This window comes from Amblyraja radiata, chromosome 2 (genome assembly GCF_010909765.2).
Source record: "Amblyraja radiata isolate CabotCenter1 chromosome 2, sAmbRad1.1.pri, whole genome shotgun sequence".
Taxonomy (NCBI): domain Eukaryota; kingdom Metazoa; phylum Chordata; class Chondrichthyes; order Rajiformes; family Rajidae; genus Amblyraja; species Amblyraja radiata.
The window spans coordinates 116,348,250-116,400,659 of record NC_045957.1 but is presented as its reverse complement, the minus strand read 5'-3'; the positions used below and the strand labels follow the sequence as shown (position 1 = coordinate 116,400,659).

At 47.7% G+C, this 52,410-nt stretch overlaps 1 protein-coding gene across 1 annotated transcript; it reads left to right on the top strand.

Annotated features, from left to right (window-relative positions):
• The first annotated feature begins 11,133 nt into the window (after positions 1-11,133).
• LOC116985293 lies at positions 11,134-50,771 on the top strand. The gene is made up of 4 exons (XM_033039987.1): positions 11,134-11,421; positions 12,013-12,025; positions 36,062-36,178; positions 50,436-50,771. Exons 1-4 carry the CDS (start codon positions 11,134-11,136, stop codon positions 50,672-50,674), a joined length of 657 nt encoding a protein of 218 aa, XP_032895878.1. The 3' UTR covers positions 50,675-50,771.
• The last annotated feature ends 1,639 nt before the right edge of the window (positions 50,772-52,410 follow it).

Here is a 52,410-nt window from a genome sequence, read left to right as displayed (position 1 = left end):
CCCCCCCCCCCCCCGCCCATTGACCTTGGCTTATATTTCTTGCTGTGAATGTCAAAACAAAATCCCTCTTCCGTTCTGAGCAACATTTCAACCGCAGGCATTTTTGCTTGTTTTAAAGAGAAATTGAGTCATAAATCTGGTCAGAGACAAATGTGGTGAAACTGAAGGCTGGATTTCCTTGAAAAAACACAAAATGCCGGGATAACTCAACGGGACAGGCAGCATCTCTGGTGAGAAGGAATGGGTGACGTTTTGGGTCGAGTCCCTTCTTCAGACAAGGGCTTCCTTGATGTGGGAAACTGAAATTGTTTTCCTGAATGGATATAACTACTTATGTCACTGGTTATATCCACAATATAAGCAATCTAGAACAGGCCCCTCAGCACAACATGTCCCACCTACACTAGTCCCACCGGCCTCCTTTTAGCCCATATCCCCCTAAACCTGTTCTATCCATGTACCAGTCTAAGTGTTTCTTAAACATTGCGATAGCACCTGCCTTAACTATGTCCTCCGGCAACTCGTTCCAAACACCCACTACCCTTTGTGTAGAAAAGTTACCCCTCCAGTTCCTATTAAATAATTTCCCCTTAAACCTCTGTTCTCTGGTTCTCAATTAGGTCATGAGGCCATTCGGCCCATCAAGTCTACTCCGCAATTCAATCATGGCTGATTTATCTTTCCCTCTTAACCCCATTCACCTGCCTTCGCCCCATAACCTCTGATGCCTGTAATAATCGAAATCTATTTATCACTGCCTCTCCAGAGCCAGCACATCCTTCCTCAGGTATGGTGCCCAAAATTGTTCACAATATTCCAAAATGAGGCCTAACCAGCACCTTATAGAGCCTCAGCATTACATCCCTGTTTTTGTATACAAGCCCTCTTGAAATAAATGCGAGCATTGAGTTTGCTTTCCTTACTACCGATTCGACATAGACAATAGACAATAGGTGCAGGAGTAGGCCATTCGGCCCTTCGAGCCAGCACCGCCATTCAATGTGATCATGGCTGATCATCCCCAATTAGTACCCTGTTCCTGCCTTCTCCCCATATCCCCTGACTCTGCTATTTTTAACAGCCCTATCTAACTCTCTCTTGAAAGCATCCAGAGAACCCGTCTTCACCGCCCTCTGAGGCAGAGAATTCCACACTCACCACTGTCTGTGAGAAAAAGTGTTTCCTCGTCTCCGTTCTAAATGGCATACTCATTATTAAACTGTGACCCCTGGTTCTGGACTTGCAGATTAACTCTTTGGGAGTCCTGCACTAGCACTCCGAAGTCCCTTTACATCTTCGATTTCTGGATTCTCTCCCCCATTTAGAAAATAGTCTACGCCTTTATTCCTACGACCAAAATGCATGACTCCACACTTTGCTACACTGTATTCCATCTGCCACTTCTCTGCCCACCCTCCCAACCTGTCCAAGTCCTTCTGCAGAGTCCCTGATTTTTCTCTACACCACCTGCCCCTCCACCTATTTTCGTATCATCCGCAAACTTGGCCACAGAGCCTTCAATCCCCTCGTCCACATCATTGATATACAACGTGAAGAGTAGCGGCCCCAGCACCGAGCCCTGTGGAACTCCGCTACTCACTGGCAGCCAACCGGAAAAAGCCCCCTTTATTGCAACTCTTTGTCTTCTGCCATCCAGCCAACCTGCTGGGGATTGAAAACTCTGCCTTACTGTAAACATATCCACTGACCTGGCCTCCACAGCAGACTGAATGAACCAGGTGCCAACCTGCCTCTGTCTGCTGATAATATCTGTGATATACAGGGATGTTGAGGGGTTTGGTGACAATGGGTTAATGTTTTACAGTTGGCATCTCCAGGCACAGCCAGCGGACTGATAATCTGAAAGGTTGGGTCTGCTGTTCATCAGGTGCAGTTACAGCTTTGTTGATTGTTAGCATTGGACCCAAGCCATTGCAAGCTGTGGTGATAGAGCATTTTTTTTTAATCAAAGGATTACGGGGCCTGTGTGGCACTAACTGTTTGTGGCTCTCCTTAAAGCAATTCCAGTCAGTCCCATTTCGCCTCCGTTTCCGTGTAGCCTGTAAAATTATTTTCCTTTAAGAATGAGAGGAATAGGTCGGATAGACGCACAGAGTCTCTTGCCCAGAAGAGGGGAATCTAGAAACAGAGGACACAGGTTTGAGGGGGGGGGGTGGAATAGTGGTCACTGTGGCGCAGCAGTAGAGTTGCTGCCTTACAGCGAATGCAGCGTCGGAGACCCATGTTCGATCCCAACTACGGGCGCTGTCTGTACGGAGTTTGTACGTTCTCCCCATGACCCGCGTGGGTTTTCTCCGAGATCTTCGGTTTCCTCCCACACTACAAAGACGTACAGGTTTGTAGGTTAATTGGCTTGGTAAATGTGAAAATTGTCCCTAGTGGGTGCAGGATAGCGTTGGTGTGTGGGGATCGCTGGTCGGCGCGGACTCGATGGGCCAAATGGCCTGTTTCCACGGTGTATCTCTAAAACTAAAACTAAGATTTAATAGGAACCTGAGGGGTACGTTTTTCAGACAGAGGGTGGTGGGTGCATGGAACGAGCCACCGGAGGAGGTAGTTGAGGCATGTAGTATTGCAACGTTGAAGAGACATTTACTGTCAACAGGTACATGGATGGGGCGGGTTTAGAGGGATATGGGCCAAACGCAGGCAGGTCGGACTAGTGTAGCTGGGACATGTTGGTGGGTGTGGGCAAGTTGGGCCGAAGGGCCTTTTTCCACACTGTGTTACTCGATGACTACCTTGTTCTTTTCGACACAAGGAACGGCAGTAACTCAATGGAGTCACTCTAGCACTTTGCGTCTTGCCCTACACACCAGGAAATGGAGTCGCTGGTTCAGCAAGGGAAGGCACAAAATGCTGGAGGAACTCAGCAGGTCATGCGACATCCCTGAATAACATGTTTCATGATGTGGAGGGAAGAGGAAGGAAGAATGACTCGGAGAAATGAAGCAGCCTCCGGATGTGGTCTCTTCACATTGGAAGTCGCTCGGTAATCTTATGGAATCAGTACATGCTGGATGACATGGAGTTGAAGGGGAGACTTGACTTTTGCTTCAGCACTCTAGGACCAGATGTCAAAACCTCAAAATAGTTCATAGGTTATTGGAGCAGAATTAGACCATTCGGCCCGTCACGTCTACTCCGCCATTCAATCATGGCCGATCTATCTTTCCCTCTCAACCCCATCCTCCTGCCTACCCCTGTAATCCCTGACACCCTTGTTAATCAAGATTCAAGTGGTTTATATTATCAAGCCTGAGATGAGATTTGCTTTTAATCCCAGAGCTGAATAGATATGGTGAATGTAGTATTTTACCCAGAGTAGGGGGGGGTCAAGGAAAGAGCGTTCACGTCATGGCCCTGTTTCAACCAATCTTTCCACCACCACACACAAGAAGCACAAGTCAGACACCATTGTATGCAGATACCGAGAAGTGTGTTCAGCTCTTTAGGGGAATCAAGAACCACAGGACGTAGGTTTAAGGTGACGGCAACGGTTTACTACAGAGTGCGGCGGATGTAGGGGGTAGTTGAGGAGTCTGTGTGGAGTTTGCACGTTCCCCCTGTGACTGCATGGGTTTTCTCCGGGTGCTCCGGTTACCTCCCACACTCCAAAGACGTGTGGATTTGTGGGTTAATTGCCTTCTGCAAATTGCCCCTAGTGTGTGTAGGTTGCGAGAGTGGGATAACATCGAACCAGTGTGAGCGGGTTGGCATGGACTCGGTGGGCTGAAGGGCCTGTTTCCAAGTTGTATCTCGAACCTAAACTTAACTGCACAAACTTTAGAACTGTAAGGGCAGCACGGTGGCGCAGATGTGGAGATGCTGCCTTACAGCGCCGGAGACCCGGGTTCGATCCCGACTACGGAGTTTGTACGTTCACCCCGTGACCTGCGTGGGTTTCCCCCGGGTGCTCCGGTTTCCTCCAAAGACGTTCAGGTTTGTAGGTTAATTGGCTTTGTAAATTTGTACATTTCCCGTGTGTGTGTGTAGGATAGTGTTACTGTGCAGGGATGGCATGTCGGCGCGGACTCGGTGGGCTGAAGGGCCTGTTTCCGCACTGTATCTCAAAACTAAACTAAGCTGAACTGTTGCATTTGCTCTGGTAACTCGACATGGCTCAATGTCTCGTATTGCTCTGGATAATGTGGGACAACGTAAATACAGAGAAGGAAAGAGAGAGCTTTCACTGGAAGTGGCGGCGTATGTTTGGATAGTGATTTGGAAAGTGGTGAGTAAGTTGGATGGATTTGTGGAAAGAATTTCGGTGTTCAGAGGAAAGATGACAGAAGGCATTGGAATGAGTAATTTTATTAGACTTGGTTGTTGACCCGCTGAGAGAGAGAGTTTTTTTCCATGGTGTACAAGCTTAAGAAAAATACAGCGATAGACACAAAAAGCCGGAGTAACTCAGCGGGACAGGCAGCATCTCTGGAGGGAAGGAATAGGTGACGTTTCGGGTCGAGACCCTTTTTCAGCTGTTCACTTTGGACTTTAGAGATACAGCGCTGGAAACAGGCACCGTGCCCACCAGCGATCCCCGTACACGAGCAATATCCCACACATGCTGGGGACAATTTACAACTTTTACAGAAGCCATATGACCTACAATAATGCACGCCTTTGGAGTGTGGGAGGAAACCGGAGCACCCGGAGAAAACCCACGCGGGTCACAGAGAGAACGCACAAAGTCCGTACAGACAGCAGCCGTAGCAGGGATTGAACCGGGGTCTCTGGCGCTGTAAGGCAGTAACTCTACCCGCTGCGCCACCCTGCTGCCCTGTATGGTGCTGTTAAAATTCAGCCTTTAAATATGAGGAACAGTTTGAGATAATCTATCTCGAGTGGCCTTTGTGGTAACACTTGCCTAACTACCGCCTTCATTTAACATTGTGTATAATGTGCGGCTCAAGTTTCTGCACAGAGGGTGGTGAGTGCCTGGAATGTGCTGCTGGGGGTGGTGGTGGAGGCAGATACAACAGTGACATTCAAGTGACTTTTGAATAGGCAAACAGATATGCAGGGAATGGAGGGGTATGGATTAGACTGATAACAGTTGGCATTATGTTTAAGAAAGAACTGCAGATGCTGGAAAAATCGAAGGTAGACAAAAAATGCTGGAGAAGCTCAGCGGGTGAGTCTGAAGAAGGGTCTCGACCCGAAATGTCGCGGGTCTGAAGAAGGGTCTCGACCCGAAATGTCGCGGGTCTGAAGAAGGGTCTCGACCCGAAACGTCGCCTATTCCTTCGCTCCATAGATGCTGCCTCACCCAGCTGAGTTTCTCCAGCATTTTTGTCTACAGTTGGCATTATGGATGGCACAGACAATCTGGGCTGAATGGCCTGTTCTTGTGCTGTACTGTTCTACTGGCAAAGCTCAGCATTTGTTACCCATCCCAGTGCAGCAGTGGGTAGAGTTGAGCGTCTGACCAGAGCTGTAATTCTCTGTGGAATTCTCTGCCACAGAAGACAGTGGAGGCCAATTCACTGGATGTTTTCAAGAGAGAGTTAGATTTAGGTCTTTGGGGCTAAGGGAATCAAAGGATATGGGGAGAAAGCAGGAATGGGGTACTGATTGTGGATGATCAGCCATGATCATATTGAATGGCGGTGCTGGCTCACAGGGCCAAAGGGCCTACTCCTGCACCTATTGTCTGTGTTTCTATGTAACACATTGCTGACTAACAGAGGTCAAAACTTCCAACTAGGTCAGCAGGGAGTGGGCATTGGTGGCGCAGCTGGCAGTGCTGCTGCCTCACAGCGCCAGAGACCCGGTTCGATGCTGACCTCGGGTGCTGTCTGCGTGGAGCTGGCACGTTCTCCCTGTGACCACGAGGGTTTCCTTCAGGTGCTCTGGTTTCCTCCCACGTGCCAGGGTTTGTAGGTCAATTGGCCTCTGTAAGTGTGCGGGGAGGGAGTGAATGAGAAAGTGTGAACTGGTGATCGATGGTCAGCGTGATCTCAGTGGGCCATTGAATTTGTCGAATGGAACTGCAGATGCTGGTTTATTCCGAAGATTGTGTCCATTTTCCGTGTAAACCAGCATCTGCAGTTCCATTCCACACATGACAAAAGGCCCTTTGGCCCACTGAGATCTTGCTGACTATCGATCTCCTATTCACTATGGTACTGGAGAAAAGGGATAGGTTGTAGAAAGGAACTGTCGATGCTGGGTCCAAGAGGGGTGGGCCATTCCTTCTCTCCACAGATGCTGCCCGACCAGCTGAGTTACTCCACAACTCTGTGAAACGTCACCTATCCATGTTCTCCACAGATGCTGCCCGACCAGCTGAGTTACTCCACAACTCTGTGAAACGTCACCTATCCATGTTCTCCACAGATGCTGCCTGACCCGCTGAGTTACTCCAGCACTTTGTGTCTATCTAGGGACTATTTTCATGCTGTATCTCTCAAACTAAAAACCACGATTATGGTGAAGATTGTGGTCCTACAATAGCACAAGATCATGCAGTGACTTAGAGTAGACTGGGCGATCGTTTCTCTAAACACCTCCGCTCAGTCCGTCTGGACTACCTGATCTCCCGGTTGCCTAACGCTCCACTTCCCATTCCCACACTGGCCTTTCTGTCCTGGGTCTCCTCCACTGTCAGAGTGAGGCCCAGTGCAAATTGGAGGAACAGCACCTCATATTTCGCTTGGGCAGCTTACACCCCAGCGGTATGAACATTGACTTCTCTAACTTCAAATGGTCCTTGCTTTCCTTCTCCCTACATCCACTCCCCCACGCTAGTTCTCCGACTAATTTCACTGTCCTCCTGATTAATTTTACTGTTTGTATGCCCCGTTGTCACCTTCCCCTCAGCTAATAACGAACCATTGTTTAGGAGCCATTGTATGGGCAATGTATGGCCCTCAATGAGTATTTCTCCTCTGTATTTATCGAGGAGAAAGACAGTAAGGCGGAGGAACCTGGGGCAGTCAATGGAAGTGTCTTGAGAGCAATCTGCGTTACTGTCGAAGAAGGATGAGAGAATGGAGCAGCTGGGCTTGTACACTCTGGAGTTCAGAAGGATGAGAGGGCATCTCATTGAAACATATAAGATTGTTAAGGGCTTGGACACGCCAGAGGCAGGAAACATGTTCCCGATGTTGGGAGAGACCAGAACCAGGGGCCACAGTTTAAGAATAAGGAGTAAGCCATTTAGAACGTAGACGTTCTTACAGAGAGTGGTGAGTCTGTGGAATTTTCAGCATCAGAGGGCGGTGGAGGCAGGTTCCCTGGATGCTTTCAGGAGAGAGCTAGATAGGGCTCTTAAAAATAGCAGAGTCAGGGGATATGGAGGGAAGGCAGGAACGGGGTACTGATTGGGGATGATCAGCCATGATCACATTGAATGGCGGTGCTGGTTCGAAGGGCCAAATGGCCTACTCCTGCATCTATTGTCTAAGTACTGAAGGTACTGTATTGTATGAAGATAGACAAGTCTCCAGGGTGTCTAACTTAGACTAGTTTATTGGTTTCTAGGAAGCTGAATGTCATGGGCTTTATTTGCCTATTACTATTGAACTATGTGGCTTGCAGTGCCGTTTCAGAGGGCTTTTCAGTCAAATTCAGGTTTATTGCCATGCATCTGCAGATATCCTCCCCTGAAGGAAGTCACTGAACCAGAGACGTGTTTATGACCAGACAGCAGTTTTAGCAAAACTTTGCTCCTGGCCCTGTTTTTCTCTAACTTCCAGACACTAACAAAATTGAAATTTCACAGCTTTTCTGCTGGCTTTTGAACTTGGGTCTCCAGATTATAAGGCCAGGCCTCATAATTCTCGGTCTGGAAATTGAAACACTCCTTCGCCACTGCATGCAAGTCTAGACGGTTAGATTTACTTTAGACTTTAGAGATACATCCGAGTCCACGCCAACCAGCGTTTACCCCATACCCCAGCACTATCTTTAAGGGCGGCACGGTGGCGCATCGGTAGAGTTGCTGCCTTACAGAGCTTACAGCGCCAGAGACCCAGGTTCGATCCAGACTAAGGGCGCTGTCTGTGCGGAGTTTGTACCATCTCCCTGTGGCCGCGTAGGTTTTCTCTGAAGTCTTCGGTTTCCTCCCACACCCCAAAGATTGGCTTGGGTTTGTATACTTGGTATCAGTGTAAATTGCCCCTAGTGGGTGTAGGCTTGTGTTAATGTGCGTGGATCGCTGGTCGGCCCGGACTCGGTGGGTTGAAGGGCCTATTTCCTCGCTGTATCTTTAATCTCAAATCTTACACACTAGGGACAATTTACAGTTTTTACCGAAGCCAACTAACCTACAAACCTGCGCATCTTTGGAGCGTAGGAGGAAACCGGAGCACCCGGAGAAAACCCACGCAGGTCATAAGGGAGAACGTACATATCCCGTACAGACAGCGCCCGTAGTCAGGATTGAACCTGGGTTTCTGGCGCCGTAAGGCAGCAACTCTACCGCTGTGCCACCATGCTACGCTTGGGCACTGGGTAAAAGTCAAGTAACTTATTGTTTCCACATTTTTTAACTTCTGTTTTTTTGAGAGGAGGAGGGACACTTCATGAATGTGTTCTGAAAACAAAATTCCTGGCATCGTGTTTAGCACAGACATTGTGGAGCAAAGTTCCACCTTCTAGATCATCTATTTAAAAATAGTTCTATTTTAGTTTCTTGCGTTTCCTTGCATTTAATTTTTATTATTCTTCTGGTCAACAAACATTGTTTATCTTTTGACAGGTCAATGCAAACAAAATGATTTACTTTAAATATTTTTCATTTAAACCAGACATGTTTATTTGTTCATTGATGACACTATTATTGGCTAATTTAGTCTAGCTCCATGGCGAATGAGTGAATAATATTTTACTGTTGTTTAGAATAGTTTATTTTAGTTATTCTAGTTTGGAGATACTTCATGGAAACAGGTCCTTCAGCCCACCAAGCCCAGGCCGACCAGCGATCACCCGTACCCTAGTGAACTACACTAGTACACTACCCTGCACACAAGGGATAATATTACAGAAGCCAATTAACCTACGTCTTTGGAGTGTTGGAGGAAACCGAAGCACCCGGAGAAAACCCACCTGGTCACAGGGAGAACATACAAACCCCGTTCAGGCACTGGAATTTAGAAGGATTTTTGTGTTTTATCCCCTTCTATTGACTCCATTTACACCTCACACTGCCTCGGCGAGGCCATAACAGCATAATCAAGGATGGGTCGCACCCTGGCCGCCCCCATTTCTCCCCTCTCCCATCGGGCAAAAGGTACAGGTGTGAAAACGCACACCTCCAGATTCAAGGACATTTTCTTCCCAGCTGTTATCAGGCAAGTGAACCATCCTACCACAACCAGAGAACAGTCCTGAACTGCTGTCTACCTCTTTGGTGACCCTCGGACGATCCTTGATCGGACATTGCTGACTTTACCTTATACTAAACGTTATTCCTTTATCATGTATCTGTACATTGTAAATGGCTCAATTGCGATCGTGTAACAAAAAAACTCTTGTTGAAGCAGGTGCAAGTTTGTCATTCAAAGATTGGCAGTCCCACGAGAACGGCAGCATTTCGCAAAGTGGTTCTGCTTTTTACAATAATTGCAGGACTTTCCGTAAACTGTGAAGAATTAACGACCCTTTGCATGAAAATAGTTACAATTCTGACATTGCGCAGCAGGCATATTAGGGGTTTTGCGGGAGGAGTAGTCAGTAAGATTGACGTTGTGTTGCTGTTGTGGGTTGAAAAAGACAGGATCAGCATGGGGAGCAGTAATCTCTGAAATTTGACATGAATGAATCGCTTGGCTAAGAGTTAGTTCGGTGTTGCGAAGGAGCTCAGCTCTCAGTTTGCTATCGATCATGCCCCCGACAAGTTCATTAGTCAACTCACCAACGTGACAGCGCGCAGCCACGTGTTTCAATCCACTAATAAATCGTTCAATAGGTTCATCAGCCTGCTGCAAACGAGCATAGAACTTCATCCGTTCAATTGTGTGGTTTGACGGCAGATCACACAGTTCTCTCAATTTTCTGAGCAGAACCACGGGATTGGTGGTCAGTCATGAAGGTCTCGTTTGTCCCGACTGATCGCCTACGAACACGGCTGCGGACGAGACTGTACAATTGCGGTCCACAGTCATACGGAATGGTTGGCCCCACAAACAGTCAAATACCCCGCTCGAGATACGCTCCTGCTCCCTAGTTTGTGACGAGTTAGTGCTACAGGACGGAATCATAGTCAAGGGTCACAAGGTAGCGGTCCCAGCCGCACTACGGGGTGAATACTACAACGACATCCACAGGGGCCACCCCGGCACGGAGGCCACTCTCCAACAGGCTCAAACCATGTTTTACTGGCCCGGAATGACAAAATACATACGTGAAAGAACCAAAACGTGCGCTGTCTGCAACAGTTTAGTACCACATCAGCAGAAGCAGCCTCTTCTGCCCCAACCAGTTCCTCCTCTTCCATGGTCCTCGCTGGCCGCTGACATCTTCGAATGGCATAGGAAACACTGTCTAGTTCTTGTCGACTCTTACTCGGGATGGTTCGAACTAGACCTACTGCAAACCATTTCCGCTGAGTCAGTGATCGAGAAGATGCAACGACACCTTTCCGTGCATGGCTCCCCTGCACGTATTCAGACTGACAATGGCAGACAATTCACCAGCCAAGCATTTAAGAACTTTGCTGAAAGATGGGCCTTCCGACACATTAACAGCAGCCCCGAGTTCCCGCAGTCCAATGGACTGGCCGAACGGGCTGTTCGGAGTGCGAAACAACTTAGGGAACGTTCCTACCTTGCCAAATCCGACGTATACCTGGACTTGCTCAATCTACGAAACATTGCATGGGACTCCATTCTAGGCTCTCCAGCCCAGCGACTAATGTCTCGCCAAACCCGTGCACCCCTGCCTGTCTCTCAGCAGCTGCCGCAGCCCCGCGTTCGCTCCGCGCCCGTGGTGCAGAAGCAGCTACAATTCAAACGAGACACACAGAAGCGTTTCTTCGACAAGTCCAGCAAGCCGCTCAAACCGCTTGCGCGTGGTCAAATGGTTCGCCTGCAAACCGACAAGGGCCATACACGACTGGAGGACATTTAGGGCCCGTCCAAAGAGCCACGTTTGTACCTGGTCGAAATGGACGGAGTCATCGGCAGACGCAACCGTCAACATATCCTTCCAGTGAAGGAACCGCGCCCTGCACCTACAGGTCCTGAGATCCCGCCTCTCGTGTTCGCTCCCACAGCCGTTCCAGCTACTCCACCACCAGCCGTTACTTCTGCCGCGGGTTCCCCGCGTCGGTTGTCGCCTGTGGCGTCTCCCACCAGGCCTGCCGGGTCGCCAGTCGTGTCCCCACTCCCGTCGCCCATCTGTTCTCCCGCGAAAGGAGGCGAGGCGGCCTCCTACCGCACGAAGACTGGACGGGTTTGCAGGCCACCCGTTAGATATGCCGATTTTGTATAATCCTGCTAGCATATCCTTAGCATCCCCGCCTTATATTGTTTAAAGCACCGTGGTTGCTTTATTTTCTACAAGAAGAGATGCAGATCAGCTATTACATGCTAGCCATTCATAGTGCTTTTCAGTAGTAGCCCCGCCTAATACATGCTTTATAGTATTAAGAATCCTCCTACGTAAGGCAGTAGATGTAGCAGCTCGGAGATGTAACTGCAGATCCTATGCTGTAAGTGCTTAATACAGATGTGTTGTATCTTTACGTGTGTTTGAGTCCTGCAATTACATATGCCTTTCATTATTCTGTAAGTTTCAATGAGGTCCCTCCTCAACCTTCTAAACTCCAGCGAGTACAGGCCCGGTGCTGTCAAACGCTCATCATATGTTAACCCACTCATTCCTGGAATCATTCTTGTAAACCACCTCTGGACCCTCTCCAGAGCCAGCGCATTCTTCTTCAGATATGGGGCCCATATTTGCTCACAATACTCCAAATGCTGCCTGACCAGCGCCTTGTAGAGCCTCAGCATTACATCTCTGTTTTTGTATTTCTGTCCACAGACAGGCATCACAGGTAGATAAGGTGGTCAAAAAAGCTTTTGGTATTGAGTATTGAGGTTGGGAGGTCATGTTGCAGTTGTATAAGACGTTGATGAGGCCGCATTTAGAATATTGTGTTCAGTTCAGGGCACCATGTTATAGAAAATATATTGTCAAGTTGGAAAGGGTGCAGAGAAGTTTTACGAGAATGTTGCCAGGACTCGAGGGTCTGAGCTACAGGGAGAGGTTGAGCAGGCTGGGTCTTCCTTGGAGCACAGGAGGATGAAGGGGTGATCTTATAGAAACATAGAAAATAGGTGCAGGAGTAGGCCATTCGGCCCTTCGAGCCTGCACCGCCATTCAATATGATCATGGCTGATCATCCAACTCAGTGTCCTGTACCTGCCTTCTCTCCATACCCCCTGATCCCTTTAGCCACAAGGTCCACATCTAACTCCCTCTTAAATATAGCCAATGAACCTTCTGTGGCAAAGAATTCCAGAGATTCACCACTCTCTGTGTGAAAAATGTTTTCCTCATCTCGGTCCTAAAAGATTTCCCCCTTATCCTTAAACTGTGACCCCTTGTTCTGGACTTCCCCAACATCGGGAACAATCTTCCTGCATCTAGCCTGTCCAACCCCTTAAGAATTTTGTAAGTTTCTATAAGATCCCCCCTCAATCTTCTAAATTCTAGCGAGTACAAACCGAGTCTATCCAGTCTTTCTGCATATGAAAGTCCTGACATCCCAGGAATCAGTCTGGTGAACCTTCTCTGTACTCCCTCTATGGCAAGAATGTCTTTCCTCAGATTAGGAGACCAAAACTGTACGCAATACTCCAGGTGTGGTCTCACCAAGACCCTGTACAACTGCAGTAGAACCTCCCTGCTCCTTTATAGAGGTGTATAAAATCATGAGAGGAATAGATCGGGTAGACGCACAGAGTCTCTTGCCCAGAGTTGGGGAAATCGAGGACCAGAGGATTTAAAGTGAAGGGGGAAACATTTTTTAGGAATCTGAGGGGTAACTTTTTCACGCAAAGGGTGGTGGATGCATGGAACGAGCTGCCGGAAGAGGTAGTTGAGGCAGGGACATTTGCAATGTTTAAGATGCAATTAGGCAGGTACATGGACAGGACAGATTTAGAGGGATATGGGCCAAACGCAGGCAAGTGAGACTAGTGCAGATAGGACATGTTGGTCAGTGTGCGCATGTTGGGCCGAAGGGCCTGTTTCCACACTGTATGGCTATAATTCTATCATTATGAGCTGATGAGCCTGTTTCCACACTGTATGACTTGTGGGCCGAAGGGCCAGATCCTGTGCTGTACCTTTCCATATTCTATGTACTTTATCCTGGAAATGGTGACTCTACAACCAGTTTCACATTACGTGCTTGCATTTATACGAACGTGTTCTATGAGCTGTAGGTAGACTCAAAATTCTGGAGTAACTCAGCGGAACAGGCAGCATCTCTGGAGAGAAGGAATGGGTGATGTTTCGGGTCGAGACCCTTCTTCATTTCACCTCTGGGTCAAGACCTTAAGCGATCTTATTTCCTGCCCACTGTCCTCCCAATTATTCTCTATCCTCGATGCCGTATCAAAGGCAGACTTGTCCATTTGTCCATTCATTCATTTGGTGCAATTGTTCACAAATAATGGAATGTTATCGTGTAACTGTACCCAGAGAATGTTACAGAGCGCCTGTATTGATATGTGACCCAGTCTTTTGTTGTGATATGGATATTGGCAATCTTGGATTACATTAGTGGGGAAAAACAATAGATATTTTTCTAAACAGATTAATCCGTGAAAGGATCACCACAAGATGATCCAGGTTAATTCCCGGGATGGCGGGACTGACATACGATGAAAGAATGGGTTGACTGTATTCGCTGGAATTTAGAAGGATGAGAGGGCATCTTATAGAAACATATACAATTATTAAGGGATTGGACAGGCTTAATTCTTAATATTAGGGGAGTCCAGAACCAGGGGTCACAGTTTAAGAATAAGGGGTAGGCCATTTAGGACTGAGATGAGGAAAAACCTTTTCACCCAGAGATTTGTGAATCTGAGGAATTCTCTGCCACAGAAGGCAGTGGAGGCCAATTCACTGGATGTTTACAAGAGAGGGTTAGATTTAGCTCTTACGGCTAAAGGAATCAAGGGATATGGGGAGAAAGCTGGAAAGGGGAGCTGATTTTGGATGAACAGTCATGATCACATTGAATGGCGGTGCTGGCTCGAAGGGCAGAATGGCCTACTCCTGCACCTATTGTTTACGTTTCTACAATAGAAGTGGGACAGAACTGGGAGCAGAGATACAATCTAGTACAGAAACGGCGGAGATTTCAAACAAGCACTTTGTATCACTCTTCATAAAGTAACATAATACTGCCAATGTAGCAGTTTTAAAGACGGTGATAGTAATGATATAGAGAATGCAGTTTAGTTTAGATTAGAGATACAGCGCGGAAACAGGCCCTTCGGCCCACCGAGTCCGCACCGACCAGTGATTTCCGCAAATTAACACTATCCTACACACATTAGGGGCAATTTACAAGTATACCAAGCTAATGAACCTACAAACCTGTACGCCTTTGGAGTGTGGGAGGAAACCCACGCGGGTCACGGGGAGAACGTACAAACTCCGTACAGACAGCACCCGTAGTCAGGATCATACCCGGGTCTCTGGCGCTGTGAGGCAGTAGCTCTACCCCTGCGCCACCGTAGAGTTATACAGCCTGGAAACAGGCCCTTTGGCCCAACTTGCCCACACCGACCGATATGCCCCAATCTAGTATGGGTGCCTACCCGCCTGCATTTGGCCCATATCACTCCAAATCTGTCCTATCCATGTACCTATCTAATTGCTTCCTAAAAGTTGTGATAGTCCCAGCCTCATCTACCTCCTCTGGCAGCTTGTTCCATACACCCACCACCCTTTGTGTGAACAAGTTACCCCTCAGATTCCTATAAAATCTTTCCCCCTTCACCTTGAACCTTTATTCTCTGGTTCTCAAATGATTCTAAACAATGATTTGAAATTCAGTATCATTACTTAATAAAAAAAAGACTGCTGGTGTACATGTTCTCCAGAGATGCTGCCTGACCCTGAGTTACTCCAGCATTTTGTGTCCATCATCAGTTAGAGATACAATACGAGCGATCACCCTGTACACTGGCTCTATTCTACACACTTGGGACCACTTTCCATTTTTATAGTCAAGTCAATTGTATTTCTACAGCACATTTAAAAACAACTCTCATTGACAAAAGTGCTTTACATCAGTGCAGGTACTAACGTGCTACACACAGTGGTACATAGATCAATAATACATACATAAATACATACATACAGCGCTCCCTCAGAGAACCTCAAGAAACGCTTGTGAGTAGAGATGTTTTAAGTCTAGACTTAAAGGAGTCGATGGAGGAGGCAGTTCTGATGGGAAGAGGGATGCTGTTCCATAGTCTAGGAGCTGCAACCGCAAAGGCACGGTCGCCCCTGAGCTTATGCCTAGACCGCGGGATGGTCAGTAACCCCAAGTCGGCCGATCTGAGGGACCTGGAGGTGGTGTGGTGGGTAAGCAGACTTTTGATGTAGGTGGGGGCAAGCCCGTTAAGGGCTTTGTCGACATAAAGGAGGATCTTGAAATTTATTCGGAACCGCACAGGGAGCCAGTGGAGAGAGGCCAGGATCGGGGTGATGTGGTCCCTTTTTCGGGTGCCCGTCAGGAGTCTCCCTGCGGCGTTTTGGACCAGTTGCAGGCGGGACAGGGATGATTGGCTGATGCCAGTGTAAAGGGAGTTGCAGTAATCTAGGCGGGAGGAGATGAATGTGTGGATGAGCTTTTCGAGGTCATCAAATTGGAGGAATGGTTTTATTTTAGCTATCGTCCGAAGCTGGAAGAAGCTAGCTTTTACCACAGCATTGACTTGTTTGTCAAATTTAAATGCTGAGTCAAATATCACGCCTAGGTTTTTGACGTGAGGTTTGAGTAAGGAGGTAAGGCTTCCAAGGCTGCCTGCTGTCATTTTGATGGAGTCTGAGGGGCCGAGTAGGATGACCTCAGACTTGCTCTCGTTTAGTTGGAGGAAGTTTTGGGCCATCCAACACTTTATATCCTCGAGGCAGTGCATAAGGCTGAGTAGATTAGATCGGTTGTTGGGTTTCAGTGGGAGATAGAGTTGTGTATCGTCTGCGTAGCAATGGAAGGAAATGCCGTGCCTTTGAATGACTTGGCCTAAGGGGAGCATATAAAGGGAGAAGAGAATGGGGCCTATGATGGAGCCTTGTGGAGCCCCGCAGCAAAGGCTAGCTGAGGAGGAGAAAGAGTTACCTATGTTTGTAGAGAAACTCCTAACTTTGAGGTAGGAGACGAACCAGCTCAGGGCAGTGCCATCAATACCAACCCCGTACCGGAGATGGTCAATTAGGATGGTGTGGTCGACTGTATCAAATACTGCGCTGAGGTCGAGAAGGAGCAGGATTTCACAGTTGCCGGAGTCAATGGTGAGAAGTAGGTCGTTATGTACCTTCAACAAGGCAGACTCTGTGCTGTGGTGGGCCCTGAAACCTGATTGGAAAATTTCCAGGATGGTATTTTGGTGTGGCAAGGCATTAGTTGATTTAGAATTACCTTTTCAAGGACTTTTGAAAGGAAAGGCAGTTTGGAAATAGGTCTGTAGTTGCTAGGCAAAGTGGGGTCTAGGTTAGGTTTTTCAGGAGGGGCTGGACCACCGCGTGCTTGAAGCAGGTTGGAACAGTGCCAGTGGCCAGAGAACTGTTGATGATGGCGAGGATGCTGGGACCGGCTATAGCAATGACATCCTTCAGAAGGGCAGTGGGGACAATGTCGAGGGGGCAGGTAGCAGGTTTCATAGTGGGGACCAGTTTTACAAGGGAGGGTAGAGTAACGGGTTGGAAACAGTCTAATTTAGAAGAACAGACCAATGAGACAGCTAGGTCACGAATGGGAGGGGAAATATTCGTTCTGATGTTCTTACCTTTGCTGGTGAAAAATGTAGTAAATTCTTCGCACTTAGCAGGGGACCCAGCTAAGCTGGTACTGGGGGCAAGACATATGACAGAGGTAATGGTACTAAATAGGACCTTGGAGTTATGGGGTTTTTGGAAATAAGGTCGGAAAGGTATTGTGTTCTTGCAGACTTTACTGCTTCCTGGTATTTGAGAAGATTGTTTCTCAGAAGTTCAAAGGAAATTTGAAGCTTATCAGATTTGTACTTCCGTTCTGTTTTTCTGCACTCGCTTCTTAGGGCTCTGATAGTGTCATTGTGTCAGGGCCAGCCTTTAGGCTTAGGCTTTTTCATTTTAAGAGGAGCAACAGAATCCAGGATGGAAGAGCAAGTGGTATTGAATAAAGAAATGAGGTTGTCAGTGCTGAGGTGAAGGGGAGAGGCCGCGATAGTGCAGATGTCGGGGGCGACTATGAGAGCCTCAGAGAACTTACTGGCAGTCGAAGAGTTTACGTAGCGGGATTAGCGAGCAGGGAGATGGGATTTTGAGGGAGAGAAAGGCAGAGAAGCATCGAGTATAATTGCACTATGATCAGACAGACACGCATCAATAATTTCTATATTACAAATTGGGAGACCAGACAAAATCACCAGGTCGAGTGTATGGCCAAGCTTGTGCGTGGGTCCAGTGGTAAGTAGAGTCAGATTGAAGGACTCAACCAGGTTCATAAATTCACTCACAAGAGGCTTTGTGGGACAGCAGACATGAATGTTAAAGTCACCAAGAATCAGGACCTGGTCAAATTTGGGCAACAAGCTAGCGATAAGATCAGCAAATTGTGAGATAAAGTCTTTATGCATTTTTGGTGGATGATACACAAGAACAATTAAAAGTGGACAGATTAGACCAACTATAATTAGTTGATGTTCGAAACTGGAGAAATGATCAGCGTTCAGGAGGCGGCAGCTGAAATGTTTCTTAAACACAGTGGCTCGGCCCCCACCACGACCGGAGAGCCTAGGCGAGCTGAAAAAGTTACAGTTATCAAGACAAGAGTTCCACGAGTAGAGCAAGTTCACCAGGATTAAGCCAGGTTTCTGTGACCAGTAAGAAGAAGTCCAAATAGCCTACAAAACTAGGAGGGAACTGGAATTCCAGGAATGATTCCAGGATCATTCCATTCCATGATTCCAGGAATGAGTTGGCTTGCATATGATGAGCGTTTGACAGCACTGGGCCTGTACTCGCTGGAGTTTAGAAGGTTGAGGGGGGACCTCATTGAAACGTGCAAAATAATGAAAGGCACAGATAGAGTGGATGTGGAAAGGATGTTTCCACTGGTGGGAGAGTCTAGGCCCAGAGGCCACAGCCTCAGAATTAAAGGGCGCTCTTTTAGAAAGGGGACGAGGAGGAATTTCTTTAGTCAGAGGGTAGTTAATCTGTGGAACTCATTGCCACAGAGGGCCGTGGAAGCCAAGTCAGTGGATATTTTTATTAAGGCAGTTATAGACAAAATTCTTGATTAGAACGGGTGTCAAGGTTTATGGGGTGAAGGCAGGAAAATGGGATTATGAGGCAGAGATCAGCCATGATTGAACTCAATGGGCCAAATGGCCTAATTCTACTCCGATAACTTGTGAACTGCAGATGCTGGTTTACACCAAAGATAGACACAAAATGCTGGAGTGACTCAGCGGGTCAGGCAGCATCACTGGAGAAAAGAACTAGGTGACGTTTTGGGTGGAGACCCTTCTTCAGGCTGACCTGCGGGAGGATGCGAGCGAGGTGCCAGTATGGAACGCGGGGCACGGAAGGAGAACTGTTGCAAATATGCTATGGATCGACTGTTGGTACGTGTGTATTCCGGGTTGGGTCAGAACCTGAACGTCAGGATCGTTGGACGCCCTGAGGCTTCCCCAAGTCCGAAGAAGGGTCTCGATCCAAAACGTCACCCGTTCCTTCTCTCCAGAGATGCTGCCTGTCCCGCTGAGTTACTCCAGCATCTTGTGTCTTTCCACAGTATCATCACAGCTGCTCTCTTTAACACTTCCATATTGCCAGTATTATGTTCCTTTGTGAAGACTGATACAAAGTACTCGATTGGTATCATTTCTGCACAAGATTGTTTCTCTGGTCCCAGTTCAGCCCACAACCTTTCCCGTGGTTATTCTTTCACAATTTAATCTCTTTAGAAAAATATTTTGTTTTTCTTTTTTTGTGTAAACCGAGAAAGCCGATAACCCTTTCACACAATGACAGGAGGATCACGCTATTTCCCCTGAGTGAAACAGTATTGTTTCTCGGTCGTTTCATGTAGTTTAATGTAGTTTAGAGATACAAAGAAAGTTGGAGGAGAGGAGGGCCAGGAGTATGGCTGTTAATAGGTGAACGCAGGCCGGTGGGGGGGGGGGGGGGGGGGGGGGGTGGGGGGTGGGGGTTCCTTGATAGGCAGATTGCTGGACAAAGGCCGGAGATGAGATGGCAAGTGTGAGCCCAATAAGGATAGAGTTGCGAATTGTGAAGCTTGAGGAGGGAAAGGTCGTGAAATGTGAAGCCGGTAGAAGAAATGGGGGGGGGGGGGGGGGGGTAGAAACCAGTGCAAGGTCAGCCAGGGGTCAAGGAAGGGGTAGAGATGTAGAAGCAAGGAACTGCAGGTGCTGACAAATACACAAGAGGACACAAAGTGCTGGAGTAACTTCAGGGGAGTGAAGTTGGGGGGGGGGGGGAAATTGAGACTAATCCAACTAGCTTTACATCAGTAATTTACTTTATTGTATTGTATTGTATTGTATTCAAATTTATTGTCATTGTCTCAGTTAGAGACAACTATATAGAGATATAGCACGGAAACAGGCCCTTCCGCCCATCGAGTCCGCACCGACCAGTGATCACCCCGCACACCGGCACAATCCCACACACTCTTGGGACAATTTCACAATTTTATCAAGCTATTTAGCCTGCAAACCTGCACGCCTTTGGAGTGTCAGAGGAAACCGGGGCACCAGGAGAAAACCCACGCGGGTCGCGGGGCGAACGTGCAAACTCCGTACAGGATCGAACTCGGTTCTCTGGCGCTGTGAGGCAGCAACTCGACCGCTGCGCCACCGTACGTCCAGAGATACGGTCTGACCCGCTGAGTTACTCCAGCACTTTGTTTTTGTTTCTCTGTGTTGAGGGATGTGGGCCGAACGCAGGCAGGTGGAACTACGGTAGACTAGTGCAGCTGGGACGTGTTGGCCGGTGTGGGCAAGTTGAGCCGAACGGCCTGTTTACACTCTGTATCACTCTGTGACTCTAAGTGTTTACAAACCTGTGTCTCTGGCGCTGTAAAGGGGCTGTCCCACTTGGGCGACCTAATCCGCGAGTTCCGGCGAGTTTGCCCTCGACTCATACTCGCAGCATGGTCGACACGAGGTCGTAGGAGGTCTTTGTAACTCTCCTTCATGCTCAAGAGTAGAACCCGTGTACTCGAGGCCTCAGATAGGTTGCGGTGTTTTTTTCAATATGCTAAAAAATGACCACGAGTAAAAAAACGTTGCTATGGAAAAAATCTAAAAAATGTTTTTACTCGTAAGTTTAGTCGTAGTAGGTCGGCATGTTAGTCGTAGGTAATCGAGGGTAGTCGAAGGTAGTCGTAGATAGTCGTCATCATAGTCGAAGGGAGATCGAAGGAGGTCGTCTTCACTCTCCACTATTCGGTGTCCAATTTTCACGAAGTTAGTCGTAACTAGACGAAGCTGGTCTTCAACATAGTCGAAGGAGGTCGAAGGAAGTCTTCAACATGTCATTTTTTCAAACTCTTCTAAACTCGCCAATTAGGTCGCTCAAGTGGGACAGCCCAGTAAGGCAGCAACTCTACCTCTGCGCCACCGTGCCACCCTTCTAAGTCTAATGTCTTCAGCAGGAGGATGTCGCCTGGGCCCATCAGGTTTTCCCCACCATTCAATACAATTGTAGCTGACCTGATCCAGGCCTCGTCTGTGCTTCTTCCCCAAGCCGCTGATTCTGCAAAAATCTATCCACCTCTTAAATACTGACAAAGAACTCACTTGAAATACTGACAAAGAACTCACTTGAAATACTGACAAAACTCAGAATTCCAGAGATTCACTGCCCTCTGCGACAAGAATTCTAGCGATGTGCCACCCTCTGTAAGAAGAATGCAGGCTTAGTTTACAGATAAAGTTTAGAGATACAGCACAGAAACTGGCCCTTCGGCCCACCGAGTCCGCATTGACCAGCGATCCCCGCACACTAACACTATCCTACACACACACACACACAATTTACAAGTATACCAAGCTGATTAACCTAAAAACCTGTACGTCTTTGGAGTGTGGGAGGAATCTGGTGATCTCTGAGAAAACCCACGCAGATCACGGGGAGAACGTACAACTTCTGTGCAGACAGCACCCATAGTCAGGATCAAACCCAGATCTCTAGCGCTGTGAGGCAGCAACTCTACCGCTGTGCCACCGTGCCACCAGAAGGTGTGTAGCATAGTGCAAGTGCATGGGGCAATCGCTGGTCGGCGTGGGCTCGGTGGGCCGAAGGGCCTGATTCGGAAGGGCCGAAGGGCCAGGCTACTGGCGGGAGAGTCTACGACTAGGCGTGATAAACTCAGAATGAAAGGACGTTCCTTGGGAAGGTGATGAGGAGGAATATCTTTAGTCAGAGGGTGGTGAATCTGTGGAATTCTTTGCCACAGGAGGTTGTGGAGGCCAAGTCAATGGATGTTTTTAAGGCAGAGATGGACAGATCCTGGGATGGATAGAACACCAGGTGTCAGGGGTTACAGGGAGAAGGTAGGAGAATAAGGTTCAGAGGGGAAGATAGGTCAGCCATGATTGAATGACGGAGTAGACTTGATGGGCCGAATGGCCTAATTCTGCTCCTATCACTTATGACCTTGACTTATTCAGTGCTGCACCTCTGAAGTCATAAGGTCATAAGTGATAGGAGTAGAATTAGGCCATTCGGCTCATCAGCTCCTGGGCGCACAAGTTGCTGAACCAAGCCACGATGCAACCGGTCAGCATGCTCTCTACTGTGCACCTGTAGAAGTTCGAGAGAGTCCTCCTTGACAAACTGACTCTCCGTAATCTTCTCAGGAAGTAGAGGCGCATATGTGTGCCTTCTTTATAATTGCATCAGTGTTCTCGGACCAGGAGAGATTGTCAGAGATGTGCACGCCCAGGAATTTGAAGCTCTTGACCCTTTCCACAATCGACCCGTTGATATAAACCTATCACTCTCCATACATTGCCCCGTCTCCACCTGTGCCAGTTTCCATCCCCCTCCCCGCACCATTCCAATCAGTCTGAAGAAGGGTCCCGACCCAAAATGTCACCTGTCCATGTCTTTGTTTAGTTTACAGATACAGGTCACCGAGTCCGCGCCGACCATCGACCCCCCCGCACACCAACACTACCCTACACACACTAGTGACAATTTTACATTTACACCAAGCCAATTAAACTACAAACCTGCGCGTATTTGGAATGTGGGAGAAAACCGGGGATCCCGGAGAAAACCCGCACAGGTCTCGGGGAGAACGTACAACCTCCGCAGTTTGTAGACAGCACCCGCAGTCAGGATCAAACCCGGGTCTCTGGCGCTATGAGGCAGCAACTCTACCGCTGCGCCACCATGCCGCCCAGTGATCACACAGAGATACGGCCTGGCCCGCTGAGTTACTCCAGCACTTTTGGGGTTTTTTTCTGTGTTGGGGAAGTGTGTGAGGGATGTGGGCCAAACGCAGGCAGGTGGGACTAGTGCAGTGTAGACTAATGTAATATAGGCGTAGAAACATAGAAAATAGGTGGAGGAATAGATGCAGCCCTTAGAGCCAGCACCGCCATTCAATATGATCATGGCTGATCATCCAAAATCAGTTCTCCGTTCCTGCCTTCTCCCCATACCCCTTGATTCCGTTAGCCCTTAGAACTATAGTTAACTCTCTCTTGAATACATCAAAGATGTAGCTGGGACATGTTGGCCGGTGTGGGAAAGTTGGACCGAAGGGCCTGTTCCCACATTGTATGACTCTTACAGATTTGCTTTGTGAAGGGCTTTGTTCTGAACTAATTTCCTCTTCTATGGGTGGGTGGGGGGAAAAAACGGAATGCTGGGACCGGCTATAGCAATGACATCCTTCAGAAGGGCAGTGGGGACAACATCGAGGGGGCAGGTAGCAGGTTTCATGGTGGGGACCAGTTTTACAAGGGAGGATAGAGTAACGGGTTGGAAACAGTCTAATTTAGAAGAACAGACCAATGAGACAGCTAGGTCACGAATGGGAGGGGAAATATTCGTTCTGATGTTCTTACCTTTGCTGGTGAAAAATGTAGTAAATTCTTCGCACTTAGCAGGGGACCCAGCTAAGCTGGTACTGGGGGCAAGACATATGACAGAGGTAATGGTACTAAATAGGACCTTGGAGTTATGGGCGTTTTTGGAAATAAGGTCGGAAAGGTATTGTGTTCTTGCAGACTTTACTGCTTCCTGGTATTTGAGAAGATTGTTTCTCAGAAGTTCAAAGGAAATTTGAAGCTTATCAGATTTGTACTTCCGTTCTGTTTTTCTGCACTCGCTTCTTAGGGCTCTGATAGTGTCATTGTGCCAGGGCCAGCCTTTAGGCTTAGGCTTTTTCATTTTAAGAGGAGCAACAGAATCCAGGATGGAAGAGCAAGTGGTATTGAATAAAGAAATGAGGTTGTCAGTGCTGAGATGAAGGGGAGAGGCCGCGATAGTGCAGATGTCGGGGGCGACTATGAGAGCCTCAGAGAACTTACTGGCAGTCGAAGAGTTTACGTAGCGGGATTAGCGAGCAGGGAGATGGGATTTTGAGGGATAGAAAGGCAGAGATGCATCAAATATAATTGCACTATGATCAGACAGACAGGCATCAATAATTTCTGTATTACAAATTAAGAGACCAGATGATAGCACCAGGTCGAGTGTATGGCCAAGCTTGTGCGTGGGTCCAGTGGTAAGTAGAGTCAGATTGAAGGACTCAACCAGGTTCATAAATTCACTCACAAGAGGCTTTGTGGGACAGCAGACATGAATGTTAAAGTCACCAAGAATCAGGACCCGGTCAAATTTGGGCAACAAGCTAGCGATAAGATCAGCAAATTGTGAGATAAAGTCCTTATGCATTTTTGGTGGATGATACACAAGAACAATTAAAAGTGGACAGATTAGACCAACTATAATTAGTTGATGTTCGAAACTGGAGAAATGATCAGCGTTCAGGAGGCGGCAGCTGAAATGTTTCTTAAACACAGTGGCTCGGCCCCCACCACGACCGGAGAGCCTAGGCGAGCTGAAAAAGTTACAGTTATCAAGACTAGAGTTCCACGAGTGGAGCAAGTTCACCAGGATTAAGCCAGATTTCTGTGACCAGTAAGAAGAAGTCCAAATAGCCTACAAAACTAGGAGGGAGCTGGAATTCCAGGAATGATTCCAGGATCATTCCATTCCATGATTCCAGGAATGAGTGGGTTAGCATATGATGAGCGTTTGACAGCACTGGGCCTGTACTCGCTGGAGTTTAGAAGGTTGTGGGGGGACCTCATTGAAACTTGCAAAATAGTGAAAGGCACAGATAGAGTGGATGTGGAAAGGATGTTTCCACTGGTGGGAGAGTCTAGGCCCAGAGGCCACAGCCTCAGAATTAAAGGGCGCTCTTTTAGAAAGGGGATGAGGAGGAACTTCTTTAGTCAGAGGGTAGTTAATCTTTGTGAAGGGCTTTGTTCTGAACTAATTTCCTCTTCTATGGGTGGGCGGGGGGAAAAAACGGAAGTGTTTTTTCTATATCTACTTCCACAAATCTTTTAATATTTAAACCACAATCAACCTTCTAGTTTCGAAGTTTTAAAAATGGAGCGATGTATCTGCAGATAAAGGAGCATGTTGGTGTCCAATTGATTATCATTCTGCAGAATTAGTCAGAAACCAAGCAAATGTCTTCCTGTGGAACATTTAGTTGTTTAGCTCAGAGGACCAGATGTTACGTTAGTGTTGGCGTGTGCCAAACTGCCGAGGGGAGTGGTCGCCCTGCCTCACAGTTGGTCCACACCAAATGTTCCCAAAGAATCCTTCTTTAGACCTTCGACCTATCCTCAGACTAGACTTATCGAGACTAAATGATCCCAGGAATGAGTCGGGTTAATCTATGATGAGCGTTTGTTGGCGCTGGGCCTGTACTCGCTGGAGTTTAGAAGAATGAGGGGGGGGGGGGGGAACCACATTGAAACATACAGAATAGTGAATGGCTTTGGATCGAATGGATGTGGAGAGGATGTTTCCACTGGTGGGAGAGTCTAGGACCAGAGGTCATAGCCTCAGAATTACTTATGACCTTATGAGTTTAGATATACAGCACAGAATAAGTTATATAAGGTTATAAGTGATAGGAGCAGAATTAGGCCATTTGGCCCATTGTCTAATCTGTCATTCAATCATGGGTGATCTATCCATCTCAACCCCATTCTCCTGTCTTCTTGCCATGACCTCTGACACCCGTACTAATCAAGAATCTATCTATCTCTGCCTTAAAAACATCCACTGACTTGGCCTCCACAGCCTTCTGTGGCAAATAATTCCACAGATTCACCACCCTCTGACTAAAGAAATTACTCATCATCTCCTTGCTAAAGGAACGTCCTTTAATTCTGAGGCTGTGACCTCTAGTCATAGACTCTCCCACCAGTGGAAACATCCTGGCCCTTCGCAATCTGGACCTTCGGCCCACCAAGTCTACGCCGACCAGCGTTCACCCCGTGCACTAGCACTATCCTACACACCTTCTTGCGGCACGGTGGCGCTGCGGTAGAGTTGCTGCCTCACAGCGCCAGAGACCCGGGTTTGATCCTGACGACGGGTGCTGTCTGTACGGTGTTTGTACGTTCTCCCCGTGACCTGCGTGGGTTTTCTCCGCGTGCTCCGCTTTCCTCCCACGCTCCAAGATGCACAGGTTTGTAGGTTAATTGGTTTCGATCAAGCTGTATATTGTGCCTTGCATGCAGGATAGTACTAGTGTACGTGGTGATCGCTGGTCGGCGCAGATTCGGTGGGTAAGGGCCTGTTTCTGCGCTGTATCTCTAAGCTAAACTGTTAATTTGGCTCTCCTCAAAGAGTGAGCCTAAGGGTGGTATTTGATGCAACAGAGTGGCAGGAAATTATAAGGCTTGTACTGATAGTGTGTGGTTAGTGGTCTAACTGTATTATGGATGGTTACATGATGCTTGCTGAAATGATAACTAAATGAACCAGGGGCCACAGTTTAAGAATAAGGAGTAAGCCATTTAGAACGGAGACGAGGAAACACTTTTTCTCACAGAGAGTTGTGAGTCTGTGGAATTCTCTGCCTCAGAGGGCGGTGGAGGCCAGTTCTCTGGATACTTTCAAGAGAGAGCTAGATAGGGCTCTTAAAGATGTCGGACTCAGGGGATATGGGGAGAAGGCAGGAACGGGGTACTGATTGTAGATGATCAGCCATGATCACATTGAATGGCGGTGCTGGCTCGAAGGGCCGAATGGCCTACTCCTGCACCTATTATCTATTGTCTTGTTTTCACAGGATGAGTTTAGTTTATCGTCACGTGTACCGAGGTACAGTGAAAAGCTTATGTTGCCTGCCAACCAGTCAGCGGAAAGACAATACATGATTACAGTCGAGCCGCCCACAGTAGCAACGTTACAATATTTTGAGATTTTAAAAATCAAGTCTGCAATTTATCACATCAGATAAAGCATAAAAAGAAGTTTAATTTGACACCTAATTCGCTTTCATATCTTCAGTATTAAAAACGTTTTGGCCATTTTCATACTCGGAAATTAGCATCTTGATCCCTATTGCTTTTCCATTGACAATACAAAAGCTGTGATCGAGGACAGTCAAAAGCCCATAACTTTCTTAAAAATTAGGAGAACTGAAAGAAATTTTCAGTTATTATAGATTGATATAGACTTAAACAATGCAGACATTATAAATGGCAAAAATAAACAAAGTGCTGGATTAACCCAGTGGATCAGGCAGCATCTCTGGAGAACAAAAGTTCATAGGAGAATAAATTAGGCCGTTCAGCTCATCGAGTCTACTCCGCCATTCAATCATGGCCGACCTATCTCTCCCTCCTAATCCATTCTCCTACCTTCTCCCCACAACCGCCGACACTTCTGGGGACAGAGTTTAAGGTGAGAGGGGTGGGGGGGGGGGGAAGATTTAATCAGAACCTGAGGGGCAACGTATCGTGGGGGGTAGATGTTTTGAGTGGCCGGAGAAGGTAGTTGAGGCAGTGAAATGTGGACACAAGCAACTGCAGATGCTGGTTTCCAAAAAAAATCCTCCACATATCACTGAAGCCACTCAGCAGGTCAGGCAGCATTGCTAGAATATTTTGATGGGTGATATTTCAGGCCGTGACTCTTATTCACCCTGAGATGTTACCTACACTGGTCATCCAGAAACGCTGCCTGACCGGCTGAGTTACTCCACCATTTTATTTAACAAACCCAGCTGCTCCATTCTCTCAGCATATGACAGTCCCGCCATCCCGGGAATTAACCTTGTAAAGTAAGCATGCAGAGACAGCAGGCAGTGAAAAAAGCGAATGGCTTGTTGGCCTTTATAACAAGAGGAATCGAATATAGGAGCAAAGAGGTCCTTCTGCAGTTGTACAGAGCCCCAGTGAGACCACACCTGGAGTATTGTGTGCAGATTTGGTCCCCTAATTTGAGGAAGGACATTCTTACTATTGAGGGAGTGCAGCGTAGGTTTACAAGGTTAATTCCCGGGATGGCGGGACTGTCATATGCTGAGAGAATGGAGCAGTTGGGCTTGTACACTCTGGAGTTTCGAAGGATGAGAGGACCTCATTGAAACATATAAGATTGTTAAGGGTTTGGACACGCTAGAGGCAGGAAAGATGTTCCCGATGTTGGGGTGTCCAGAACCAGGGGACAAAGTTTAAGAATGAGTAAGCCATTTAGAACGGAGAGTGGTGAGTCTGTGGAATTCTCTGCCTCAGAGGGCAGTGGAGACAGGTTCTCTGGATGCTTTCAAGAGAGAGCTAGATTAGATTAGATTAGATTAGATAGCCTTTATTGTCATTCAGACCAAAGTCTGAACGAAATTGCAGCAGTCATACATACAATACAATACAATAAAAAACAACAATAAACACATATTAACATCCACCACAGTGAGTCCACCCAGCATCTCCTCACTGTGATGGAGGCAAAGGTCTTTAGGTCTGCAGTCTCTTCCCTTCTCTTCTCCCTCTGCGTTGAGGCGATCCCCCACCGGGCGATGTTAAAAACTGTCCCGCGGCTCAAGCCCCGGGGTGGTCGAAGCTGCCGCCCACCAGTCCTGCTGACGCAGCCGCTGGCCCGCGGCCGAACCCCGGACTCAGGCCGGGTAGGGCTCTTAAAAAATAGTGGAGTCAGGGGATATGGGGAGAAGGCAGGAACGGGGTACTGATTGGGGATGATCAGCCATGATCACATTGAATGGCGGTGCTGGCTCGAAGGGCCGAATGGCCTACTCCTGCACCTATTATCTATTGTCTATTGTTTTCACGGGATGAGTTTAGTTTATCGTCACGTGTACCGAGGTACAGTGAAAAGCTTATGTTGCCTGCCAACCAGTCAGCGGAAAGACAATACATGATTACAGTCGAGCCGCCCACAGTAGCAACGTTACAAAATTTTGAGATTTAAAAAATCAAGTCTGCAATTTATCACATCAGATAAAGCATAAAAAGAAGTTTAATTTGACACCTAATTCGCTTTCATATCTTCAGTATTAAAAACGTTTTGGCCATTTTCATACTCGGAAATTAGCATCTTGATCCCTATTGCTTTTCCATTGACAATACAAAAGCTGTGATCGAGGACAGTCAAAAGCCCATAACTTTCTTAAAAATTAGGAGAACTGAAAGAAATTTTCAGTTATTATAGATTGATATAGACTTAAACAATGCAGACATTATAAATGGCAAAAATAAACAAAGTGCTGGATTAACCCAGTGGATCAGGCAGCATCTCTGGAGAACAAAAGTTCATAGGAGAATAAATTAGGCCGTTCAGCTCATCGAGTCTACTCCGCCATTCAATCATGGCCGACCTATCTCTCCCTCCTAATCCATTCTCCTACCTTCTCCCCACAACCGCCGACACTTCTGGGGACAGAGTTTAAGGTGAGAGGGGTGGGGGGGGGGGGAAGATTTAATCAGAACCTGAGGGGCAACGTATCGTGGGGGGTAGATGTTTTGAGTGGCCGGAGAAGGTAGTTGAGGCAGTGAAATGTGGACACAAGCAACTGCAGATGCTGGTTTCCAAAAAAAATCCTCCACATATCACTGAAGCCACTCAGCAGGTCAGGCAGCATTGCTAGAATATTTTGATGGGTGATATTTCAGGCCGGGACTCTTATTCACCCTGAGATGTTACCTACACTGGTCATCCAGAAACGCTGCCTGACCGGCTGAGTTACTCCACCATTTTATTTAACAAACCCAGCTGCTCCATTCTCTCAGCATATGACAGTCCCGCCATCCCGGGAATTAACCTTGTAAAGTAAGCATGCAGAGACAGCAGGCAGTGAAAAAAGCGAATGGCTTGTTGGCCTTTATAACAAGAGGAATCGAATATAGGAGCAAAGAGGTCCTTCTGCAGTTGTACAGAGCCCCAGTGAGACCACACCTGGAGTATTGTGTGCAGATTTGGTCCCCTAATTTGAGGAAGGACATTCTTACTATTGAGGGAGTGCAGCGTAGGTTTACAAGGTTAATTCCCGGGATGGCGGGACTGTCATATGCTGAGAGAATGGAGCAGTTGGGCTTGTACACTCTGGAGTTTCGAAGGATGAGAGGACACCTCATTGAAACATATAAGATTGTTAAGGGTTTGGACACGCTAGAGGCAGGAAAGATGTTCCCGATGTTGGGGAGTCGAGAACCAGGGGACAAAGTTTAAGAATGAGTAAGCCATTTAGAACGGAGAGTGGTGAGTGTGGAATTCTCTGCCTCAGAGGGCAGTGGAGGCAGGTTCTCTGGATGCTTTCAAGAGAGAGCTAGATTAGATTAGATTAGATTAGATAGCCTTTATTGTCATTCAGACCGAAGTCTGAACGAAATTGCAGCAGTCATACAATACAATACAATAAAAAACAACAATAAACACATATTAACATCCACCACAGTGAGTCCACCCAGCATCTCCTCACTGTGATGGAGGCAAAAGTCTTTAGGTCTGCAGTCTCTTCCCTCCTCTTCTCCCTCTGCGCTGAGGCGATCCCCCACCGGGCGATGTTAAAAACTGTCCCGCGGCTCAAGCCCCGGGGTGGTCGAAGCTGCCGCTCACCAGTCCTGCTGACGCAGCCGCTGGCCCGCGGCCGAACCCCGGACTCAGGCCAGGTAGGGCTCTTAAAAAATAGTGGAGTCAGGGGATATGGGGAGAAGGCAGGAACGGGGTACTGATTGGGGATGATCAGCCATGATCACATTGAATGGCGGTGCTGGCTTGAAGGGCCAAATGGCCTACTCCTGCACCTATTGTCTATTGTCTATTGTCTATAAACCTACGCTGCACTCCCTCAATAGCAAGAATGTCCTTCCTCCAATTAGGGGACCAAATCTGCACACAATACTCCAGGTGTGGTCTCACTAGGGCTCTGTACAACTGCAGAAGGACCTCTTTGCTCCTATATTCGAGCAATATTTGTTATAAAGGCCAACATGCCATTCGCTTTCTTCACTGCCTGCTGTACCCGCATGCTTACTTTCATAGACTGATGTACAAGGTCCCCCAGATCCCATTGTACTTCCCCTTTTCCCAACTTGACGCCATTTAGATAGTAATCTGCCTTCCTGTTTTTGCAACCAAAGTGGATAACCTCATATTATCCGCATTAAACTTCATCTGCCATGCATCTGCCCACTCCCCCAACCTGTCCAAGTCAACCTGCATTCTCATGTCATCCTCCTCACAGTTCACACTGCCACCCAGCTTTGTGTCATCTGCAAATTTGCTAATGTTACTTTGAATCCCGTCATCCAAATCATTGATGTATATTGTAAATAGCTGCGGTCCCAGCACCGAGCCTTGCGGTGCCCCACTAGTCACTGCCTGCCATTCTGAAAGGGACCCATTAATCCCCACTCTTTGTTTCCTGTCTGCCAACCACTTCTCTCTCCATGTCAGCACTCTACCCCCAATACCATGTGCCCTAATTTTGCCCACTAATCTCCTATGTGGGACCTTATCAAATGCTTTCTGAAAGTCCAGGTACACTACATCCACTGGCTCTCCCTTGTCCATTTTCCTAGTTACATCTTCAAAAAATTCCGGAAGATTAGTCAATCATGATTTCCCCATCGTAAATCCATGCTGACTCGGACCGATCCTGTTACTGCTATCCAAATGTTCGGCTATCTCATCTTTTATAATTGACTCCAGCATCTCCCCCACCACCGATGTCAGGCTAACTGGTCTATGATTCCCTGTTTTCTCTCTCCCACCTTTCTTAAAAAGTGGGATAACATTAGCTACTCTCCAATCCACAGGAACTGATCCTGAGTCTATAGAACATTGGAAAATTATCACCAATGCTTCCACGATTTCTAGAGCCACCTCCTTAAGTACCCTGGGATGCAGACCATCAGGCCCTGGGGATTTATCAGCCTTCAGTCCCATCAGTCTATCCAACACCATTTCCTGCCTTATGTGGATTGCCTTCAGTTCCTCTGTCACCCCAGATCCTCTGGCCACTACTATATCAGGGAGATTGTTTGTGTCCTCCTCAGTGAAGACAGATCCAATGTACCTGTTCAACTCATCCGCCATTTCCTTGTTCCCCATAATAAATTCACCTTTTTCGGCCTTCAAGGGTCCAACTTTGGTCTTAACTAATTTTTTCCTCTTCACATACCTAAAGAACTTTTATTATCCTGCTTTATATTCTTGGCTAGCTTACCTTAGTACCTCATCTTTTCTGCACATTTAACCAACAAATCCTATACGTCTTTGTAGTGTGGGAGGAAACCAAAGATCTCGGAGAAAACCCACGTGGTCACGGGGAGAAGGTACAAACACGGTGTAGACAGCACCCACAGTGCGGATGGAACCCGGGTCTCTGGCGCTGTGAGGCAGCAACTCTTCCGCTGTGCCACCGTGCCACCCTGTTCCACTGTGTAGAATCATAGAAACAGAAAATAGGTGCAGGAGGAGGCCATTCGGCCCTTTGAGCCAGCACCGCCATTCGTTGTGATCATGGCTGATCGTCCCCAATCAATAACCCGTGCCTGCCTTCTCCCCGTATCCCTTGATTCCACTAGCCCCTAGAGCTCTATCTAACTCTCTCTTAAATCCATCCAGTGATTTGGCCTCCACTGCCCTCTGTGGCAGGGAATTCCACAAATTCACAACTCTCTGGGTGAAAACGTTTTTTCTCACCTTAGTCTTAAATGGCTTCCCCTTTATTAAAGACTGTGGCTCCTGGTTGTGTGACTCATTGACTAAACAGCCATGCTGGGTCTTTGACATTGTAACCTTCAGCATCTATTCAAGTGCTGTAGCATTCAGAGGGAATGTAAACACGGTTTATAAGCAGTGTTGGCAGAGTGATAGCAGTAAAAAAAACAACCAAACAGAGCAGAAGAACAAATATCCAAATTACATAAATTCAATATTGCCCTTTTAATCAGTAATCGTAACCTTCGGAAGGACATTTTAGTGAGAGTCACGTGCGGGACGAACAGCTGACAGCCTTACTACACTGTGTAGGGCAGTCACGGTGGTGCAGCGGCAGAGTTGCTGCCTTACAGCAAATGCAGCGCCGGAGACCCGGGTTCCATCCCGACTACGGGTGCTGTCTGTACAGAGTTTGTACCTTCTCTCCGTGACCTGCGTGGGTTTTAGACAATAGGTACACGAGTAGGCCATTCGGCCCTTTGAACCAGCACCGCAATTCAATGTGATCATGGCTGATCATCCACAATCAGTACCCCGTTCCTGCCTTCTCCCCATATCCCCTGATTCCACTATCTTTAAGAGCCCTATCTAGCCAAACAAATTATTCATGTATAGGAAGGAATTGCAGATGCTGGTTTAAACTGAAGATATAAGACACAAAATGGTGGAGTAACTCAGCGGGACAGGCAGCATCTCTGGAGAGAAGGAATGGGTGACGTTTCGGGCCGAGACCCTTCTTCTGCAGACGTTAGGGGGGGGGGGGGGGGGGGGGGAGATACAGAGATAAGGATGCGTAAGGAGTGAAAACAGGATAAAGGGAATGAAGATCAAGGAAAATGTAGAATAGATCATTGTTAGCTGGGAGAAGGTAACAACAAAGTAATTGGAGATAAAATGTAGTCGGAGACAGTAAGACTGGTCGGAGAACTGGGAAGGGGAGGGATGGAGAGAGAGGGAAAGCAAGGGTTACTTGAGTTAGAGAAGTCAATGTTCATATGCTGGGGTGTAAGTTGCCCAAGCAAAATATGAGGTGCTGTTCCTCCAATTTGCGCTAGGCCTCACTCTGACATTTTCCTTGATCTCCATTCCCTTTGTCCTATTTTCACACCTTAAGTTCAAGTTCAAGTTACATTTATTGTCACATGCACCCTTGGTACAGTGAGATTTGAATTACCATTCAGCCACACAAATAAAAAGAACACAATACACATCCTAAACAAATTATTTATTTCTATTTTAGTGAATGTGGAATATTGCAGTGAATGTGGAATGTGTGCAGGGAGGTAAGAGATGGTCTTGGCATCATGTTCGGCACAGACATTGTGGGCCGAAGGGCCTATTCTCGGTCTGTACTATTCTATGTTCCATGTTCTCAGCCTGCACTTAAAGCTGTTTTCAGATCCACATGTTTTGCCGATAATTGGAGACTAACATGGCGGCACGATGGCGCAGCGGTAGAGTTGCTGCCTCCCGGTTTCCAAACACTTTAACTCCCCATCCCGTTCCCACACTGACCTTTCTGTCCTGGGCCTCCTCCAGTGACAGAGTGAGGCCCAGCGCAAATTGTAGGAACAGCACCTCATATCTCGCTTGGGCAGCTTACACCCTAGCAGTACGAACGTTGATTTATCTCATTTCAAAACCCTTGCATTCCTTCTCTCTTCCTCCCCTCCCCCCCCCTACCCCCTCACACTAGTCATCTTACTAGTTCCACTGTTCGCATCCCTTCGTTATCACCTCTTCCCCAGCCAACAATGGGCCACTATGGGCTCCACCCTCCCTTGGTCATCTGTTGCCAGCCTTGCTTCGTTCTGGCCTTTTCTCACCTCCATTTCCTAACCTCTCTACTTTCAGTCTGAAGAAGGGTCCCCACACGAAACGCCACCCATCCTTTTTCTCCAGAGATGCTGCCTGTCCCGCCGAGTTACTCCAGCCTTTTGTGTCTATCTTCTGTGTCAACCAGCACCTGCAGTTCCTATCTACACAAACTAAACTACATGTCTGGGGTACGGCAAATGCAAACAGTGCATTTCCAAATCGGCCGGAGGCGTTTACTTTTAAGAACATTCCAAGCGATTTGAAAGATTAGCGAAGAAAGATTTTTGTTTAGTTAGTATAGTTTACTACTAGCTCTCACAGCTTCTGGCTGCTGCTTCTCTCCTGCCTTCCCGGAAATCATTTGAACCGGGCCTTTGGCGCTCTTTTTTAATCTTCTTTCCCTCTGACTCACCTACTTCCAGCCAATACTAGCTGCTGAGTTTCTCCAGCATTTTTGTGTACCACCAATACTAGTTCTCACTGCTTCTGGCTGCTGCTCATCTCCGACCTTTATCGAAACACTCGGACTAGTGCAGCTGGGACATTGTTGGCCGGTGTGGGCGAGTTGGGCCAAAGGGCCTGTTTCCAAACTGTATCACTCCATGTCTCTTTGTCAATAGACAATAGGTGCAAGAGTAGGCCATACAGCCCTTCGAGCCAGCACCGCCATTCAATGTGATCATGGCTTATCATCCACAATCAGTACCCCGTTCCTGCCTTCTCCCCATATCCCCTGACTCCGCTATCTTTAAGAGCCCTATCTAGCTCTGTCTTGAAAGTATCCAGATAACCGGCCTCCACCGCCCTCTGAGGCAGAGAATTCCACAGACTCACAACCTTCTGTGTGAAAAGGTAGACAAAAGTGCTGGAGAAACTCAGCGGGTGCAGCAGCATCTACGGAGCGAAGGAAATAGGCAACATTTAGGGCCGAAACCCTTCTTTGGACCGATGCAGGGTGGGGGGTGGGTGGGGGGGGGGGGAGGAAGAAAGGAAAAAGGAAGAGGAGGAGCCCAAGGGCTGAGGGAGAGCTGAGAAGGGGAGGAGACAGCAAGGGCTACCGGAAATTGGTGAATTCAATGTTCCTTCTTAAACACTCTGTGTGAAAAAGAGTGTCTATGTTTCTATGTCTCTTTTATTTATTGTCATGTGTACCAAGGTGCAGTGAAAAGGTTTTGTTGCATGTTAACCAGTCAGCGGAAAGACAATACGTGATTACTATCGATCCATTTACAGTGTATAGATACATGATAAGGGAATAACGTTTAGTGCAAGGTAAAGCCAGCAAAGTCTGATCAAAGATAGACCGAAGGTCACCGATAAGGTAGACAGTAGTTATGGACTGCTCTATTCAGTTGCCTGATAACAGCTGGGAAGAAACTGTCCCTGAATCTGGAGGTGTGCTTTTTCACACTTCTATAGCTTAATTTAGTTTAGAGACACAGCGCTGAAACGGTCCATTTGGCCCACTGAGTCCGTGCCGACCAGCGATCGCTGCACACGAACACTGTGCTACCCACACACTAGGGACAATTTACACATACACCAAGCCAATTAACCTACATACCGGCACGTCGTTGGAGTGTGGGAGGAAACCGAAGATCTCTGAGAAAACCCACCCAGGTCACGGGGAGAACGTACAAACTCCGTACAGACATCGCCCGTAGTCGGGGTCGAACCTGGATATCTGGCGCTGCAAGTGCTGTGAGGCAGCAACTCTACCGCTGCGCCACCGTGACCGTCCGATGGGAGAGGGGAGAAGAGCGCCATTTTATTTGAGTTCACCAAGTTGCACTCTTTCGCTTAATAGATGCACCAGGAGCAGATCCCAATGCTGAGTGGGAAGGCAGCATCCGATCCATTAAGTGGCTGGACCAGACCAAAGTCACCCACAACGGCTGCAAAGGTAAACACACTCATAAGTTCATAAGTTCTAGGAGCAGAATTAGGCCATTCGGCCCATCAAGTCTACTCCGCCATTCAATCATGGCTGATTTATCTCTCCCTCCTAACCCCATTCTCCTGCCTTCTCCCCATAACCCCTGACATCCGTACTAATCAAGAATCTATCTATCTCTGCCTTAAAAAATATCCACTGACTTGGCCTCCACAATGTTCTGCGGCAAAGAATTCCATAGATTCACCACCCTCTGACTAAAGAAATTCCTCCTCATCTCCTTCCTAAAGGAACGTCCTTTAATTCTGAGGCTGTGTCTCTGGTCCCAGATTCCTGCACTAGTAGTAACATCCTTTCCACATCCACTTTATCCAAGCCTTTCTATGAGTTACTCCTCTTCCTCCGAAACTCCAGCGAGTACAGGCCCAGTGCCGTCAAATGCTCATCATATGTTAACCCACTCATTCCTGGGATCATTCTCGTAAACCTCCTCTGGACCCTCTCCAGAGCCAGCACATCCTTCCTCAGGGATGGGGCCCAAAATTGTTCACAATACTGTACTCGCTGCACCGAAGAGTAACAACGCTGTGACTTCTCATCAGAATAAATTCGTCTCAATGAGATTGTCGCTCTTATTTTAAATAATAACCAATATCAAGTTAAGGTATGAATATTGTAGAAACAAGGAACTGCAGACACTGGTTTACACAAAAGACACAAAGTGCTGGAGTAACACAGGCAGCAGCTCTGGAAAACATGGATAGATGACATTTTTCCAATACAGTTCAGTTTAGTTTATTGTCACGTGTACTGAACTACAATCGTAGTTCAGAACTGCTCTCTGGTTGTGGTAATGATGGTTCATTTGCCTGATAACAGCTGGGAAGAAACTGTCCCTGAATCTGGAGTTGTGCGTTTTCGCACTTCTGTTCCTCTTGCCCGATGGGAGAGGGGCGAAGAGGGGAGTGGCCAGGGTGCGACTCGTTCTTGATGATGCTGCTGGCCTTGCCGAGGCAGCGTGAGGTGTAGATGGAGTCAATGGAAGGGAGGTAGGTTTGCGTGAGACGGTCTGGGCTGGGTCCACAATCCACTGTAATTTCTTGCGGTCTTGGATGGAGCTGTTCGCTAACCGTACTGTGATGCATCCCGATAAAATGCTTTCTGTGGTGCATCTGGAGAATTCGGTGAGAGTTGTTTTGGGACATGCTGAACCTCCTCAGCGTCATTTGGTAGCAATCCCCAATATTAACATGGAAACAAAGAACTCCAGATGCTGGTATATACCAAAGGTAGACACAGGTGGACAAAGATAGATTCTGAAGGAACTCTGTGGGTCAGGCAGAATCTTAGGAGAAAAAGGATGGGTGACGTTTCGGTTTCAGATCCTTCTTCAGTGTGAAGAAGGATCCGATCCGAAACGTCACCTATCCATGTTCACCAGAGATGCTGCCTGATCCACTGAGTTCCTCCAGAACTTTGTGTGCATAATTTTAGTTTTGTTTAGTATATAGGCAATAGGTGCAGGAATAGGCCACTCAGCCCCTCGAGCCAGCACCGCCATTCAATGTGTTCATGGCTGATCATCCACAAACAGTACCCTGTTCCTGCCTTCTCCCCATATCCCTTGACTCCACTATCTCTATCTAACTCTCTCTTGAAAGCATCCAGCGAACTGGCCTCCACCGCCCTCTGAGGCAGAGAATTCCACAAACTCACAACTCTCTGTGTTGAAAAGATTTTCCTCATCTCCATTCTAAATGGCTTATCCATTATTCTTTAACTGTGGCCCCTGGTTCTGGACTTCCCCAACATTGGGAACATGTTGCCTGCCTCTAGCGTGTCCAAACCCTTAATGGTTGAGAGATACAGTTTAGAGACACAGTGCTGAAACCGACCTTCGACCCAAGGAGTCCGCGCCGACCAGCGATCCCAGCACACCAACACTGCCCTACACAAACTAGGGACAATTTACACTTATTCCGAGCCAATTAATCTACAAACCTGAATGTCTTTGGAGTGCAGGTGGAAACCGAAGAACTCTGAGGAAAAACCCACGGGGAGAACGTACAATCTCCGTACAGACAGCACCCGTAGTCATGATCAAACCCAGGTCTCTGCTGCCTTAAGGCAGCAACTCTATTGCTGCGCCACCGTGTCACCTATGCACGATGCTTGTGGACCAGCCCTATCCTTATCTATTACCATTGTAAAACAAATACTCACCCACTAATACTTCAGTCACTTGCCAATTCCAATTCCATTATCATAGAGTGATAGACTGTGGAAACAGACCCAGAGGCCCAACTTGCACACGCCGAACAACATGTCCCATCTACACTCACCTGCCTGCATTTGGCCTGTATCCCTCTCAACCTGTCCTATTGTCTATTGTCTATTGCCTATCCTTGCACCTAAGACAGACACAAAATGCTGGAGTAACTCAGCGGGACAGGCAGCACCTCTGGGGAGAAGGAATGGGTGACGTTTTGGATCGAGACCCTTCTTCAGTCCCGAACCTTACCCGAGGTTTCAGTCTTGACCCGAAACGTCAGTCATTCCTTCTCTGTCTGCTGAATTACCGCAGCTTTTTGTGTCTATCTTCGGTTTAAACCAGCATCTGCAGTTCCTTCCAACTCACTATCTATGTACCTGTCCAATTGTTTCTTAAACATTGCGATAGTACCTGTCCTGACCACCTCCTCTGGCAGCTCGTTCCATACACCCACCACCCTTTGTGTAAAAAACAAAATACCCTTCAGGTTCCAATTAAATCTCCCCCACCCCCGCAGCTAAAACCTATGTCCTCTGTCTTTCGATTCCTGTACACTCTGGGCAAGAGTCTTTGGGCTTTTCCTAAGAGTAGGTTGAGCTCTGCCTCTCCCTTGTAGAGGCCTCTACATGTTGGCTGAAGAAACATTTAACAAATTCCTCCCCATCTAAGCCTTTGGCACTGTGACAGTACAGTCTATATTGGGAAAGTTAAACTCCAGTACTATGACAACCCTATAAGTCTTGCCGCTGCCTGCAATCTGCCAACATATTTGTTCTTCTCATTCTAATTGAGGGCGTCACGGTGGCGCAGCGGTAGAGTTGCTGCCTTGCACTGCCAGAGACCCGGGTTCGATCCTGACTACGGGCGCTTGTCTGTACGGAGTTTGTACGTTCTCCCCGTGATCTGCGTGGGTTTTCTCGGAAATCTTTGCTTTCCTCCCACACTCCAAAGACGTACAGGTTTGTAGATTAATTGGCATGGTATAAAATGTAAATTGTCCCCAGTGTGTGTGTAGGATAGTGTTAGTGTGCGGGGATCGCTGGTTGGCACGAACTCGGTGTGCCGAAAGGCCTGTTTCTGCGCTGTATCTCTAAAATGAACTAAACTAAATTCCCGATGACTATTTGGGGGGGCCTACAGTACACTCCCAACATGGTGATCATCCCCTTTTTCATCCCTCAGCTCCACCCACAGAGCCTCACTGGACGAACCAGCAGTAATGTCATCTTAGTTTAGTTTATTGTCACATGTACCAAGGTAGAGTGAAAAGCTGTAGTTGTGTGCTAACAGGCACAGTTTTTTTAATTTGTACACACAATAGACAATAGGTGCAGGAGTAGGCCATTCGGCCCTTCGAGCCAGCACCGCCATTCAATGTGATCATGGCTGATCATCTACAATCAGTACCCCGTTCCTGCCTTCTCCCCATATCCCCTGACTCTGCCATCTTTAAGAGCCCTATCTCGCTCTCTCTTGAAAGTATCCAGAGAACTGGCCTCCACCGCCCTCTGAGGCAGAGAATTCCACAGACTCACAACTCTCTGTGAGAAAAAGTGTTACCTCGTCTCTATTCTAAATGACTTACCCCTTATTCTTAAACTGTGGCCCCTGGTTCTGGACACAGATTCACCACCATTTGACTAAATAAATTTCTCCTCATCTCCTTCCTAAAAGAATGTCATTCAATTCTCTAGTCCTAGACTCTCCCACTAATGGAATCATCCTCTCCACATCCACTCTCTCCAAGCCTTTCACTATTCTATGTTTCAATGAGGTCCCCCCTCATTCTTCTCAACTTCAGCGAGTACAGGCCCAGTGCCGACAAACGCTCATCGTTTGAGTCAGCTGTTCTCATGGATGGTCCCTCCGTGGTCTCCAGGACGGAGCTCCCCCGGTGGTTCCCCTCTGCGGCCTCCATATTGGAGCCCCTCCTGTGGTCTCCACGACAGAGCTCCCCCTTTGGTCTCCAGGACGGAGCTACCACCGTGGTCTCCACCTCAGAGCTCCTCCTTTGGTCAAAATGTAATAACAAGGAACTGCAGATGCTGTTTTCTGCCAAAGATAGGCACAAAATGCTGGAGCAACTCAGCGGGTCAGGCAGTGAGGTAATGGACAGGGGTCCAAAGCCCCGGCCAGACTGGCGGTCTGGGGAAGATCCCCACCTGAGGCGTTGCCTGGTTATTCTCTCACGAGATGCTGCCTGACCTGCTGCGTTACGCCAGCATTTTGTGTCTAACTCCCGCATGGTCTCTGCGTTGGAGCTCCACCTTGGTCTCCGTGTCGAATAGAAAGTTAGAAAAGTAAAGTTAGTGAAGTAGCACTTCCGTTTCCGAGACTTGAGTAACGTCCGATTTAGTGGGACATGTTTTCTCCGGGACTATCCCACTATTTTTCACCCATTCACACTAGTTCATTCTTGCTATTGAGAGAGTGCAGCATAGGTTCACCAGATTAATTCCCGGGATGGCGGGACTGACCACCACATGATGAAAGAATGGGTCGACTGGGCTTGTATTCACTGGAATTTAGAAGGATGAGTGCGTTTTTTCAACGATCCTTGGTTTCCTCCCACACTCCAAAGACGTACGGGCTAGTAGGTTATTTGGCTTGGTATAAAATGTAAATTGTCCCCAGTGTGTGTAGGAAAGTGTTAGTGTGCAGGAATCGCTGGTCGGCCCTTTAGAAGGACAGGCTAGAAGCAGGAAAAATGTTCCCCATGCTGGGGGAGTCCAGAATCAGGGTTCACACAGTTTAAGAATAAGGGGGAGGCCATTTAGGACTGAGATGAGGAAAAACTTTTTCACCCAGAGAGTTGTGAATCTGTGGAATTCTATGCCACAGTAGGCACTGGAGGCCAATTCACTGGATGTTTACAAGAGAGAGTTAGAATTAGCTCTTAGCACTAAAGGAATAAAGGGATATGGAGAGAAAGCAGGAACAGGGTACTGATTTTGGTGATCAGCCATGATCATATTGAATGGCGGTGCTGGTTCGAAGGGCCGAATGGCCTACTCCTGGACCTATTTTCTATGTTTCTATGGAGTCACTGTCATAGAGTCTTAAGCCCCTGTCCCACGATGCGAGTTTACCCAAGAGTTCTCCCGAGTTTAAAAAATAATCAAACTCGTGGTACCTCATCACCAGTATATTTTTACTCTTGGACATTTTTCACACTGTTGAAAAAACTTCACGAGTTTCCGCGTTTCCCAAGTACCTGCCGTTAGCGTTGCGAGCCGCTACGAGACAGCCACGAGTAACCCGACGTACCCGCTACGTACATTCGACGTACTTACCACGAGTTTGATTTTTTTTTTTTAACTCGGAAGAGCTCTTGGGTGAACTCGCATCGTGGGCCAGGCCCTTTACAGCGCGGAAGCAGGCAACATGTGGACACGTCCCAACTTGCCCACATCGACCAACGTGTCTCACCAGTCCCAGCTACCAGCAAAGGTCAGGGAGCATCTGTATCTCTAAGCAAAAACTAGAGTTTGGAGATAGTGCGTGGAAACATGCCCTTCGGCTCACCGAGTCCACGCCAACCATTGAACCCCGTGCACTAACACCAAACTACACACACTAGGGTCAATTTACTATTTTACCAAATCCAATTAAGCTACAAACCCGTACGTCTATGGAGTGTGGGAGTACACCGGAGCACCCGGAGAAAACCCACGCAGGTCACGGAGAGAATGTACAGACAGCGCCCGTAGTTGGGATCGAACCCGGGTCTCCGACGCTGTGAGGCAGCAACTCTGCGCCACCCTCGTAAACTACTATGTATAGAACTGGCAACACGGAACGGCGAGAATAAACGACAACGAGAGCTGTGGACTGTGCCGTCCTTCTGTGTGTATTTTTTATTACAGAGTTTATTTTTGAAGCCTAGCTGAAAGATTCTTCCCTCCCCCGCACCCCTCACTGCGTTGTCCTCCCTGCGATTGTTTTCCTTTCTACAAGTTTTACTCTATATGGAATTGGAGCTGTCGCCATGACGGAGCTCGTGCCTCCCTCTCCCACACACCCAGAGCAAAGCACAGCACAGTGGTGAGCTCTGCACTGGCCCATTAACAGCACTCTGAAGAAGGGTCTCCGCCCGAAACATCACCCATTCCTTCTCTCCAGAGATGCTGCCTGACCCGCTGAGCTACTCCAACTTTTTGTGTCTGTCTTCAGTTTAAACCATCATCCGCAGTTCCATCTTCCTACGCAACACATTCCCCTCTGGATATACTTCGAAACATACCTTGTTACTTGTGGGCGGAGCACCAAGGCAAATTCCTTGTATGTGAATACTTGGCCAATAAACTTACTTACTTACTTACATCATGTTTCACTGCCCTCGTATTAGGAAATCCCTCCTCATGTAGAAACAAGGAACTGCGGATTGGCACAGTGGCGCAGCGGTAGAGTTGCTGCCTTACAGCACCAGGGACCTGGGTTCAATCCTGCCGACGGGTGCTGGCTGTACGGAGTTTGTACGTTCTCCCCGTGACCTGCGTGGGTTTTCTCCGGGATCTTCTGTTTCCTCCCACACTCCAAAGACGTACAGGTTTGTAGGTTAATTGGCTTAGTATAAGTGTAAATTGCCCCTGGTGTGTGTAGGGTAGTGTTAGTGTGTGAGGATCGCTGATCGGTGCGGATTCGGTGTGCCGAAGGGCCTGTTTCTCCAAAACTAAACTAAATTAAAATGTGTAAGTGACAGCAGATGCTGGTTTTCACCGAAGATAGATATAAAATGCTGAAGTAACTCAACGGGTCAGGCAGCATCTCAGGAGAGAAGGAATAGGTGACGTTTCGGGTCAGGACCCTTCTTCAGACTGAGAGTCAGGGAGGGGGATACTGGACATATGGGAAGGTGTAGAACAAAGCTTTTACACTGAAGATAGACACAAAATCAGTAATAAAGAAAGCAAACACAATGCTAGCATTTATTTCAAGAATGCTTGTGTACAAAAACAGGGATGTAATGCTGAGGCTCTATAAGGCGCTGGTCAGGCCACATTTGGAGTATTGTGAGCAATTTTGGGCCCCATATCTGAGGAAGGATGTGCTGGCTCTGGATAAGGTCCATAGGATGTTTACAAAAATGATCCAGGAATGAGTAGGTTAACCTATGATGAGTATTTGTCGGCACTCTGCCTGTACTCGCTGGAGTTTAGAAAAATGAGGGGGTGACCTCATTGAAACATACAGAATAGTGAACGGCTTGGATAGAGCGGATGTGGAGAGGATGTTTCCACTAGCAGGAGAGTCTAGGACCAGAGGTCAGATCATCAGAATTAAAGGGCGTTTTTTTTAGGAAGGGGATGAGGAGAAATTTCTTCAGTCAGATGGTGCTGAATCTGTGGAATTATTTTCCACAGAAGGCTGTGGGGGCCAAGTCAGTGGATATTTTTCAGGCAGAGATAGATGGAGAGATAGTGCAGGTATCAGAGGTTATGGGGAGAAAGCAGGAGAATGGGGTTAGGAGGGAGAGATAGATCAGCCATGATTGAATGGCTGATCTATCGTAAACTTGATGGGCCAAATTGCCTAATTCTACTCCTATTCCTTATGACCTCATGACCTTAAAATGTTTCACTGAAGATGGTTTTGTTCTGTACCTTCCCAGACCTACAGTGACCCCCCTCTCTGACTCAGTCTGAAGAAGAGTTTCGACCCAAAACGTCACCCATTCTTTCTCTCCAGAGATGTTGCCTGACCCGTTGAGTTACTCCAGCAATTTGGGTCTATCTTCATTAGTTTTATCTTCTGAAAAACGTATTTGTAATTTACAGAAGTGTTTTCAATTTCTTCATACGCACACACCCAGACTTCACAGGACTTGTCTGCATTCCTACTGCAGATAGTTTTCTGAAATGCTTTGTGAGGTAATAATAATAATAATAACTTTATTTATAAAGCACTTTAAACAACCGCAGTTGCCACAAAGTGCTGTACATGAGAACTCATGGACAAAAAGTTATTACAAACCATTAAAAACCGTAAAACAAAGGACTAAAAAACAGTAAAAATTAAAAGACATTAAAAGCACTAAGAACAGGAGCAATGTCTCAGCCAGTGTCGAAAGCCAGAGAATAAAAATGTGCGGGGATCTCTGGTCGGTGCGGACCCGGTGGGCCGAAGGGCCTGTTTCCATGCCGTATCTCTGAATTGTGGATGTGCAGGCTCTGGAGAGGGTCCAGTGGTGATTTACAAGAATGATCGTAGGAATGAGTGGGTTAGCACTTGTTAGCACTGGGCCTCTACTCGCTGGAGTTTCGAAGGTTAAGGGGAGACCTCATTGAAACTTACAGAATAATGAAAGGCATAGATAGAGTGGATGTGGAGAGGATGTTTCCACTGGTGGGAGAGTCTAGGACCAGGGGTCATAGCCTGAGAATGAAAGGGCGCTCTTTTGGAAAGGAGGTGAGGAGGGACTTCTTTAGTCGGAGAGTGGTGAATCTGTGGAACACATTGCCACAGAGGGCTGTGGGGGCCAAGTCAGTGAATATTTTTAAGGCAGAGATAGGCAAATTTTTGATTGGAACGGGTGTCAAGGGTCATGGGGTGAAGGCAGGAAAATGGGATTGGGAGGCAGAGATCAGCCATAATTGAATGGCGGAGTGGACTCGATGGGCCGAATAGCCTGATTCTACTCCGGTAACTTGTGAACTTGTGAACTAAACAAAAAAAAAATCACTGCTGCATTCCCACAGTGTTGTTATGTGAGAAGATTCGGAATGTTGACCCCAGCCAAGATTAGATTTGGCATTGTGACAAGCCATGGTGGTGGCAGCGTCACTGTGGCCTTTGTGTTTCTAGGTCGGTGGGTTTTGACATTAATGATGCGGTGCTGAAAAGATCATTACAAAGTTATTGCAACTTTTAATGAGCTGCGTGCAGACCCAGGGCAGGCGTAATAGGTCTTTATTTAGCACAAAAAAGCAGACGGAGAGGAGATGGTACACAAAAACGCTGGAGAAACTCAGCGGGTGCAGCAGCATCTACGGAGCGAAGGAAATAGGCAACGTTTCGGGCCGAAACCTGAAGAAGGGTTTCGGCCCAAAACGATTGTCCAGCATCTGCAGTTCCTTCTTAAAAACGGAGAGGGGATGTGGTTTAGTTTAGTCATAGAGTCACACATGATAGAAACATAGGTGCAGGAGTAGGCCATTCGGCCCTTCGAGCCAGCACCGCCATTCAATATGATCATGGCTGATCATCCAAATTCAGTACCCCGTTCCTGCCTTCTCCCATATCCCTTGATTTTGTTCGCCCTAAGAGCTCTATCTAACTCTCTCTTGAAAGCATCCAGAGAACCGCCTCTGAGCCAGAGAATTCCACAGATTCACAGCTCTCTGCGTGAAAACGTTTTTCTTCATCTCAGTCCTAAATGGCCTACCCCTTATTCTTAAACTGTGTGACCCCTGGTTCTGGACTCCCCCAACATCGGGAACATTTTTCCTGTATTTTTCCTGCATCTCGCCTGTCCAATCCCTCAAGAATGTTATATGTTTCAAAAAGAAACCCTCTCATCCTTCTAAATTCCAGTGAATACAAGCCCAGTCGACCCATTCTTTCATCATGTGGTCAGTCCCCGCCATCCCGGGAATTATCCTGGTGAACCTACGCTGCACTCTCTGAATAGCAAGAATGAACTGGTGTGAATGGGTAATCAATAGTCTGATAGCCCTAAGAGCTAAATCTAACGGTCACTTATGACCTTATGCTATATAATATTCATATCGTCATATAGTAAATCCTCTGTCATTCTAAACCCCACCCCCCCCAACCTAATAAGGAGACAATTTAGAGTCAGAGTCATAGAGTGATACAGCTTGGAAACAGGCCTCTCGGCCCAACTTGCCCACGCCGACCAACATGTCCCATCTACACGAGTCCCACCTGCCTGCGTTTGGCCCATATCCATCTAAACATATCTTATCCACGATCCTGTCTCAATTATCTTATCCACATCTTATCCATGTTCCTGTCTCAATTTTTCTTAAACCTGATGATAGTTCCTGGAAAGACAAAAATGCTGGAGAAACACAGCGGGTGAGGCAGCATCTATGGAGCGAAGGAAATAAGCAAAGTTTCAGCCTGAAACGTTGCCTATTTCTTTCACTCCATAGATGCTGCCTCTCCCGCTGAGTTTCTCCAGCATTTTTGTCTACCTTTGATTTTCCTGGAAATGCAGTTTCTTCTTAAACAGATAGTTCCTGGAAATGCAGTTTTATAAAAAGCTGCACCATCAATTCCTGACTCTTCTATTTCTTAAACGTTGCGATGGGCCGAAGGGCCTGTTTCCATGCTATATCTCTAGACTAAAAACTAAACTACCTCCTCCGGCAGCTCGTTCCATACACCCACCACCCTTTTTGTGTGAAAAATGTACCCCTCAGATTCCTATTAAATCTCCCCCCCCCACCTTAAACCTATGTTCTCTGGTTCTCACCCTCAGATTTAAAGATACAAGGTAGAAACAGGCCCTTTGGCCCTCCAAGACTGCGCCAATTAGCAATCGCCCGTACACTAGTTCTATCCTACACACTAGGGTCGATTTTACAGAAGCGGATTAACCTGCAAATCTGCCTGTCCTAGGAGGGCGGGAGGAAACCGGAGCACCCGGAGAAAGCCCACGCGGTCACAGTCAGAACGTGCAAACTCCGTACAAACAGTACCCGTAGTCAGGATCGAACCAGGGTCTCTAGCGCTGTGAGGCAGCAACTCTACTGCTGAGCCACTTTGCTGCCCCCTGGTGGTGGAGGAATACTCTGTAAGCACAAAGAGAAAAGCATCTGATTGAATACAGCCTCTATCGTTCTGTGTGTAGATAAGTGGGTTGGGTTCGTGGATAATTTCAAAACATCATAACTGACAAGACTGCCTCTGAAGATTCAGACACTTTGAACGTGAAGACACACAAAAAAACTTCTAGTCAGAGAGGCCTAGCGCAAATTGGAGGAACAGCACCTCATATTTTGTTTGGGCAGCTTACACCCCAGCGTATGAACATTGACTTCTTTAACTTCAAGTAACCCTTGCTTTCCCTCTCTTTACATCCCTCCCCCTTCCCAGTTCTCCGACCAGTCTGACTGTCTCCAACTACATTTTATCTGTTTGCTTTGTTGTTACCTTCTCCCAGCTAACAATGATCTACTCCACATTTTTCCATGATCTCCATCCCCTTTGTCCTGTTTTACATAGAAACATAGAAATTAGGTGCAGGAGTAGGCCATTCGGCCCATCGAGCCTGCACCGCCATTCAATATGATCATGGCTGATCATCCAACTCAGTATCCCGTACCTGCCTTCTCTCCATACCCCCTGATCCCTTTAGCCACAAGGGCCACATCTAACTCCCTCTTAAATATAGCTTTTCACACCTTGCACTTCCTTATCAATGTATATCCCTCTCACCTGACTTCAACCCTCTCAACCCAAAACGTCACCCATTCCTTCTCTCCAGAGATGCTGCTTGTCCTGCTGAGTTACTCCAGCATTTTGTGTCTATCTTCGGCTTTCTTTTATCCTCTTTTCCTGCTTTCTCCCCTCCCACACAACTATCAGCCATAGAGCCATACAGGCAGGAAACAAGCCCTTGGGCCAAACTTGACCAAGCCGACTACGATGTCCCATCCTCACTAGTCCCTCCGGCCCAGTTCCCTCCAAAGCTTCACTATCCATGTACCTGCCCAAATGTCTTTGAAATGTGGTTATAAGATCATTAGGCCATAAGTGATAGGAGCAGAATTAGGCCATTCGGCCCATCAAGTTTTCTCCGCCATTCATTCATGGCTGGTCTATCTCCCCCCCCCCCAACCCCACTCCTCCTGCCTTCTCCCCATAACCTCTTGACACCCGTACTAATCAAGAATCTATCTATTTCTGCCTTAAAAATATCCACTGACTTGGCCTCCACTGCCTTCTGTGGCAAAGAATTCCACAGATTCTCCACCCTCCGACTGAAGAAATTTCTCCTCATCTCCTTCCGAAAAGAATGTCCTTTAATTCTATGACCTCTGGTCCTAGACTCTCCCACTACTGGAAACATCCTCTCCACGTCCACTCGATAGCTGTTGCACCGGCCTTCATCTGGCAACTCGTTCCATACACCCTACACCTTCTGTGTAAAAAATGTTGCCCTTCAGGTTCCGATTAAATCTTGGATTAGAGGGTGTTAGTTATGTGAAGATGGTTGTACAAACATGGTTGTTTTCTCTGGAGTGTCGAAGGCTGAGGGGAGACCTGACAGAAATGTATAAAATTATGAGAGGTGTAGACAGGGTAGACAGTCAGAACCTTTTTCCTACGGTGGAATCATCCAATAGCAGAGGGCATAGCTTGAAGGTGAGAGGTCAGATCAAAGAAGGGTCCTGACCCAAAACACCATCTGTTTGTTTGGTTTAGTTTAGAAATACAACGCAGAATCAGGCCCTTCGGCCCACCGAGTCTGCGCTGACCAGTGATCCCCGCACACTAACACTATCCTGCACACACAGTTTACAATTATCAGGGACAACTTGCAATTACACCAAGACAATTAACCTGCAAACCTGTACGTCTTTGGAGTGTGGCAGGAAACCGGAGATCCCGGAGAAAACCCACCCAGGTCACGGGGAGGACGTACAAACTCCGTACAGACAGCTCCGGTAGTCAGGATCGAACCCCGGTCTCTGGCGCTGTGAGGCAGTAACTCTACCACTGCTCCACCATGCCGCCCCACGGTTTCCCTCCACAGATGCTGCCTGACCCACCGAGTTCCTCTGGCAGTTTTTATACCACTAGGTATTTGGGAAGCCAGTTTCAGACATAAATATTACTTCTGTTGAAGGAGCTCCACCTTGTGGTGGTGAAGAGTATGGCACTGATAGGTCATGGAGTGATACGGCGTGGAAACAGGCCCTTCGGCCCAACATGCCCACACCGACCAGCATGCCCCGTCTCCACTAGTCCCACTTGCCTGCATTTGGCTCATATCCCTCTAAACCTGTCCCGTTCATGTACCTGTTTAAATGTACCTCCGGCTGCTCATTCCATACATCCACCACCCTTTGTGTAAATAGGTTGCCCCTCGGGTTGCTTTTAAATGTTGCTCCCCCCCTCTCTTTAAACCCATGTTCTCTGGCTCTCTAAACTAAACTAAACTAAACTAGTGAGAATGCATGACTGATGGTCGGTGCGGACTCGGTGGGCTGACGGGCGTGTTTCTGCACTGTGTCTCTAATCTAAACTAAACTAAATTAAACTAAACTAAACTAAGCCAGTGTGAACGGGTGATAGATGATCAGTGTTGACTCAGTGGGCTGAAGGACCTGTTTGCACGCAGTGTCTCTCGACTAAACCAGTGTGAGATCGATGGTTGGTGCGGGCTCGGTGGGACGTAGGGCCTGTTTCAGCTGTATCTCTAAACTAAACTAGACTAAACTAGTCCCACCTCCAGTTTAAATTCCATTTGGAATATTTTGGAGGACCAAGAAACCAAGAAACTAGCGTGAACGGTCTGAAGAGGGTCTCGACCTGAAATGTCACCTCTTCCACTTTTCCAGAGATGCTGCCTGACCTGCTCAGTCACTTCAGCTTTTTGTGTCTTTGATCAGGCGATCGACGGTCAGTGCGGACTCGGTGGGCCGAAGAACCTGTTTCCGGGCTGTATCTCTAAACTAAACTAGACGTGTGTGAACCGATGACCAATGGTCGGCGTTGACTCGGTGGGCCGACGAGCTTATTTTCGCACTGTATCTCTAAACTAAACTAAAGTAGACTAGAGTGAAGGAATGATTGCTGGTCGGTGCGGACTCGGTGGGACGAAGGGCCTGTTTCCGCGCTGTATCTCTAAACTAAACTAAACTATCTCTCGTTTCCCTTTCCCCCGAATCACAGTCTGAAGACGGGTCTCGATCCGAAAATCACCCATTCCTTTTCCCTAGAGATGCTGCCTGACCTGCTGAGTTACTCCAGCTTTTTGTGCCTAACTTTGCCTTTAACAGTCTGTTTTGCTTCCCTCAGGTCATTATGTCCACAACATCTGCGTGTACGGATTGGGGGACCTGGAGTGGCTGATTCAAAGGGACAGCTTATTTGCCAACAAGTTTGAGGTTGACAATCACCCTCTCGTGGCCGAGTGCATGGAGCGTTGGTTACGGCGCAAAACGTTGTCTCAGTCGGAAGTCCCCATTCAGCCAGAATGGCGGGTTAGCAAGAACAAGTGCTTCTTTGACATCGAGGGCGACGACTGCAATACCTGACCCCATCTGAAGACCCTTGAGTGATCAACAATTGAAGGAAGTGCTCACTTATCTTCAAAACGTACCCGCCTTTCTATCAGTTCAATAGGAAAAAAAACCGGTTTCTCCTGTTATGGTCCAAGAACCTGGAGGCCGGGCGCCACGTTACAAGATGGCCGACAGCGACAGGGACCGCGACGCTCTCCCCGATCCAACAGGCAGAGACAACTTCACCTATTGGAGTTGTGGGACTGTCAGCCTGTCGAGGACGGGACTACTCAGCCACAGCGGAGTAGCAACTACAGATTAAACATTCCCCTCTCCAAATCGGACAACGTCAAAGCCACACCAGCGTCTCTCGCAGATGGATGGATGCCAACCTAACCCAACCGAACCCAACACAACCCCAACCCAATACCAACCCAACCCCAACGCAACCCAATCCAATACAAACTCAACCCAACCCAACCCATCCCAACCCAACCCACCCCATCCCAAACCAACCCAACCCAACCCAACCCAGCCGTCATTAAGCACGTGTGTAGGAAGGAACTGCAGATGCTGCTTCAAATCAAAGATAGCCACAAAAAGCTGGAGTGACTCAGTAGGTCGGGCAGCATCGGGTCTGACAAAGAACATCATCTATTTCTTCTCCCCAAAGATGCTGTCTGACCCGCTGAGTTACTCCAGCACTTTGTGTTTATCTTCGTCTTTAAGCACTTATTCCTTTTGGAGCCGACACAACTATTTGGCTCGCGTCCCCAGCCTTTGTCCGTTAATGGGAATTTTATACAGTGATCCCTCTGACGATAGAAATTCCTCCTCAACTCCTTTCTAAAGGTACATCCTTTTATTCTGAGGCTGTGCCCTCTGGCCCCAGGCTGATCGCTGGATGGCGTGGACTCGGTGAAGCCGAAAGGCCTATTTCCACTCTATAAACGACACTCGGTTACAGAGCACAATCGGCAATAACGGGCCCCATCCCCCTCCTCCCCCCCCCAGGTCCGAGGGTTCACTGTATTTATGTGTTCCTCCAAATTTGCTGAACATTATTTACAATTGGATGTCTAACTGACCAAGTTAGTCGGCTCTAAATAATGCATAAGAGCAGTCCAGAGCTCTCTGTTGTTCCCCATCTGTTCCAATGGTCAATGCTTTATTTGCCGCAGTGAAATTCTGTTTGCACGCATTACACATGCGAGCGCCGCCATTATTGGCGGCAATATTCAGAGTCCGGTCGGCCCGCGCGCTCGATGAACTGGAGCAGTTCCCGCCAACCGACGTCCCTCTCCTGTCCTCTCCTCGCCTGGCCATCTTTGTGTCCTAGGGGGGCGCCTCTTGAAGGTGGAGGCATCACCCCGGTTCACCCCCCCCCCCTACCGGCCCTTGCCCCTCACCTCCGACGTCCCCAGCACCCTCCCGGTTACGCCGACCGGCGAGCCTTTGGGCGGGTTCCCGGAGAGCGCGGCGGTCAAGTCGGGACTGCTTGGCGGGAGCGTCCCGGCACGCTGCTACGGTACTAATCTCGGTTTTTCTAACAGCGGAGTATTGTGGAAGGAACAGGCTTAGAACTTAACTTAAAAACCGGGCTGCTTTAAACCCCTGTCCCACGGTACGAGTTCATTCCAAGAGCTCTCCCGAGTTTGCCCTGATTCAAACTCGGAGATTTACGGTAATGGCCACTCGTCGGTACTCGGGGCTCTCGTGGACATTTTTCAACATGTTGAAAAATCTTCACGAGTCTTCCCGTGCTTACC

Excerpts from the sequence above, each read along its gene's own strand:
- LOC116985293 (XM_033039987.1), top strand. The coding sequence starts at position 11,134 with ATGGACGGAGTCATCGGCAGACGCAACCGTCAACATATCCTTCCAGTG. Across the intron at positions 36,179-50,435 it reads CACCCACAACGGCTGCAAAG|GTCATTATGTCCACAACATC; the intron begins GTAAACACACTC and ends TGCTTCCCTCAG.